This window comes from Phocoena sinus, chromosome 4 (assembly GCF_008692025.1).
Source record: "Phocoena sinus isolate mPhoSin1 chromosome 4, mPhoSin1.pri, whole genome shotgun sequence".
Taxonomy (NCBI): Eukaryota; Metazoa; Chordata; class Mammalia; order Artiodactyla; family Phocoenidae; genus Phocoena; species Phocoena sinus.
Window position 1 is genome coordinate 26,594,671 of NC_045766.1, and position 72,089 is coordinate 26,666,759.

Here is a 72,089-nt window from a genome sequence, read left to right on the forward strand (position 1 = left end):
TGACCTTATTATGATTTTAGGCAGTGTCTGTCCTAACAGGTGTGTTCCTGTCTTGCTAGTTGTTTGGTATAGGGTATCCAGCACTGTAGCTTGCTGGTCGTTGAGTGAAGCTGGGTCTTGGCATTGAGATGGAGATCTCTGGGAGGTTTTTGGCGTTTGGTATTACGTGGAGCTGGGAGGTCTCTGGTGGACCAATATCCTGAACTTGGCTCTCCCATAGAGACACAGCCCTATGCCTGGCTGGAGCACCAAGAGCCTTTCACCCACACAGCTCAGAATAAAAGGGAGAAAGAAAGAAGGAAAAAGGTAAAATAAAATAAAAAACAAAAAATAATAATTAAAATATTTTTAAAGTAATAAAAAAGAATGAAAGAAAGTAGAGAACAACCAAAATAAAAAACAAATCCACCAATGATAACAAGCACTGAAAACTATATTAAGAAAAAAAAAGAAAAAAGAAAAAAAATGATGGACAGACAGAACTCTAGGGTAAAAGCAAAGCTATACAGACAAAATCACACACACAATCATACACATACACATGCACAAAAAGAGAAAAAGGGAAAAAATACATATATATTTATATCATTGCTCCCAAAGTCCGCCTCCTCAATTTGGGATGATTCGTTGTCTATTCAGGTGTTCCACAGATCTACACAGGCTACATCCAGTTGGCTGTGGAGATTTAATCCGCTGCTCCTGAGGTTGCTGGGAGAGATTTCCCTTTCTCTTATTTGTTCGCACAGCTCCTGGGATTCAGCTTTGGATTTGGCCCCGCCTCTGCGTGTAGGTCGCCTGAGGGCGTCTGTTCTTCGCTCAGACAGGACGGGGTTAAAGGAGCAGCAGTTATTTCGGGGGCTCTGGCTCACTCAGGCCAGGGGGAGGGAGGGGTACACAGTGCAGGGTGAGCCTGCGGCGGCAGAGGCCAGCATGACGTTGCACCAGCCTGAGGTGCGCTGTGTGTTCTCCCGGGGGAGTTGTCCCTGGATCACAGGACCCTGGCGGTGGTAGGCTGCACAGGCTCCCGGGAAGGGAGGTGTGGATAGTGACCTGTGCTTGCACACAGGCTTCTGGGTGGCGGCAACAGCCTTAGCGTCTCATGCCCGTCTCTGGGGTCCGCGCTGTTAGCCGTGGCTCGCGCCCGTCTCTGGAGCTCCTTTAAGCGGGGCTCTTAATCCCCTCTCCTCGTGCACCAGGACACAAAGAGGGAAGAAAAAGTCTCTTGCCTCTTCAGCAGTTCCAGACTTTTTCCCGGACTCCCTTCCCGGCTAGCCATGGCGCACTAGCGCCTTCAGGCTGTGTTCACGCAGCCAACCCCAGTCCTCTCCCTGCAATCCGACCTCCGAAGCCGGAGCCTCTGCTCCCAGCCCCGCCCGCCCCGGCGGGTGAGCAGACAAGCCTCTCGGGCTGGTGAGTGCTGGTCCGCACCGATCCTCTGTGCTGGAATCTCTCTGCTTTGCCCTCCGCACCCCTGTTGCTACGCTCTCCTTCGTGGCTCGGAAGCTTCCCCCCTCTGCCACCCTCCCATCTCCACCTGGGAAGGGTCTTCCTAGTGTGTGGAAACTTTTCCTCTTTCACAGCTCCTTCCCACTGGTGCAGGTCCCATCCTTATTCTTTGTCTCTGTTTTTTCCTTTTTCTTTTGCCCTACCCAGGTACGTGGGGAGTTTCTTGCCTTTTGGGAGGTCTGAGGTCTTCTGCCAGCGTTCAGTAGGTGTTGTATAGGAGCAGTTCCACATGTAGATGTATTTCTGATGTATCTGTGGGGAGGAAGGTGATTTCCACGTCTTACTCTTCTGCCATCTTGAAGCTCCTGCTGGGTTTTTTTATTTGAATTCTCCTATTCTTTTTTGATTATACTGAATATTGTGGATGTATGTTCATATTTGTATGAACATTGATATGTGCATCATGTGATGTATTTAATCAGGATTAATTACAATTACAGATATGTTAAATATTTGAAATTTGTAGGCAGTTGTACTTTGATAATCATTTTTTGGTATGCAGACTACATACAATGACAGGATACAGGGAAACTAGTGGACTGTTGAAAAAGTATTTAAAATTGGTTTCCCAATAAACCTCATATTTCATTGGCAGTATTTCTAAAGAGTTCTTTGATGTAAATGTTAATTTAAATCCATATATGAAAGATGTCATCTATGAGCTCCAAAATGAAAAAAATGCAGTACAGTTATATTATTTTATTAAAAAAGTGAGTTGTAAATATATGATATTGAATCTTAGGTATCAACTAGATAGCAAAGTAAATTCACAGATTCTCTTTCAGGGTTTAGACTTTAATTATTTCAGGATAACTGTGGAATGCTAATAGCAGACACAAATAGAAATAATATGAACTTCATAGTTTTCTACCAATGTCTCACTCTTATAAGTCCCCAGACGTAGTAGGTTCTTGGATCCAGCTTAGTGAACAGTCAGAGCCCTTACAAAGGTTAAGAGATTAGAAATGCTGTAAAGGAAAGAGTTTGCATATTTTTATAAATAAAATAGCAGTTAAGCACTTACTGCATGCCAGAACTTGATTTGAATGCTATATTGACTATAAAAATTTAATTCTCTGTGTTTTAGTTAAATGTTTTTTTAAATTTTTTTAAATTTAATTTTATTTATTTTTGGCTGTGTTGGGTCTTCGTTGCTGCACGTGGGCTTTCTCTAGTTGTGGTGAACGGGGGCTACTCTTCATTGTGGTGTGCAGGCTTCTCATTGCGGTGGCTTCTCTTGTTGCGGAGCACGGGCTCTAGGCACGTGGGCTTCAGTAGTTGTGGCTTGTGGGCTCTAGAGCACAGGGTCAGTAGTTGTGGTGCACGGGCTTAGTTGCTCTGCGGCATGTGGGATCTTCCCGGACCAGGGATCAAACCCGTGTCCCCTGCATTGGCAGGCAGATTCTTAACCACTGCACCACCAGGGTAGCCCTGTTTTAGTTGAATTTTATCACGATTTGACAGGTAATGGATGTTTATGGAGAGTTAAGGAATGTGACCACAGCTGATAGAATTGAAGCCAGGCAGTACACCTTCCAGGGCCAACATTCTTAAACATTGTATGTTCTTTCTTGGCTCAAATATATCCATTTATGAGACTTACCAGTTCAACTTTTCCCTTGTTTTACTGAGGAAAGTAGCCATGATTCCAACATATAAAATTCTTGATTTAATTGGGTTTGGGGATGTGTTTATTTGATAAGCTCATTTGCAACAAAATATAAAAGAAACCCCCTTTCATAAAATCAGTCAGGGAAAATACTTTCAATATGAGATAAATGTCTACCATCTCAGCACAGCTGCTTTGCCTTTTCTTTAGTCACATGGGGCATGTCACACAGGAAAGGAGAAGAAAGAATAAGAGCAGATTATTCAGTGGATGCCTTAATCTCTGTAATTGCCCCAGCAACTAGATGGCATCATCAGTGCTTCTCCACCCTCATTCTCAAAAAAAAAAAAAAACCTTTCTAAGTTGAAGATCCCATACATACATGAGTACACACTCATGCACATATATGTATAGATGTATGTACTGCAAGCTACGTTTACTGAGCCACTTGGTCAGTGGGCCATGACATATCAAACTTCTTAACATTCACTGGTTGTTCATGTACAAGTAGTAGGAGGTGTGAGCTTAACTGACTCAGTGCTGTCTCAATTGTAAAGACTACAAAGATGCTGTGTGGTAGCTCCACCACTCTGCACACTTTCCTCATCTGCTGTCTCATCTCTAAAGTGGAGATAATATTATAAAAATATTAGAGTCAAATAAGTTAATATATAGTCTTAGTACATGTCTAATACATACTAAATGCTCAGTATCTGTTAAGTATTATCATCATTATTATCTACCAGGGGTAGAAAATGTGCTTGGATTTATTGCTGATAGGTTCTTTCTTTCTCACCCTTTTTCATTTCTCAATGCCATGTTTGTAGAATAAAGTTTGCCAAATTAAATGAACAGTTTATATTAGTGAGAAGAAGTACAGCTGACTAGACAAAGTAGGAGGTGAATTTTCACCTTGGAAAGATGAACACAATGCACTAAGCAGCGACATTCCTTATCTATAATTTGAATTATACTATTTGCAATCTTTGTTTATGGTTGAAAATATCATATTTACAATTGGGAGATGCTTTTCATTTCCACCAGTTAGAAACCTAAAAGATATGGGAAATTTATATGTGAAATCGGCTTGCTTTTTAATTGTAATCTGTTTCTGTTTAGTACCCTCTGGGTTTTCTTAATTTGTTTATTGAGTTCATTAAAACTGGCCATTGTAGAAAACAAACATGAACACATTTCTTACATTTATTTACTTGTTAATTTATATTTTGTTGTTACTGTGCTTTAGAAATCAGTTGATAGCAAACATACTAACTATAGTTAAGCTGGGATAACAGTCTAGAAATTTTCCAGATTGCCTTTCTGTATTAAATTGAGTTCTGAAGACTTAACTTGAGATAATACATATGTAACTACTAATAGGTGTAGCTCTATCATAATACCAGAATTTATTCATAGGTGTTCACAATCAGATGAGGATTACAAAATATATATATCCACTATTACATAATCCAAATAAATCTATCTGTGCTATTTATTCCATTTGTATTTATAGGGAATAAGTATAATGGAAATTTGGCACATATATTCTGTGTCAGAGGCTTTCATTCTGAGTCAGATTGACTTTCATTTGGCAAATACTGATATTTATCAGGCTTCTTCTATCATATCAGGTATCGTGCTTTGCACTAGAGAATAAAAATCGAAAGGGACTCTGTTCTTGACTGAAAGTAGTGCAGTCTAGTGGCAGGGACGCATAAGTTGTATGTCTATAATGACTATGTGTAATGTATATTACCATTTTAAACTCGGTAATTTAAAAAATGTGTGCAAGGTAGTATTTTTGTTTCTTTTTCAATATGAGAAGTTTAGCCTTCTAAAATAGCTACATCGTTAGAGGTTTGAAGTTGTAAATGTATTGTAATTTAATAAGGCTTTTAATGTTGTTTGAAAATTTCAAGTTTTCAAAAGTCACTATAATTTTGGAAAAGCAGACAGTTAAGGTACTTTAAAAGTATATAAAATAACCATTGCTGACACATGGAAAAGAAGACAACTTCTTTTACAACTTCTGCTTGAAATAATATGTACAGGATTTTCTTTCAAGAACCAAAATTCAGTCTTTATGATTCTGATTGCTAGTGAGATTGAATGTTTATTTGTAAATACACTGGATACTTAATGATTTTTATCATATATTTCCTGTTTATTTATTTTGACTTGTATTTAACTTTTATAGATTTCTGGGAAATTTAAATAGCTCATTGATACCAATATTATCTTTAAACGTTTTGCTTTTAATTTAGGGCATTTCGTGTCAACAATATAAGATTCTAAATATAAAATTAAAAATTTTCAGTATTTTCCTGAGTTTTTTGTTGGGACACCTTCATCAAAAGAGTGATTATAAAAAAGTAAACTCTTTTGGTTTTTCTACTCTTTTTATAAAGTTTTGTTTTTTGTATTTTGTTTTTCATCTGATATTTACTTTTCTACGTGACACATACAAGGATTTTAGCTTTTTCTTTCTTTTTTCAAATATTTTCTGATTATCCTAATGTCATCTTAAAAGTAGTTGACTTCTTACTACTGCTTTAAGATGGCATTTTTATCATATGTGTAATGCCCGTATTAAATATGACTTGATTATTATTTTCATTATGGTGTTTGCCAAGTGTAGGATGGGAGAGAACTTATTTGACATCTTTCCATGTGCAAATAACTGAATGGTTTGAGACGACAAACTTTAGGGTAACGTAAGTGGAATTAATGACTTCAGTGTAATTACTGAGATTATGACATGAATTATTTCCTTTATGAAGAATTAGGGCTCACTTTTTTAGTGCTGAATTGAATCCTGGAGTCTCTTGTGTTATCCTTTTTAACAACAGATTGAGTAATATGGAAAAAGAACATATTCTGTTCATAGTTCTTTCTAGTAACCCCAATACACACACAACAGCACATAGCCTCTCCTCTACATGACTGTGGATTTTCTAGGTAGAAATAAAACACTGTTAGGTACTCTAGTTGGCTATCTCCTGGATGATCAGAGCACTCCAGGCAGATTAGGGACATTATGCTTTCAATGGCATATTCTCCAACTAGTGCCTTTGCTTAGCCTCCATAAAAAAGGTGTACTTTATTGTTTGGTCTTTGGTTTTTGGGTTTTTTTGCGGTACGCGGGCCTCTCACTGCCGTGGCCTCTCCCGTCGCGGAGCACAGGCTCCGGACGAGCAGGCTCAGCGGCCATGGCTCACGGGCCGAGCCACTCCGCGGCACGTGGGATCCTCCCGGACCGGGGCACGAACCCGTGTCCCCTGCATCGGCAGGCGGACTCCCAACCACTGCGCCACCAGGGAAGCCCCAAAAGGTGTACTTTAGAGTGTATTTTAGAGTCATGAAGTAGACACCTTGTCAATGCCTTATTTTTTCCTTCTAGCTTTCCCTTAAACCCATACCCTCATTGTTCGTTATGTCTAAAGAATCCTAATTTTAGTGTTCTGTTCATATGGTCATAAATCTCACCATGAAAACATACCAATATGAAGACATTGCTGACTGAAAGCGTAAGTAATTGCAGCTCAGCGCCGGGAGGGGAACACGGAATGCTCCAGACCATCTTGCAAACACATGCAGAGTGCTCACTAGTGACTTTCCAAGGCACTTGTCACTTATGGTTACAGCTGCATTCAGGTCATCAGTAGTCCCTACATAGAGTCTGGGAGGTTGTGTAGTCTGGCTTCTTCCCAAGACTAAAATACTCTAAGTTTCTGACTTAGAAGCATTTAAGTTGAAAGTTGAACTGTTTCACTATTTTGAGAGGTTGGAAAATTCTAATTATGATGAAGCACTTCCTTATACAAAGAAAAATCTGTCTATGTATATCATTGGTCCTTGTTCAACGCTTTGGAGGAATAATAATGGTAATAGTAGCTAACATTTTTATAGTGTTTACAGTGTGCCAGGAACTATTTTAAGAGCTTAACATGTAGTGACTTAACTCTCACAACTCTATGAGGATTATACAATTATTGTATCAGTTTTATAGCTGAGAAATCTGGGGCATTACAGAGCAGTTAAGAATAAACTTATCCCACTTCCATAGTTCAGCACCCACATTTTCCCTTCTTGAGGCTGTATACCATTAGTCATTCTTCAAAGAACATGGTTTCCACACTCTTCATCCTTTTAATCATATTTTCTCAGGTGCCAGAGTTCTAAGAGTTTGGATACTCTTATTATAGTATTATTATAGTATTTATAACCCCCAGGATGAGGATTATAGACACATCCAGTGCCATAGCTACCAATCTTGTTGTGCACATTATGTTAATGTCAGTTCATCCTTAAAAACTGTAGTTTTTTTTGGAGGTTTCTTGGGTTTGTCATTAAATAAACTCCTGTTCTCCTTTTACATGAAATGTTGATATCTCTCCATTTCAAAATTTTTCATGATTTTCAGTCAAGTCTGAGATGTTACATGTATCTGTTTAAAATTTTCATTTGTTCCGCAACAAGAAGATAAATATTTATTGAAATTAACTATATGCAAGTCACAGTGTTTTGGCATCATTGGGGATAGGTACAAAAATGATTTTGAGGCAGAGTCTGCCCAGAAGGAGTACACACTGCAGTAAAGAAAATAAATCATAAACAGAAGATACATAGCTATAATATAGGGTAAAATGTGCTCATATTCATAATAAAATTACCATTTTATTTATGGCATGAAAAGAAGAAATACAGACCGAACGAAAATCAGAGAAGAATTTTGATGTAGCACCAATTTTGACATTAAAAAAATGAAGAGCCACTTCTGACTCTAGTTCCACAGGTAAGGAGCTTGGAAGTCGCCTCTCCATCCTAACAAGTAAAAAGCTGAACTGAGTGAGAAGTTAACAGCTCTTCTAGGATCTGTAACAGAAGTGAGGACACAAGGCCAACTGCTGTCCCCAAGGTTGGAGAGACAGGTGAACACAGGAAGTCACGGCTTACTGGAGCTAAGGCTCAGGAGCGGAAACCACCACAGAACCAGTGCCAGAAAAGGAAAATGTATTAATGTACTGACACTCAGTGTGCACAAGTCAGTGAGTTAGAAACTCTACAAGGACCCTGTCATTGGTGGGTGTGGGGAGATGGGGGACACAATTTTGTGAGATTCTCCCTCAGAAGCTCAATCAAGTTCTCACAGTAAATTAAAAAGATAAAATCCCCTTGTGCTTCCTGCATGGGAGGGGAAAAGTTATCATTTTGAAACACACCAGAGCACTCTGTTCTTAACAAGGTCTGCCCTCAGGAAAAAGTACTTAACCACAGCCTAAATGACCTGGTGGAGAGGAAATACCCAACTCCGGTCAGCTCTAGCCTTACATGTGATATAGAAGGGAAATACCCAACTCCAGCCCACTATAGCCATCCTGTTCCATCAAAGAGGGGAGAAAAAAAAATACTGAAAAAACACTTGTGTAGTTCCCAGTCCAGAAGGGAAAGCTCAGTAAAAGACTGAGATGTAATCATCAGAGTACAGAACACTTCCCACTCCCCTACATCTCACCACTACATTATGAAAAGCCCTATTTACAGCATTCCTTTTATCCCATATATCATGCCCAGCTATCAGGAAAAAATTACAGGGAATACCAAAAGTCAAAAAACACAATTTGAGGGCTTCCCTGGTGGCACAGTGGTTGAGAGTCCGCTTCCCTGGTGGCACAGTGGTTGAGAGTCCGCTGATGCAGGGGACACGGGTTCGTGCCCCGGTCCGGGAAGATCCCACATGCCACGGAGCGGCTGGGCCCGTGAGCCATGGCCGCTGAGCCCGCACGTCCGGAGCCTGTGCTCCGCAACGGGAGAGGCCACAACAGTGAGAGGCCCACATACCGCAAAATAAATAAATAAATAAATAAATAAATAATTAAAAAAAAAAAACCATCACCACCCCCGCCCCCCCCCCCCCCGCCAAAACCCACACAATTTGAAGAGACAGGCATCAGAAATAGACATGGAAGGGGTGTTGGAATTACCAGACTGGGAATTTAAAACAACCGTGATTAATATGCTAAGGTCTCTAAGGGACAAAATAGCATGCAAAAATAGATGGGCAATGTAACAAAGCGATGGAAATCCTAAGAAGGAACCAAAAGGAAATGCTATAGATAAAAAACATTGTGACAGAAATGGAGAATGCCTTTGATGGGCTTATTAGTAGGCTAGACACAACTGAAGAATCTCTGAGGAGGATGTCTCAATAGAAACCTCCAAAACTGAAAAGCAAATAGAACAAAAACTGAAAAAAAACAGAACAGAATATTCAGGGACTATGGGACAAATACAAACGTGTAACATAAATGTAATGTGAATACCAGAAGGAAGAGAAAGAGAGGAACAAACAGAAGAAATGTTTGAAACAATAATGACTGAGAATTTCCTCATATTGTCAGGCACCTACCCACAGGTTCAGAAAGCTTAGCAAACATGAGGCAGGAAAAAAATGAAAAAACCTACACTAGGCATATTATTTTCAAGCTACATAAAATCAAAGATTAAAAAAAATTGTGAAAGGAGACAGAGGAAAAAGCACCATACCTATAGAAGAACAAAGATAATACCTGACTTCTGTTTGGAAACCACGCAAGCAAGAGGAGAGTGGAGTGAAATATTTAGAGTGAGAGAAAAAACGCAACCACCCAGAATTCTGTATATGGTGAAATTATTCTTCAAAAGTAACAAAGAAATGGGTCATTTTCATTAATTTTGTCTGGTATGTGATAAATCCATTCACCTAGCAATGACAGCCTGTTTGGAAATAAAGTGTTCTCTTGACCTCATCTAATTTCTGCTTGTGGAATTTCTGTTGTGCATAACATGAAGTGAATGTATCTGTTCCTCAGGAATCACCTTTTCCTCTCTATACTTTGTGTTTATCTGACTTCTGGGAGAATTTTTAAAAATCTCTTTTATCTTATTGTGTTATTTTTCTACCTAAATCAATCTACCATACCAGTGCCACCATCATACTTTAAAGTGTGGTTATCATACTTTTCGACTTTATTAAAATTTTGCGTCATCAGAATGTTCCTTTTTTTTTTACGCGGGCCTCTCACCGTTGTGGTCTCTCCCATTGTGGAGCACAGGCTCCGGACGCGCAGGCTCAGCGGCCATGGCTCACGGGCCCAGCCGCTCCGCGGGCATGTGGGATCTTCCTGGACCGGGGCACGAACCCGTGTCCCCTGCATCAGCAGGCAGACTCTCAACCACTGGGCCACCAGGGAAGCCCAGAATGTTCCTTTTTCTCTACTGCCTGTTCCAGAAATAAATATGCAACAGTTCCAGAAATAAATATGCAACATTTCCTCAAATCTCATTGAGATTACAAATGAAGACATTTGTTTCAAGTCCTGATATTTTTCTCACTTAAATTTCTCATTTTCCATGTATGGTGAGTCTTTTCTTTGTAAATATTTAATGAGAGCACATTTTTCTAGTATTTGAACTTAAATAGATTCTGCTGATAGTGTGTGGGTTTCTGCTCAGATCTTCTTTGCATAGTTGAAGAAGGAAGGAGCTGTTCAGATAAGTTGCAGTTTTACTTTGCTTAACCGGAGATCTTGAGTCCTATGCAAAGAAGGAGTAGGAGTAGGGGAGATTGGGAGGAGGAGGGGGAAGTGAAAGCAAGATGTAGCTGTCACGGGGTTAATGTCAGTCTCTTAGCCTCATTTTGGGTTGGTTGTGGTACCTGACAGCGGGCTTGGAAAACCCTCCCTTCTCTAACTGGCATAGCTAATGCCACTAGGTCCAGCTGTGCAAGTACCTCGCCTTAACTGGCATGCTGTCTGTACCAACTATAAACTGAATGTGAATGCCTCGGTTACACCTCATCATAGGAATCTGGCATCTGGTGAATTATTTAGGCTAATGAAAGGCGGTCTGGACATCACCTTTTCTGCAGCTTCCTGCCATCCCAGTGTTCTCAACATTAGGAGCTGATGGTGTTGGAGTTCTGCTGAGGATGAAAGGGAATCTCTCCCCTAAGTTCTTATTTCCTAAACACACTTTTCCTTTCCATGAGGTAAATTGTGGGTTGGACATCTCCTCTCACTTGATTCAGTTTTCCCTACAAAACAGGGTATAAAAATTCCTTTAACTTTCTGACAGGAAGAAAACTTAGTTTCCAGCACAGGTATATATTTTGCTAAAGATTATCATATCCTTTTGCTCTTTTAAAGGAGATTCGAAAGGGAAGGGGAGGTAAATGTGTAAAGTTCAGAATATCATGTGAGTTGACTGTTCACAGTTTGTTTAAAAACAAAAATCAAATATGCAAAGAAATATATCAGCAATTTTTTATTTTAGTTATTTGATTGTTGGTAAAAATAATCTAATAGACCATTGTAGACATTTATACTCAGAATATATATGTTCTATTTAATTAACACCTGAGTGATCTGAAAACTATTATGTTCCATGAATGACAGAATACAGAACAGGAGCTAACCATTCCATATATAAATAATTACTTCAAAAATTATAACAATATCCCAGTTTTAGAGTGAGTGAGTCTTTAAATGTGTCTTTCTTGGGGACAGAATCATTCTTTTTTCACGAAAAATCATTATCAAAAATTGGTAATTTATAGTCTTGTCAAAATGAAAATGTTATTTATAGTTGCAGATTAGCTTATAGGAGAAGTTAAACGTAGTGTGATTTTCTGATCAAAAAAATAATTTTACTTTCCCTTGACATATGAATATTGAGTATTATTTGAATGTAATTGTAAAAAAACACTGAAATTATGTTCATTTTGAATTCTTTTGAATATACGTATTTGCAAAATAACAGTTGTTACATATGAAATAAATTGTAACTAGATTTAATAAAATAATGTGTAAGTTTACATTAAAATTACTTTAAAAAGTCCTTAATTAATTTTGCAATACAAATTGAAAATAAAGCAGAGACTGTAGTTCAAAGTAATTAATCATAGGAAGTTATGTTTAAATGTAAAAATTTCTATATCCTTTCTCCAAAATACACAATGGAACAGAAAATGTATAAAAGAAAATGTATAAAAACATTTATAAGTAAGTGATATTAAAAATAAACTCTTTAATTTGAAAAGTAAAATCATATATCTGGAGCTTTAGGCAACACAGTGTAATTCACATATGCTACAATAAGTCATTTACATTAAGAGAAAAATCCACCAGTTTTTCTTTTACATAGTCCCAATCGATATAGGGACTTCAGATTTTCTGAGGAGATGTCAATGAATGCATTACCACACTCCTGCTCTCTGTTCATTTCTAGTCATTTCAAAAAACATGAAGTCCTAGATAAAAACAAAATACGGAAATGGGTTTTCAGCAACAAAACAGAGATCAGCTCTCAGATGCATAAATGCTAAGGGATCTGATGAAACACAATAACGTATCTGCTAAACAAGAAAAATCAACTAATAGGTAGATCTGGGAAAGGTTGATAGCTTCAGCTTTCCATTTTAATGGCAATTAAGTCCTGTAATTCTATTCACTTATTGATACCTGTATGAACTTAATTAATCCTCTGGTAATTTTTCTAAATTTCACTTTTTTCATGCCTCTTAGAATGTTCCTCTTTCAATCTTTGTTCCTCAACTTTTTGTACTCCTTCTCTAGTAATATAACTTGTGTTGTGACTGGAGTTCCATGTACAATTTTTAGATTGTTTCTGGAGAATGACAGCCATCTTAGAGTTAGAATAACATCTTAGAATTTTTTGGCCCAGTTTTACGATTTCTCTTCCAAACTTGTCCACTGTGTTCCTCAGCTTGTCTTACTCCATCAATTTCTAACCGGACCCTCTCCCCTACAACTTCCGTCAGATCCTGTGGATTGTACCTCTCTCACATCTATCATTTTCCTTTTTCTCTTTACAAAGAAATAATTGAATCTTTATCACCATTCACTTGCAATTACACTATTACAATTTCACCTCTCTTCAATCCATTTGGTACACAGTCACCAGGATTTATCTTTCTAAAATTTGGGTTTATAACTCTTTTATTTATACATAGCTTAAAATTAACCAGTTAACTAAACGATTTTCAGTATCTTCCCAAGGTCTATAAGATTGGGAAGACTGCCCAATCTACCCCATATTCACTTCCTGATAACCGCACCACCACCACCCCAATCCCATTTCTCACCTATCCAAACACCCCAGACTACTCTCTCCACCCTGTACACACCGTATCTTTGGTTATGGTGTGTAAACCTTTGGTTAAACAGTTCCCCAAGTTAAGGTTAAAATTTTCTTCTCATGTGAAATAAACACTTACTGAAAACATAGTTTTTAGATAGAACTGTGGTTATATTTAAAAGTTTATATAGAAAATACTGAGCCTGTCCCAAAGTAGATAGAATAGTATAATAAAGTCCCAATGACCACTCACCCAGCTTGGTTCACCAGTTACTCCATCTGCTGTGTCCCTTTTCCCTCACCCCCATTATTTAAAAGCAAATCTGTGATACCATATCATTTTATACCGAAAATAATTCAGTATGTGCCCTTGAAGAAAATGGACTGTTTTTGTATAACCACAATAACATCATATATTTTTTAAAAACCTTAATAATTCATTAATATCAAATTGCCAATGTTCACATTTCCCTGAGTGTCTTGTAAATGTCTTTTTATATTGGTTTGTTTAAATCAGTTTCCAAACATGGTCTACAAACTACATTAAGCTGATGTTTCTCTCTTTTTATTTTATTTTCCTGATATTTATTTGTTGAAGTAACTGGATCCTTTTTCTGTATGTTCTTTTACTTTTTATTTTTTTTCTGATTGCATCCATATGCCAATATTTAAGGTATTAATCTAGTGACTCCAAACCTTGCTTGCTTTGGAATCATATGATAGCTCGAACAGCCTGAAGGCTTGGATCCACCTCAGGATTTGGTTTACTAGATCTGGGTACATAGTCTTGACACAGGGAGTGCGAAAGCTACCCAGGTGTTTCTACCGTGCAGCTAAGGTTGAAAACCACTGCTCTGTCCCAGGAGTCCTTGACATCGGCTGTATATGGAATCATCTGAGGAGCTACACAAACTTTTAATTCTGAGCTTCTGATTTAGTTAAGCTGGAATATGGCCTACTACTAAAAGCTCCCTAGGTAATTTAATGTGAAGACAAGTTCAAAGTCATTGCTGTATCTCATATATTTCCTCTTAATTGGTAGTTCTGTCTAAGGCTTGATTGAATGTAGATTCTTACTACAATTTGTATTTCTGTATTAGATGGTTTCATTTAATAATGAATCAGGCAGAAATCTCTTTGTTTCACTGAGACTTATTCCATTTAAACACACTGGAAGATTCAGACTCTTTTCCAAATCACCAATTTTTTTTTTTTTTTTTTTTACTAAAACCAGAGCCTCTCCTTAATATATAAGATCCTCTTGTTACAATGTGAAACTGCATAGACCCTCCAGAGAGAAGCTAGTCATTTGTGAACCCAGAGTAGCAGAAGAAAATGGAATTTCAAAGCTAAAATTAAATAGCACCACTTTCAATAAAACCTACAAATTTAAGGCCATTTAAAAATGTAAAATGTACCAAATTATTTCAGAATGATCCTAGAGAAACCATCTATACCCCAGATTAGCAAGAATAAACTTACAATGAGGAAACATGCGCCGAGCATCACAGCTTTCATTTTCACATCAAGGTCTAAAGGGAACTGGATGCCAAAGTTATCGACATCTGTAAATAACTCTCTCACAAGGCCAGTCCACTGCTTGGAAATCTTGCCAACCACATATCTATCGTCAAGAGATTTAATCTAATTTTAAAAAAAGACAAAGAATTCTAGAAAACTAATAATAAAGCTGCTTTCCAAGTAGGAGTAAAATAAAACAAATATTATATTAAAATTATATGCCATTCATAACTATGAACATTGTATCACTCATTACATGCATGTAGATTCCTATATCCATTTATAGATTCATTTAAAAAAAACTGTTTCTTTGGTACAGAGAACTAATATGAAAGTAGTTTAGCTGAAATATTTAACATTTTCTATTCTCCATTAAGACATACAGTAATAAGTTAGTTGAATTGAGCCAAAATAAAATTTAAGCAGGAAATATTTCTTTGATGAAATTTCTAGAAGCCATCAGGAAGGTAGTAAGTGAAACTCCTATCTGACTTCTGCTTTAACACAAGCACAGAGAGTTGATATAGGCAGTTTTGAAGGTGATGGGAGGCCCCATTATCACCCACTGTCAGTAGGAAAACATGAAATGCCAAGAGCCTGGTAAAAAGGACTGGCAGTTTTGAGTGAAGGTAAGTAACCAATAGTAACTTGATGAGATGCCTCAGGTCAAAGGCTGGGGTACGACTCGACAACAGGAGGAGGATGAACAACAAAAGAGGAAATGTGTATGGAACAAAAAAAGCTCCAAAGTAAAGTTCTTCTAATTTTACAGTTCTGCCTGAGGAAAGCTCAGGGCCACGATAAAGAGTTGAACAGCTTATAGCCAGAGAAATGCACCCCGCCAAGTGGGCATGTGGAGGCTGAATGTAGTCCACACTTGCCAGGGTATATATAGGCAGAGTTGTGTCAAACCAGTAAGAGAAGTGTCCTTTTCAAATAGGCACAAGGTACCACACGTGCTGGCAACAACCTCTGAAGACCTAGCTTAGGTTGGGACAGCTACATAAATGTGGGCAAATTAGAAACAGTTGACTCATTTTATTTGGATGTGGGTGGTTAAGTTCTTTAAAAACTTGAAACCTCTAATATGAAAAAAACTGTGATAGCATGGATTACTGTTCATCAAATAGTCATTTCAGTCCCCTCCCTCTGTAAGCCCAGTATACTTTCCTGCACATTGAAATTAGGCTTGGCCTTGTGCCTTGTTTGACCAGTGGAGTGTTAGTGGATGTGACACCAGCAGAGACCTTAAACATGGCTGAGTGGTTTTGCCTTGGTCTTGCTCTCCAGTGATCAGCCACTAGAAAGCATGATCCAGGCAGCTGCTGTTGCTGAAGCTCCAGGATGAACATACCTGGAGCAGACCTGAGACCAACTGGCAGCCTAAATCAGAGCCATCTGTCTGAGCCTAGGTATATCATTTGACCTTCAGACCCATAAGCATGTTTTCTTAAGCCACTGAGCTTTAAGGATTATTTGTTACGCTCCTGTGGCAAAACAAACTAACACAAATTCCCTATTGCAGACCTTCATGTTTTATCTGCTCATAGCTGTCATGTAAGGATTTGAAGCTAGTAATAAAACCTTATATTTTATTTTTTAATTCAATTATTTTTAATTTTTGAAAAAAAATTTTAACAAAATATACAAAAGATAATCAGCCATCATAATCCTACTACTACACTTACCAGATATTAACACTTCCCCATTTTGATTAGTATAGCAAGAAATTTTAAAATTCACCAAAAATTTATGTAAGAGGTAGACATATAATGTTTTAAAGGAAAGGAACAGAAAAGTGAATAAGGATCTACACCTGAAAAGTCAACAGGACTAGATAATTTTTAGCTAAATTCTAGAAAATATTTTAAAAACAGAAAATCTACATAATAAAATGATTGCAACTTCTGGAAGTAATAAACTGGTATTATATTACTATTAAATTTATAAACCTATAAATTTAATACAAATAATTGATAAAGGTATTCTAAAAAGAAATCTATAGGTTCATCTCACAACATAAATATAAATACAAAAATCCAAATAGTACATTAGCACACAGAGCCCAGTATAAAAAATACTATAATAAAGTATAAAAAATACTAAAAAAATCATATAATTCAAAAATATGAGTGTATCCATACGTCCTGAAAAGGTATTTTATTTACTTACTAATTAAGCATTTATATAACATTTAGTATATGCTAGGCATATAAATGCTTTACAAGTCTTAGGTAATTTTTTCCTCATGATTTCTCTATAGGATATATAGTATTATTACACACAATTTTCATATGAATAAACCAAAGCAAAGAGAGGTGAGTCACTTGTCCAAGTTCACACAAATAAGAAGTCATGGAAATGGATTTCAAACACAGGTGTTCTTCTCCAGAGTCTGTATTCATGACTGTTATGATGCTCTGCTGTTTAGAAAGTTAAGTATCAATTCTTAATAAAAATCTAGGTCAGGGTCAGCAGGCAAGGGTCAATGAGCCAAATTTAGTCTGCACCCTGTTTTTGTAAGTTTTATTCGGACACAGTTACACCCAATATTTGTGTATTGTGTATGACTACTTTCATGCTAAAATGGCAGACCTGAGTAGTTGTAACAATGACCATATGGCCCAAAACTCTAAAATGTTTTCTATCTCTTCCTTTACCAAAAAAAAAAAAAAAAAAAAGTATGTTGATTCTTGCTCTAGGTAAAAGAGGAATAGAAAAATACTATGAAAAATAGCCAGTATCTTTCTAAATCATGAAACATTTGCTGCTATTTCAATTGAAATCATCAACTTAGTAGGTATACACAAAATTGGCAAATATTATTCAGTTTTGCTGTAAGAAGTAGGCTGGAAAAGAAAATAAGTTAATTGGCAAATTAGAAGAGCTTCCATGATTTCATTTGCTATATGATTTTATACCTAGATAAACCAAGTAAATATAGCAAAAATGCCTTCCAAATTAAATACTAGAATATAGTCACAAGGCTGAATAAGAGGTAAACAAAAATAAATAGCTTTTTTCAATATTAACAATAAGTACCTACAAATAGAAATATTCCTGATTAGTAGTGATAATGCCTATAAATTACTTACAAAAATTTAAAAAAAGAGATAGAAGTTCTATATGGTCTTATGAAGAGTATAAAATTAGATATAAATGAATTAAAATATATTACACTTTTGGGATGAGACATGTTTAGCATCATAAATATATTAGTTTTAAAAAAATCATAGACAATACAATACTAATTGGATTCTAACTTCTGAAAAATTTAATGAAATGATCTTAAGGTTCACATGAAAGGAAACATCTGACAATAGCAAGAAAATATGATAAAATAGAATGATTAGTGACTGTGTGGCTATGACTAAATACAGGATCCATCACTGTTACCATAATTGAATTATAAGGCACCACTGTAAGAAAAGTGGTAACAATGCAATAGAAGAATGAATCTAGAAATTGCTTGTGGAAATTTAATGTATGTCATTTCAGCTTAGCAAGAAATGAAAAGTTTACTTAATAAATTGTGATGACACAGTTGTCCAGCCAACTGAGATATATTTATAAAACAAAGTACAAAAGGGGTAGATTTGTGGAAAATATTTGCAGATCAGAGGACAGAAATACAGATGCAGGGTCAATGTCTTCAACACACAAACTACATTTATGAACTGACAAGAAAAAAACAACCCAATAGAAAATACAGGCAACCGATATTAAAAGATAATTCAAAGAGCAAATACAAGTAGCTAGTAAACTTAGAGAAATGTTCATAATCCCTAATGGTCAGAGAATTACGTATTAGAAATAATCTTCCCCACTCCCATTTGATGATTTTAGATTTCCTATTTTAGTTTGCAGTTTGCAGTTTATCTAAGCTGTATCTGGGTGTTATTTCTTTTTCTTACCAGAACTCCTTGCAATTTCTGAATCTGAGAACCAATGGCATCAAGTCTGCAAGATTCTTAGCTATGTATCTCTTTGAATATTATATCAAAACATTCTGTCTCCTCTTTTTATTTAACTCCTCTTTGGCATATGCAGTAGTTTATTCTAGCTTCCATGTCCCTTCAAGTTTATATCTTTTGCCCACCAACCTCCTCTTTATATTCCTAATATGGGTGATCCAGTTCACTAACTCTCTCTTTACCTGTGTCTAATCTGTAGCTCATCCTTTCAAATGAGGTTTTATCAATGACTGTTCCTCATTTCTGGAGGTTCTATTTGGCTTGTTTTTATATCCTCCTGGCCTTTATTATTTGTTTCATCCTCCCCTTATGACCCTTTTTGTTTCTTTGTTAGGCTCTTTAATGTCTATTTAGGTATTTTTTGTATGACTGATAACAGACTGTTCTATTATATGCGGTTTGGTTTTGGTAGATTAGTTCCTAGAACAGTATGTTAATTTTTGAATCTGCTCATGTGGAGATAGGTTTGTTCTGTAGGGATAGAGGGTGACTTTGGTGATCAATCTCCATCTAGTATGTTTTTGCATTCAGTTCTCCCATGTGTATCACCACTCAAGATCAGTTTCCATGTCTTAAGATTCATGAATCATACTGGTGTTATAAATTTTGTTTTTGTTTTTTTTTGGCAGTACGTGGGCCTCTCACTGCTGTGGCCTCTCCTGCTGCGGAGCACAGGCTCCGGACGTGCAGGCCCAGTGGCCATGGCTCACGGGCCCAGCCGCTCCGTGGCACGCGGGATCCTCCCAGACCGGGGCACGAACCTGTGTCCTCTGCATCGGCAGGCGGACTCTCAACCACTGCGCCACCAGGGAAGCCCCATACTGGTGTTATAAATTCAGACCTCAAAATCATAGAGGGGGCTAGATTGGGATATCAGTTTCATGTAGGCATATTTTTTTCCTACTCCTAATAGCCCTGGAATAAGACAGATTCCCTCATTATCTCTAAGGGTTACAAAGTCTACTTGTCAAAGTTCTACTCACCCGTGGGATAATCTCATGGCTTCAACTACCATCCGTATGCCAGAAACTCTTAACATTTTCCCTTACACACCTAAAAACCAACATGACTCAAAAACAAATCATTAGCTTCCCACAAATCAACTGTTTCTCCTTCAGGATTCTTACCCTGGTCAATGGCATCATCATTCAGCTTCTTAAACATCAGACATCAGACCAATAAGACTTTAGAATCATGTCTAAATTTTCTTTCTTCCTCCACTGACATCAAATCTATGAATGTACCCAGTGTACCACTGGGTACACTTATAAATGCCTCTGAATTATTTTTTCCTTTAGAATGACTCTTCTCCATGTTCCATAATGGTCCCTCATACTGATAATTCCTGCTTTCAAAATTTCTATTATCTAGTATATAGAAAGTGATTCAAGGTACTATTTTCTCAATTCCCTCAAAGATGTTATCTAGTTAGCACCATTCTAGATGCACAGGAGAGAAGTTAATTCATTGCCTATAATAGATGCTTTAAGGTATCCACTGAGAAGGGTTGCTGAATGATTTCCAACTTTCTTATCATTAAATATAAGAGTTTCACACTCCAGTATGACTTACTTCACCAGTATTTTTACTTATTTTACATAGATAAAGCATATGTCAGCAAAACTTCCATTAATATTCCCTGAAACAACAATTACCTTTCAATCCTCTGGATCTTTTATGGGAATGATAACCCCTACATAGAGAACTATTATTATACACAAACCTATAAAATCTTCAAACATACATAGTTTATATCCCCCGTCACACTATGCATTCTTTGTAAGAGTCTTTATAAAGTCTCTAATTACATCATATGTACTTTTCTTAGAATTGCCTGTCTACACTGAAGTCAATGAGAGGACTGATCCATCTTTATATAACAGAGGAATTAAAAATCATATGACTAGCAGAGCCAGGCAGATAATATAAAAGAATGAAGCTGGATAGTGGAAAACCTTGTCAAGTCAGGAGCAGTGGCAGAGTTCCCACTTATTTATCATAAGGGGGCAGTCCTGCTCAGTTTTAGATTTTTGTCCCTTCTGTGAAAATTGTCCAGGTTACCAGATTTTATGCTTATACAAGAGAATCATGGTATCAAGATTAAGTTTTATAATCTCTCAGCTTTTAAGCATTTGCTACTAAATAATTTGGGCCATAAGTCTGGGCCCCATTTGTTGAAAAACTGCTGTGATGCAATTCCTCCAGGTAGTAAATACACAGATATATTGTGATTTCTAATGAATGAATTTAATACAAAGATAAAGGAGAGATCATAGAGAAGCATGATTGGGTAGTACATCATATATTTGTTAAAATTCTCTTTGCATAATTGGGCTTTTTGTAGGAACTCAAAGATGTCGGAGATTTTGAAGAGGGCCTAGAGCACTGGCAGCCTGTGTTTCATGCTAAGGAGGAACCATATGCTTTGGCAATCAGACTTTGATGACAAGGTTAATGTTCCACTTAAAATGGATAACATACAGTACTTCTATACAAAAACCACCAATGTTAGATGCTTTGTTTATATTTATTTGACTACAGATCTCTGCTTCTCTTTTTTCCATTTAGCACAATCAACACTGATGCTTAATCAGAGCAATAACCATCTCTCTGACCAAAGATAAATATGAAGGACGCTGAGACCCTCTTGAGATATCAGGACACACATATTCATTTACTATATTTGTAACATCCTCCCAGCTTATGTTATTCTTATACTAGGAAAGCAAAACCCATAAATGTTATCACACCTCTTACCTCAAAATCAACATCTGCACAACAGCTGCAGACAATACATGGACCAGTAAGTCTTAGTACATCCTCTCTCCTCTCATTTTGAAGTGTAAACTTTGGCAGGCATGGGTGCCAGGTCTGAGTAACATAACCTACTGGTACACCAGGAGGAGCTTGGATTTCTATCTACAAAAGCAAAAGAATATATAAACTGTAATCATAACAATGTCTAATAAGAACTCTCATTTACTGAATACTTTCTAAGTGTCAGACACTGTTCTAAGCACCACTTAACTCACTCCACATCCTTACCAAGTTGGTACTATTATCCCTGTTTATACAGGAAGTAACTGAGGAACAGAGAGGTTAATTAACTTGTATCAGATTCCCCAGCTGCAAAGTGGAAGAGATGAGACACAAACTCGGGGAGGCTGCATGTACTGTCTCCATTCTGAAGCACTGCTCTACTGGTCTTGTATATTTTAAAATTTCCATACTTACAAAAAATGTCTGTATTATTAATAGCTATTTCCTCAAATTCCTTTAAAAACAGTGGTTTAAGTATATGGACAGAGCCCTGATCACTGGGGCAGTTTTCAAATATGATTGGCAATAGTGCTAGCATGGAAAGAAAATGGGGCCTGGAATCTTGGCTCTGAACATTAGCTGGGTGACCTTGACAGCATCTCAACATGTTTATCTGTAACTGAGGACTTCCTAGATCTCTTTATTAAGACCAATTGTATAATGTATGCTAATGTGCTCTATAAATTATAGAGCATATTCCATCACACTCAGTTTTCCCTCAGCTATTCCAATGAATATTATTACATCTAAACTAACTGACATGGAAAACAAAATAAATCAGTATCAACAACTTCAGTTATCCTTTCAAAATAAGAGCAGTATTAGACATCAAATCTCTATGTGCTTGTATCTTTGTGTGCCCTGCTCTCACAGCTACCCATGTGGATGACTGAGTGACCCAGGCAGCTCTGGTCTCAGGCCAGTGGAGATACAAGCAAAGGCCAACTTCCTATAAACACTCTGTGCCCTGGAGTCTCCCCTGAGATCCATGTTCTTTATCAGAGGGCTGTCAAGTACTATGAAAGAGACACCTGGTCATTATGGAGCTGAAGGTGTTCACAATTGTTTTTTTCAAATGGAGAACTGAAAAACACAGGAGTTGAGATTTCTCAGAGGGGGTCTCTCCTAGGTTTGCTCCTTGTAGGTTGGCTAAAATAATGAGATGAACTGAACATATGTGTTCTTTTCCTCACTCTTCTGTCCACTTGCCTCTGGGATGGCATTCGACGATATTCTCTATTGGGCCCTCCTCTGGCTTTGGCCAGGCCCTCACGGTCATTTCAGGTAAGGGACTTGACCAAGGTGACCTACGTTCTCAGCTCCCCCTGAAGATCAAGAAGTCTGGTCTCTGAGATCCCTGATCTCACCCCCAGGGGGCACACTGCTCAGGGACATGGGGCTAACTGCTCACTCTTTTCCACCTGCCTTCCTTCCTACCATTTACCCTCAAGCATAAACCAATAGCTGGTGGACCACTTTTCCTTTAAATCTCATGTGATTATATAAATTCACCAATAAGGTGAAAATTCTTGCAGAACTACTTTGCAAAGTATTTGTAAAAATTACCCTGGTCATTGCTCACTGACCTCCTGCAGGCAGCAGGGAAAACAACAGCTGGTACACCTTAGTGGTCTCTCCAGAGTTATGACTTCTCGGCCCGTATTATCAAGAATCCTCATTGTAAAAGGCCTAGAAGGCCCACAGCAATTTCGGGTACAGCAATCAGTGTCCTCTGCTGCAAAGTAAATTCTCTGTCCAAGGCTGTTCTTAATTTCATACTTGTTACAAGTTTCAAAACCTGTTAAGACTAAAAACATAAAAGAGGGATTCACTATGACTATTGTGTTAAGAGAATAATCAATCTATCCTAAGATACTACAATATCTAGTTATACCATTTTAAGATGATACTTCATATAATACAGGAGGAAGAAAAGAAAAGTTGTTTAGAGATGATCTAAACAGAGAAAAAAAGGCAAAGGGAATGGATGAGAGGGTATTAAAGTACAAAGAAATTAGGAATTCCTGTATGAGACATGAAAGAGAAAACAACTCGTATCTTCCTAATTCCATAGACCCATGTCAGAAAGGGAGACTTTGCTGTGAAGGATGGTGCAGTGCTGCCGATGGCGACAGTCCTTTTAAGTGAATGCAGAAAATGTCTACTTGTTCATGTATTCAGCTATGGAGGGGAATATAGGATGATTGCTATGTTTATGCACCGTATAGTATTATATTAAGTAAATTGGCTTGAGATTTAGTTTTATAAACCACAGTCATGGCTTCTCTTTCTGCACTGTGTGAGGAAGGTGTGAGAGGGCTTTCTCTCAATGCACACATGTGAAGAGGGAGAGAGTGAAAATGCAAGGTGAGGTAGAACGTCACCCTGGGCCCAGGGCACCCTTGTTTAGCTCAGCAGTGGTTGTTCAGAAGTGGGAAATGGGTATTAGACAAGGGGAAAGGTGCTTGGCAACCAAGGCTGCAAGTCGGAGGATATCTAGACCACTGGCATCCTAAATGAACTCTGCACCTTAGCAGGGGCTAATCTCTTCATGGGGAAACCGAGATGTGCTGACATCTGACACCCACGTGGTATCTTACCAAAGGGCTTCCCACATTGAACCACACTTTGGAAACCTCTCCTTGCTTAAAGCCAGGAGGGAGCAATTCATGGTGCCACTTGTCCATAGCCCTGATTAACGTGGGTCATAGGGTATTAGAAGCCCCCAACATAATGAGCAATTAAAAGAAACATAGAGACAAAAATCACTCTCTCATATTGGTGTAGATGGACTTTTAGTCAGATAGAGATGTTCTTCACAAATTTTATCACCAGGACCTCCCTTAAGTATCTCTGCTCTGACTCAGACAGGCCCTGACCCTGCCTTTAATAGAACCACACTTTACCTCAATATCGGCCAGTCAAATATTTCATGTGAAAAAATTAAACTGATTCATGAAATGGGATCTATTACCTAACTGTTTCATTAAGTGACTTAATCTGAAAATTCTTCAGCTTGTTTATCTGTGTAATGAGATCAGTGGGCTTACACAATCTAAGCTTCCTTCTAGTTACTTAAAAAATGAAAACAAATAAAACAAGAGAATTCTATGGTTATGTCTTTATTGCCTATTAAGTTTTGAATTGGGAAATGTATAAGTGCCTGTCATAGTCTCAGGTGCTAAAAATGAACTGAGTAATCTTTATTTCTTTATACTGCTCATAATGTTAAAATATAAACTTTCAGTTGGAGACAAAAAGAAAAGAAAATTAGACATCCTTCTTTAAAAAACTGAAGAATTTATAACTACTAAATTTGAAATTTATATTTCATGATTAATACATACATATTTCCAAATATATACATAAAACTTATAAATCTTAAAACTATAAATGGAGTGCTATATAATGTATAGTGTCTGTTTTTTTGTTTTTTATAATATCAAGAATAAATCCCCTAAAATGAATCATTAAAAAAGTTAAGAATATAAATTATCATACTATGAAGAGTTCCTTTCCAGAGAAAATGTAATACAAACAAACTAATAAAAATGAGAACATTCTAACTATCTAAGTGTACATTACAAGTAATTTAAGTGTAATAAGCAACAATTATATATTCTAACCAAATATCCACCATATTTCTACAGTAGTACAGTTCACATTATAATTTCTATCAGTGGAAAAGAACTTTGCAAAGATGTGAAGAAAGAGTTAATAGATATATTCTAAAATCTATTAGAGTTTTTTTTTTTTTTTTTTTTTTTTTTTTTTTTTATGCGTTACGCGGGCCTCTCACTGTTGTGGCCTCTCCCGCTGCGGAGGACAGGCTCCGGACGCGCAGGCTCAGCGGCCATGGCTCACGGGCCCAGCCGCTCCGCGGCATGTGGGATCCCCCCAGACCGGGGCACGAACCCGTGTCCCCTGCATCGGCAGGCGGACTCTCAACCACTGCGCCACCAGGGAAGCCCTCTATTAGAGTTTTCACTGACCTCTTTATACCTATAAGGAAGATACTGTAGTGCATGAATCTACCCAGATTCCCTTTCCCCCGGCAGCAGTCCTGAAACATCTAGTGGCTCCTTAAGTTTACTTTGCACCTGACGAGCGCTGGACCTAAGGAAACAGCTGTAGGAGTCAGGCCCCGTTCATAGGAGCACCAGTGGCATTCTAGGAAGTCAGGCCTCTTGGCCGGCTGGTCAACACCCTCCAGTGCAGTGTCCCTGTGCCCAAGGTGATAATCCACAGCCCGTGGAAAAAAGGGTTTTATAGGGTTCCTCTGAACTCCCAAGAGAAACTGGGCAGTAATGCAATTTTTCAAAACATCCCCATCCATCCAAATTCAGAGTTCACTTGCTTTGGAAATATATTTACTAAGGTAACTGAACTATTGCATGTGGCTCTGTGACAACTGCAAGGACATCACAAACTGGGGAAAAAAACGGTTGAAGGGACAGAGGTTAGGCAAAGTGATAGAATCACTGAAATGATTTCTAGAGAGAAGGGGGAACAACAGTAAGTTTTGACTGGTTTCCTTCTAAGGTAGGGTCTGTATCATGAGGAGAGATGTCCAGCATAATAGTATTTTACCACTTGGCTCCTAATTCAAGAAATGAGCTGCTGATAATCCTTATCAAGTCATTATCACGAAGAGAGACATTTGTAAATAACCAGTTTTAATATCCAGCATCACTGAAGGTGTTATACCTGTGGTTGGTGATATGCCTTTATCTGCATAAATGTCCTCTCTTCCTAGAAATATGATAAATACAATGAATACATACCTTCCAGAAGTTCAATTTGCTGATGAATCAATAGTTGATCTATCTATTATAATAAAAAAAATTAAGCTGTAACCATATGTTATTAAGCCAAACAAATTAACATTAGTGTTCTTATATTTTAGAAGAATGTATGTAATCAATTATCAACATTTATCCATATTTAATAATTGTTTATATTACTTCTAGATATAAAATTAAAGTTAATATGTTCCTTCCAGAAGGGCCTAAGAAATATTAAGACCTTTTCATCCATTTAAAGAGCTTTTTTCTACAAATCTAAACATTTTTTCTTTCTTTTGATATCATCATTTATAGTAGGTGATAACTTCCCCAAATATTTTGTAAGGGCCTAATTTAAAAAAAAATCTGCTTAGGGTATTTCTTAGAGAACTTAGGAGCTACCAAAATTCTTCTTTTTTTTAAACATCTTTATTGGAGTATAATTGCTTTACAATGGTGTGTTAGTTTCTGCTATATAACAAAGTGAAGCAGCCATATGTATACATATATCCCCATATCTGCTCCCTCTCGCGTCTCCCTCCCACCCTCCCTATCCCACCCCTCTAGGTAGACACAAAGCACCGAGATGATTTCCCTGTGCTATGCAGCTGCTTCCCACTAGCTAGCTATTTTACATTTGGTAGTGTGTATATGTCAATGCCACTCTCTCACTTAACCTTCCCACTCCCCGTGTCCTCAAGTCCATTCTCTACGTCTGCGTCTTTATCCTGTCCTTCTCCTAGGTTCGTCAGAACCATATTTTCTTTTTTTAGATTCCATATATATATGTTAGCATACGGTATTTGTTTTTCTCTTTCTGACTTACTTCACTCTGTATGACAGACTATAGGTCCATCCACCTCACTACAAATAACTCAATTTTGTTTCTTTTCATGGCTGAGTAATATTCCATTGTATGTATGTGTCACATCTTCTTTATCCATTCATCTGTTGATGGACACTTAGGTTGCTTTCAAATCCTGGTTATTGTAAATAGTGCTGCAATGAACATTGTGGTACATGACTCTTTTCGAATTATGGTTTTCTCAGGGTATATGCCCAGTAGTGGGACTGCTGGGTTGTATGGTAGTTCTATTTGTAGTTTTTTAAGGAACCTCCATACTGTTCTCCATAGTGGCTGGACCAATTTACATTCCCACCAACAGAGCAAAATTCTTATATTATAGGCTGCCCAAGTGCATTGTGGTAAATTAAATTAGTGCAGAGAGTGCAAGAGAGACAATTCATTTACTGAAAACTAACCTACCAGATTTCTAATGGCAGACAAATACTAAATCTCACATTGATGCATTGAATTACCTGAGTCAAATATTCCAATCCGGGTGGACAGTTTAATGGAGGTGATGGTGCTGGCATCCATGGTACCCCTGCAGGTGCGCCTGGCTGACTAGTCACTGGTTGGTATGGGACAGGAAAGCCGACTGGGCCAGCACCTGAATAGCCAGCTGGCGGGACTGGATAGCCAGCCTGGGTGCCAGGATAGCCAGTATATCCTGGAGGTCCTGAAATATGAACATGTGAAATTATTTGTAACTGCAGAGAAAAATGCAAACTTCAACTCTTTTAGGATCACCCCAGCTATCTACAAACTACAATTTCTACTTAGAAATCCTGTTTCTAAAAGCTTAAGGTTTGTGTTTTTCCTCTCTCAGTGAATTTTCAATGAAATACCTGTGGTTTCAGGTCCACTCCTATTCTGAGGGTTTTAGGCTGTGTTTAGAGTTGCCCCACAGCCTTATCCTTATCATTCAAAACTCAGGTGAAAATATGCTTGAAATCTAATAAAGTGAAAGAAAGTCAGCAACGATCTAGAGTCGGGTACATAAAAATTCTGGAATGGCTTCCAGGAAAAGAGGGATGGCATTGAGTAGAAAGCCCAGAATAAAGGCTTTGAGTCAGCATTTCTAGGACCAAACCACCTTGTAAAAAATGATAATTCTAGAATTCCAACATGTGACATTTCTTATCTGTATAGAACTGATAGTGGTTTTGTCCCTTCATGGCATATTTGGCAAGGTCTGGAGCCCCTTCTGGCTGTCATAATTGAAGGGAAGGGGATACTGGCATCTGGTGGGTAGAAGCCAGGGATGCTGCTAAATATCCTACAAGGACCAGAGCAGTGCCTTGAAAAAAAAAAAAGAACTATCCATCCTGAAATACTGTAGTATCTTTGTTGAGAAACCCTAGTATAGTGGTAAGGGTATGTCATTCCTTCCAGTACTGCCCAGATACTCCTCTGGGTTAACAATTTGCCTGAAGTTTTAACCCATGGTGTATCCCATTCCTAAAACCCTCCACGTGAAAAAAAAAAAAAAGTTATGATATTAGGTTACAAATGTAAATTTCACAGTTTGGCACCCTAAGCTCTCTGGAAAATACAGTTTGAGAAGCAAGGAAGGTAAAACCTTATAGTAGGCAAAATTGTCTCAAGTACTTATTAAGCACAGTAGAGGAAGAAATGAGTATATACTCTATTCCACATGAATTTGTGATTACAAATATGAAGCTTCATAACTTAAATGAATAGTCTGCAGAGTAGCTGTTCCATAGGAATGGAGGATGTAGTTGCAAAGAACTGTGTCCCACAATATTTTAACAGTTAAGGCTATGCAAAATTTAACACTTAGAGCAGGAAAATTGTAAATACTTTTAAGTGGAATACTGACGACAAAATACATACACCAATAAAAAGTATGACTCAGAAGACAGACTAAACCTCATAGCAATGTCTTTTAAGTATAGTTTTATAACTTATTCCCTCTTAAATGAATAAATATTTACAGATGATCTATAATGTGATTGGGTCTAGAATCAGAGGATACAGCTATCAACAAGGCAACCTGCTCTCAGGCAGCTTAGAGGCAACTTCTAGGAGACAGAAAATAAATTTTAAAAAAAGATTTCAGATTGACCTGATGGAGAAAATACATGGGGAAAAGGGCAAGGTATCAACCAATTACTTTAGATAGATAAAATTTATGGTTGACACCTAAAAGTTGAGAAGGGAAAAAATGTGTGTGAAGATATGGTAAGAAGTATTCCAGGAGGCAGGAATACCAAATACAAAATCTCTGACTTTAGGAATAAATCTGACACGTTTGAGAAAGAGAGGGATGTTATAAGGGAGAGGAAGAACAGAAACAGCTGTCAGTAAAGAAATAGGAACAATTCATCTTGAGAGCCCCTTAATAAGGAGTGTGGATTTTATTCCAAGTGTGATTGACAGGCTTTAGGGATTTTAAACAGAAGACTGAGTTCCATGATCTGTGTGATATCTTGCAAAGTTTTTAGGAGTACCAAGCACTGGGATTTAAAATGGGAAATGCAAATGCAACCCCTGCCCTCATTGCCTAATGGGAGAGAGAATTTTACACTCACCCTTACTCTAGGGATCTACAACACCAGTGTCAGTAAGTGATTAACTAAAATCAGAGACAGGCGCTTTGAAGGGAGGGACCAGGGTTTTATGTGCCAGAGGAAGGCGTTTAGATGGGGAGAGACAGAGGGAGGGAGTTGGGACAGCCTCCCTGAGGACCACCCTCAGCTGAGATCTGAGGGATACAAAGGAGTTGAGTAGGTGGGCAGCAGGGAATGAATATTTCAGAAAGAAGCCCTGGGATAGTAACAAACACAGTGCATTTAAAAATCTGCAAAAAGGCCAGTCTACCTGAACAGAAGAGACAGTCTTAAGAGACAGATAAGGAGAAGGCAGGGGAGCCCCTTGGGTTTGGTGGACCAAACTAAGCATTTTGGTCTTTATCCTGAAAGCAAAAGGAAGCCAATGATGTACCCAGTGGGTACTGTCTGTAATATTAACAGATAACTATTTTTAAACATCACTGACTACAGTGCAAAGACGGAAACCACAGGCAAGCCAGTGAGGGGGAGGAGATGTGAATTAATTGGTTACATTATTAAACCTTCATGAGATTCTTAGAGAGGATAATTATTTCCCAAATCAATGGATTAAGCATATAGAATTACCTGAAATTTAGGTAATATTTCACTTACCTAAAGCCCAATTGATTTAATATATTATTAATATAATAGCAAATATTTGTCATTTATTAATTGTAAAGCATTGTGCTAGTTGCTTTACACATACTCTCATTTAATCTCCAAAACGCCTGAATTAGAAAATATTATGCCCATTTTATAGATAAGAACTGAGGCTTGGAGGTACAGCAACTTGCTTAAAACCACAACACAACTATTAAGTACAGAAGCCAGAACTTGAAGCCTGATCCAGCCTCTCTGTGCCAGTTTTCCCACTTGCATAATGGTGATAATTAATAGTATTTACCCCATAATATTGTCTGAGAATTCAATGAGTTAATTCACATTAGGCACAATAAACTCTCAGTTTTAATCTATTGCTATTGTTAGCATCACTGTCATAAAAGACCTGTGCTATACTGGCCTTTGACTTGAGAAATAAATTTGAGCTATTTTTCTCACAAACTCTCAAGTCTCATTATAACTTAATTATGTATCGCCTACTATTACTTAGCCATGGGTGGATTAAAATATCCTCCAAGTGCCTTGGGTGCATACTATAGACTTGCTAATAATTCTTCAAACACCAACCATTTAAAAATTGAGAGTAGCAGTTCTCAGCCCTGGCTGCACATTAGAATCACCTGCGAAATTAAAAAATTACCAATCCTGGGGTCCCACAACCAGAGCTTCTGTTTCAGTTTTCCTGGGATAGTGCCCTGGTACTAGTGTTTTCAGCAGTTTACAAGTAATACTTAAGTATAGGCACCTTTGAGAACTATCATCTTAGAGCCTTGGTAGTCTTTCTACCTCGCATTCGTTTAAATGCAAACATCTGGATGAGATCCAGGCTCCACTGAGGTTTCTGGCTAGACAACTAAACAAGCCATTCAGCTCCTAAACAGATTTGTTTGCTCAGAGTAGAATAAAAAATGCATACACCCTTCTGGCCAAACAAGACTCCTTTTGATCCTAAGTCCTCAGGATGGTCTCTTGAGATGTGGGTAGCCAGCCTACTTGCAAATGTAGGTGCACCATGAACTCTGCCATTTGGTAAAGTTCTGGTAACGTTTTTTATTTTATTTTATTTTATTTCTGGCTGTGTTGGGTCTTTGCTGCTGCGCACGGGCTTTTCTCTAGTTGCGGAGAGCGGGGGCTACTCTCCGTTGCGGTGTGTGGGTTTCTCACTGTGGTGGCTTCTCTTGTTATGAAGCACGGGCTCTAGGCGCATGGGCTTCAGTAGTTGTGGCACACGGGCTCAGCAGTTGTGGCTCGCGGGCTCTAGAGTGCAGGCTCAGTGGGTGTGACGGGCTTAGTTGCTCCGCGGCATGTGGGATCTTCCTGGACCAGGGCCTGAACCCATGTCCCCTGCATTGGCAGGAGGATTCTTAACCACTGAGTCACCAGGGAAGCCCAAGTTCTGGTAATGTTGATAACTGCATTTGTCTAAATGAAAATCTCTGAAGTCTTCTATGCAGTGGTTCAAAAGAAATAATATATTACTTGGTATGTAGTGATATGACTCAGTTACTTTTCTTAGAAAGGCAAGGCATGTATATAAAAGCAAAGGTTTCACATTTTTGTATGTTACAAAATAAAAATGAGAATTATCCCAGGTAGCTATGTTTCTATTGCTTGAAGCTTCCAGGCTTAAGCAGTCATCTCTTTTGCATGACAATCACTTAACATAATTAACCCTAGATAATAAATGACTCAAAAACACCCAGAGATAAATCTCCTAAATGTGACTGCATGACCATAATTTTCAGAACGAATGGAGAATCGATAAAATCTGTTACTTAATATGTGTATTTTGGGGTTTAATTTATGTGCAACCTTATATCTTATTTGCTAAATGTCAATTCATTACTGTTTTTAGTAACACAACACTTTTACTATTCTGTATAAATAAAAAATATTTTAATGATATTTATGATAACGTATAGTCAAAGAAAAAAATCCAGAACTAGGCTACAAATTTCATTATTGAACTTTTAGTAAAAGACACTACTAAAATACAGAGAGAGACAGACAGACAGACAGACACACACACACACACACACACACACACACCCTTTGGGGAATATCAATAACTCATAAATTTTGTTTTTTTATTCTTTAAGCCAGTGTCTTACCTGGGAAAGCTGCCGGAGGATATTCAGGGAGATACCCACCTGGCAACTGTGTTCCTGGGTGAGGATCATTCATTTGCACATCTGCAATTCAAGGAGAGGTAAACATATATCTTCTTAAAAAAATACATATCAGAAAAAAAATGCATTGTTCTTAGATAATTTCATTTATATGCTCCTGTGTTGTACTGAAACAAAGTGAATTCTTCACTTAACAAAAGCTATGCCTGTTATCAGGGTTAGTCTGCAGTAGAATCTTGTTTCAAACAAATTCCCTTCTGATAAAATAGGCAGCTAATTACTGGGGCTGAATTTCTAGTTTTCAAATATGCCTGATGAGTGTTCTCTCCCATACACTGATTTTGTTGTTACTAGGAAAAATAGATTGTTTCAAAACTACATAGACTCTTTTTGAATTATGGTTTTCTCAGGGATAGGGAGGGTGGGAGGGAGGGAGACGTAAGAGGGAAGAGATATGGGGACATATGTGTATGTATAACTGATTCAATTTGTTATAAAGCAGAAACTAACACACCATTGTAAAGCAATTATACTCCAATAAAGATGTTAAAAAAAACAACAACTACATAGACTGTGAAGAAGGAGATAAATGAACCTAGTTGGATGTGGGTTTGGTAATAGAAGGATAATAGGTGATTTTAAAGATATCTATAATTGTTGCTATAAGAATTATGTTTTAAATATTTAAAATAATACATACAATTCAGTATTTAAATATCCTTTTTATGCTTACTCTGGAACTACCCCATTAAGTTTGAACTATAGGAAATTCCCAGTATTTGACTGATTTTGAACTACAAAAATCATAACTGACTTAGTTACAATAAATAAACATATTAACTTTTGTTATCTGCTAATCAATGTAGTTTGAATAATCTTTAATACGTATGTACAAATGGTTCAGTTTCCTAGTTCTTCATATTTGTGTTTATCTAATCATTCCTTTAGCAAGCACCCTGGCCAGAAAATAAATATTTAATACTAGCATCCCCTGTGTCACCCTCAGTTAGGCTCTCCGGCTACACTGGCTCTGCCTTCATGGAATTTATGGTCCAGTGGACACTACACTTACACCATATTCTCGTCTCTTCCCTATGGCTTATTAACTGTAAATTCAAAATAGTTTATTTTTGAATAATGGGGACATGGCAACGGTGCAGAAGAAAAAGTTGACCAAACTTTTAATCTGACACATTTCCTGTATGTATCATGGGTCTTGAAAGACTTAAAGACCCATCCTTAAATGATATGTCACATTTTGGCACCTCTTAACAGGTACCACTGTTTAAACAAGAGTAAATATACACACATATCAAGGAGTTGACATATTCAAGAAATTAGGAGCTCATAATCCCTGGGGTTTTGGTACTAGAGCGATCCAGGTTTCAGGAATTCCAGGGGAATTTATACAAAGAGAAAATAAATGCATGGGCGAGTGCTCAAGTAGATCAGAGAGCATATGAATTATGGATGGATTTCTGCATTTGTGAAATGCAACTTAGAATAACTTACAAAAATCACAGGACTTTCATATTGTCAACAAGTTATTGTTATTTCTCTCTATATTTATATACATCCATACATTCTATTTCAATTTATGCACACATATACATACAAACACATGCATTTGTATATAGGAAGTTGAAGAGTTAAAAGGTAATTGTCACCATGACCCAATGATTTTTTTTAAGTGATTTGAAGCATCCTATTTTTGTAGCAAAGAAAATAGCTTAATACTATGTAAATTTACGTTTAAAAAGTAAAGTAAGTATTGTTAATAAAATTAAATTAGTATCGCAAGCATTAAGAAAAATCATGAAACTTCGTGAAGGAAAAGTCAAGGTTTCTGGTCCTAAAGAATATCTAGTATATGTAGCAAGGCTGGCATTGTGGTAGAGATAAACATCTCTTTAGCTATCTAAACAAACATAGAGAATAGAGAGCCTTCAGAAAACAGGATTTTGTTTTCCCTATTTTTCCCATAGGATTTTTTTTCTCTTCAGAAACTTGAATTTTTTAAAAGACAAAGTCTTTTTTTACATGTTTGGTTAATACTCATCTTATTTAGAATTTTCTTGAAAAAAAAAAGCCATAAAATAAAGTTGTATTTATTTAAACCTATTCACATGTGTATTTTATGAGATATATATTGGGGATGTATCTGAGCATTTTATTACAATGTCCTGGCATATTAAAGTCATTGTTTGTTAAACAATATGATGGGAACAGTCTTTTTGTATATAAAATGCACAAAGAAAAGGGAAACTTGATTCAGATGAAATGTAATATAAATTATACAACATATTTCCCAGTAAGCCTAAAATTTCTTAGGTTTATCTAAGGCTTCTTTATTTTTAAAGGAAAAATTAGTGGTTATGGATATTTGTGTACATCTTCTCTATAGCCAAAACACTGGCCCAGACTTAGGATTCTGGAACATAAACAACACAAAGCAAATTATATCCTTTCAGAAACTGAATAGAACATTATGACAAATAACACATTAACAAGAGATTTAACATTATAGGTGGAAAGTAAACACTTAAATTACTTACTTTGTTTGTCCATGATTTAAACAGTTCTGAAAAAGAAGACCTGATATAAATATATAATTCAAATATGACAGTTGAAACAAGATACTCTGAAACTATATACACATGAGATATTCCTCTATTCATCTAGTCTTCCAGAATCTGGTCATTTAAACCCTTCAGTCTTGACTGTATTCCCTGCTGCTATGTTTCTGAGTAGGATTTTACAAGTTGTAGGTCAGTCCAGGATGGTGAACAATTTCTAAAAATCTTGGGAAGAGAGGGTTCAATGAGGCAGAAAGACAGAAACACTGTGAACCCAAGGCCCTCCAGTTAAAAACTGGAGGCTTCCAACCTACACAATCTACAGGGAGCATGCAATCCAGCATCCAGCTGTAGGGCTGGGCTGCAGGTGTGGTCCAGCAGGAGAAGGAAAAAGGTTAGCTATCAGGTCACACTGCTGTAAATATCTCTGGAAATTCCAGGTCCTGAGGACATGTTCTGCCCAGCTTCAGCAACAAATTTGAGAAGGCCTGACCCCCTGTTTGTGTATCAATACATGATTTTAGCCTAAAAACATATACTCAGGGGTTATAGTACCTGTAACACCATGATAATCCAACTGAAACTTTGTCTTGCTTATTTCTACAGAAATATAATGATAAAAAACATTATACTCAATACTTCTGCCTTCTACTGCCTTGATCCCATCCTAGTCTTTCCCACAATTATCCAGTCACTACTTTTCCTATCTCTCCACCTTAAATCCCAACCCCTATCTGCCTGTTAATTACAATTAACACATTAGGCAAAAACTTGCCACTCAGTTAATATGAATTGGCTCTACCCTTCCCAGGCCTTCTCCAGTTTTTGCTGCCCCTTTACTAGCTCCTTCTACTGTGTTATCCTAAACGGTAAATAAAAGTCAACTGATCCTTCCATATCCTTAACTAAAATCCAATGTTCCCAAGAAGAAACCATATCCCTCTTCCCCTTTTCAAAGTTATTGATTTATCATTGCCTGTTATAAGCATAAAATTTAATAATATAGTAAAACTTTTAAGAATATTCCAATTACGGTCACCTCTTAATTATATATACTCAAAGAGTTCAGTAATGGGTTTTCTTGGCCCTGGAATAAATTTAAAAATATGTTTTTTGTTACAAATTTGACTTCCTGGATTTTCTTAGAACAATACTACCCTGTTAGCATTAACTGGTCAGAAACCAAGTGCTATGGACCTCCTCAGGACAAAAGAACAAAAAGATTAAGATTTATGTTTTTCTGCAGTTATTCAAGGTGAACAATAAGCTAATAAACACATGTAACAAAAGCATACCAAAAGTTTCCAAAGGCCATTATTGTGTTTTATGTTCTATAATATGAAGGACAACTAAGAAAGGAGACTAAATTCTTATATACAATAGACCATGATTACTTTTGTCAACATGCAGTTCTGTGATCAAAGACTATATTAAAATTCATACCCATTATCTTCAATACCCTAACATACATAAAACATTTAAAAACTACTCCATTTCTGGAGTAGAAATGCATAGTATCCCTTAGTTAACAAACTGGACTAAACAGCTCAAGATTTTACTTAACTACTGTTTCTCATAGGATCACTTCATAATATGATTAGTTTTTTTAAAAAATGTTATATGGCCCTTCAATCAACTTAGCAATTTTAAGGGACTACTGTTTCAGTCATTCCTGCCTTGCCTAAAATGTCAGAAGGGTACTCAGTTCAAGGAAAAATCCTAAATAATACCTGGAGGTCTAATTTTTAGAATTAAACAATTTATTTTTGTGAACAAATCACTGAATTGGCAAAAAAAATTCCATAGTTTCTGGAGGGCAAGTCTATACATCTGAAAGGAAAAAAAATTTAGTTTTAATTTAAAATATATTTCTTCTTAGCATTTAGTTGTCTGAGCCTGGGAAATTCAGTGCCAGTCAGAAATAAAGAATGTGCTAGAAAGAGAGGGAATTCATACACGAGTGCTATGCATCACATTAGGAACAGGTGGAGGCTCTTAAGCAATGGAGCAATAAGTACCCAAGTCCTTGCAGAATGAGTACCAACTATGAATATGAGTATTTACTTTTCCTGAAGCCAGAGATAATTCTCTCCTTGCACAGAAATCAAAGGAAAGGAAGTGAAACAGACTCAAACAGAGCTCATTTGTTCATATTTACTCTTTCCTTCCTACTTGGTCACAATATTTTGAGTCTTAAACTATAGTTTTGTGAGGATGAGTACCTGTTGGCAAAACTACTGCAGTATATAAACTGGGTCCTCATTTTCCTGTAGTTTTTAGAATTTTCACAAGTTCCTAATATCTCAAGCATGAAAAATGTTACATCATAAGCTCTGGTGCAAAATGTGAAGTGACAGTTGAACCTGTATGTGTGCCACAGGCAGAATAACGCACTTGTGGACTAAAGACATCCCCCATGTTCATCCCTGTCTGCTCTCCTTTGCTGTTTTAAGGATGTTCTGGTTTTCTCAAACTTAATGGTTCTATTACAAGACATAACATCACTCAGTTTTGGGAATGATCGGGCTGTGTGTCCTGGATGAATTAATTTATTAGTTAATTAATTTAATATTATAACTTTTAAATAATGTCTTCCACTACTCCTAGTAAGAAACAAATCGCAGCAAGACTTGCAAGAAAATCATACTTATCCTGTACTAAAAGAAAAAGAACTCTAATGAAGTCATATTATACATTGTACCACTGGAATCATAATTACTTCAGGACAAATACAGAATTCCAAATTATAATCTGCCCTAACTTGTTAAATGAGAGCTTCTGAGGAAATTAAGGCATCATATACTATACATATAAGCATGTATCTGTTAAATTTATTCTATCAGACACCATTAAGACCTATTCTATTGGTGCTATGGGATACTAGATAATCATAAACCTCTACCACCCGGGAGAAGGGGAAATAGTGCACGTGATATCCAGCTGTGGCTCCACAATTCATATTACAGGAAACCCTTTGACCCATCTCTTGGGGTCCTGAAATTTCTATCTTATTTCGTCAAAAATATTAAAGTAAACCTGCAACCCAAAGGGGAAACATCCCTAATTCTGAAAGATCCTGAAACTACTAAGCCTATGAACTAGGCATAAACTAGATTTGGGTTACTTATCCAATTTTACTTAACTGCCAAAAACCAAGCCAGTTGACATTCTTCTCAGAGTCCCAAGATGGAGATATGTGTCCTTAATTATTTTAACAAAACTTTACTGCTCTAAACACAATCCCAGAATTCTATATCCCTAACTTCCTATGAATAAATGAAAATGAGATACTAGACTAGGGGGAGGGGAGGAATTAGAGCTAGTGGAGAACCCAACCCTTGCTGAGGTAAGTCACAAATCAAGCAATTTCCATGTTGTTCAGCTTATGTTTGTAGGTAAATTTTATGCATTTAGAAAGGTTAACACCTAAGGTCAAAAGCACTTCATCTGTTGAACTGTGGTTTTGGTAAAACACAAGCAGAGCAAAAACAGATAGGTTCACACAAACAGGTGGCCAAGATGTTGGTGAGGATTTGAGTATACCAGTACACGTATGTCCAAGACAGGGGACCGAAGTGGGGTGGCTGAGGCCATCATCAGTGCAAGGAACCTGATAAGAGAGACTCTGCCTATAAAATACCACTTCTGTATTTTAGATTCAAGAAATCAAAACAAATATGCTCAGAACCACATTGGGATAGCATTTCATAGTAAACCTTGAAGAACAACGTAGACATTTCATCAGCTGGGACCAACTGAGAGAGAGGTAGTCAAGTGTTGTACAAAACTAGCAACTAAACCAAAGAGACCAAAGACACATAAACTAATCTTTATGTCAGCTATCCTAGTTTGGTTGCTTTATTACTCCTGAAGAGCCTTTCCTGACAACTGAGAGCTCCCTCACAAATTTGTGTTGTTTCCTTTCCTCCTTAAAAATGAGGAAACTAAGGCCAGAGAGGTTAATGGTTACTTAATGTCATACAGCTCAGTAACTAGCTCATAGGAATGATTCACAATTCATTTCCTTTGCAGTCATGTCCTTGATTCACTGGAAAAAAAAAAAAAAAAACATTATCCCAAATTACCAATTTTCAGTGAAATTTGTTAATAGACTATCTTTATGGTGTTTTTCTTATGTAAGGCAGAGAGCAGGAATTTCAAATTTACTGCTGCCTATTTGTTTTTTTTACTAGGCCAGGCAAGAGTTTTTTGTAAGTACTTAGTATTTTCAAAATTTGAAAAATGGAAAGCACAATAGTTAGCACTGCTTAACTATAATGCTTTGGTTTTTTAAAATTTAGCACTATTACAGAAAATGCAGTATACACACTCATGTACACATATATAAATGCACATATACACATATAAACATGTCTGTAAATAGTCACTCACTATAAAGTTTGTGCCTCTTTCTAAGGAATATTGCTTGAAGGCACAGAGCATGTAAGGCACTATAACAATCACTAGAACAAAATGGCAGACAATTAACAATATATTATTACAAATACTAGCGCTATGAATAAAAATAATGGTTCTATAAAAAGAGTTATGGAGGCACTAATTTAGATAGTGTAGTGGGGTTGTCAGAAAGTCACATCTGAGAGCCAAAGGCAGTTTAAAATCAACTAGGCTATGGAGGTGTGTATTTGGATGGGGTGAGGCATTAGAGGCAGGGGGAACTGCATAGGTAGCAGTCCTGAGGCTGGAGGGAGGGAGCTTGGCTCATTCAAGGGAATAAAGATCTGTGGGTCACAGAGCATAGAAGGAGAGAGATCACTGGACCAGAGGATGGAGAGGTGAACAGGGAACAGTTCTTACAGGTTTCCTGTCTAAGCTCTCAAAGGCCAGAGCATGGCCTGTCAGGACAAGACGCTTAATTGGTGCTTGCTGATTCAATAGTTGTGTACAGTATTATTTCACTTCCTTCAGTCAGAAAGGACAGTTACCTTACAGATGTGAAGGCTGGCTAATCTGTGACTCAGCTGTTTCATGTGACACTTCTATCCAACTGCAGAAACCCACTCACTTCCCTTTTCATTTATTTTTCATTTCCTTGTGTTTGTTCAGTGTTCAAAGCCCTACAATTGTCATACTCGCCAGGGTGGTATTAAGAGAAAGTTCCATTGTTAAGAAAGCTCCAGGAAGAACAAGGGGACCCTGAATCTCCTGATACTTCACACTAAGCAAGTAACACTTGCACTAACCATGTATCTCAAATTGCTCAACTAGGAGAAACACTGACTGCCTGTTCCCGGAACTGGGAAGTGGCCATTCCAGGATTTGCTGGAATAGCTGTCTAAATAAAACCACATGGGAACCAGACAGTGAGCTTGGAGGATCAAGGACTTGCTCAAATATTTAAAGTAATAAATCTAATGTTTACTGAGTACACTCTGCAGTGCCAAAGTTATACGTCACACTCTAACTCTTGTAACTTTTGATCATTACCCAGTTTCAGAAATGAGCCAAGGAAGGAACATGTAGGAAGAAACTGTCTGGGAGTCCACAGATACTAAGTAGTAGAGGCAGGTTCAAGTCAGGCAGGTGGACTCCTGAGCTACTGGCTTTAGCCTCTATGTGATAAACCGCCTGTCTTCCCAATTCGTCTGGTGTCCCAGGGTGCCTAGTATAGTTTTGGCCGCAGCCACACTCCTCATTAATACTGACTGTTCAACGACAGCTAGCAGGATCTATTAATCGTCCCTCTGAATACCCCTAAGTGCTCGCAGATACCGCTAAGCCCAGGTTCTGGCCATGATCCAGCGCACTTCCGCGCTATTAAGAGATGGACTAAGCGCATTCGAACCTACAAGGCGGTTTCAGGCAGAAAACACCTTGGCCTTGGAAAGGTCCTGGGACGGGCCGGGATAGGACTAGGTCAGCCGGGCTCCCTGCTGAGTCCCTGGTCGGCTTCTGCGGCCGCTTCCCGAGGCCGCTGGGGCCCGAGCCCCCCGCCCCCAACCTCAGCGCAAACGTAACCCGCCGGCCCTCGCGCCCCTCGCTCCCAAGCAGCCCCCAGTGCCCCCCGCCCGGCCTGGGAACCCGCGCCAGCCCCGCGCCCGGCACCCGCGGGAGGAGACCGAGCACGCCGCCCACCAACCTGTGGCCGCCGCAGCTCCGGCGCTGCCTGCGGTGAGACGAGCTCGGGGAACCCGGGCGCGGAGCCGATGCTCGGCTTCCGACCCTTCGCAGTCAAGAGTGCTCCTTACACAACCTTCCCTGAAGTTACCAGGAAAGAGACCTCCGAGAGACCGTGGTGACGGTGACGAAACCCGTGGCCTCTGGTTTCGTTTCCTAGATCGTGAGTTCCAAAGGGGCTTCCCGCCCTCGTCCCGGGACTGGCGCTTCCGCGTAGCTGCGGGAGACTTGAGACCCGGAGGCGGGACCGCCGCCCCAGTGCAGCGCGGAGAGATTGTCAGCTCCCTTTCTGACCCGTGGAGAGGCTCCAAAAACGTTGGTTCTGAGATTCAGGGCCGCGAGGAACTGGGAGGTCGAAACCAGCTGGAACTTGGTCATTAACAGGGGAGTGGCCGACCCCGGGGTGGCCTCGCCAGGAAGCAGGAAGCGGTACAGAATACAAATAGGGCGAGTCAAACTTGTTTTTCTTTATGGTGTCTTTTCTGTTTCTCTCTCGCTCTCTCTCTGTCTCTCTCTTTCCGCTAAATGATGTTAACTCCTTTGGAGAGTCCAATCAACCAGATGTGTTTAGAATGTTTACTATTTCCAGCGTCACTACTGGCAAACTGGCGCAGTAAGAAAATATTTGTTGACCTGAAGGATTCATTGTTGTTGTTTTTCTAGTAAAATTTTTACTTACCAAAGTAACACATGATCTTCCAAACAAAGCTGGATATGGAGAAAAGAAGTGATATGTACCTTGCCATTTAGCTTTCTGACTGCTGATATCTGCTGCAGAAGGAATAGGAAAACTGGAGAGATCCAGTACCTTCCATTTTCAATGTTTTTTTTTCAACCTCTCCTCCTCCATGAATATTGTTTTTGAATCTCTAGAAGTTTCTGTTATCTTTTAAACAGAAGAAAGCTCCTACACCTTGCTTAGGGTGGTATATACCATTACCACATTCTCTCCATGGCGATAGTGAATGAGGGCTGGTGAATAGACCTGTGAATATAGACTTTCAAGCATTTCTCATTTTGATCTTTAATTTTCAACTTTATTCTCTCTTTTACTTGAAGTCACTAAGTCCTCAGTCTCTCTGGGATTCTGTGGTAGTAAGTTGGATCTCTTTATTCTTACATCTGTCTATACACACGTTGTAACTTCCTGTTATAAAATAGTTACCACATCTGCCTCTTTCCATTTTCTCAAACATGTTAAGATTTTATTCCCCTCTGTACATTAACATTTTCTTGTTCTTCTTGTGCTTTTTATGTCTTTGGTTTTTTGTTCGTTTTGTTTTAACTGTATTTGCTTTCATTTTGTTATGATCTCTAAAGAAAAGTACTTTTAATTAGAAAATATCTTTAATTAGAAAATGTCCAGGCATAGCATAAACAATTAGTTGCCTACCCCAAACTCAGTATCTGCTTTTATATGGTAAAGTAGTGGGTCTCAAATTTTAATGTGCATCAGAAGCACCAGAAATTCTTGTTAAAACTCAATTTGTAAAGCCCTATCTTCAATTTTTCAGAATCAGTAGGTTTGGGATGGAGCCTGAGAATGTGCTTTTCTGATAAGTTCACATGTGATGCTGATAATGTTGGTCCATGGACTTCACTTTGAGAACCACTTGGTAAGGGAATCCTATTTTGGTTACGTATTGGGGAGCAATGTGTTCATGGAACAAGTGTCCTAACCCGAAGTATGAATTTTCATTGGTAGACAATTGTATTGACACCGGCCTGTCTCCTTTGCCTGTGATTGGTGCACACATGGGCATATTTCTCAGATTTGGCTGAGGAAAAATCTTCTTGAGGACTTTGAGAAAAGCATTCCTGCCTAATTTTATATATGTATGTGTATATATATATATATTTCTGTATATACACACATACAAATGTACATACCTACACACATACATGTATACACACTTACATACACACACATGCACACACACATACATATAGGAATTGTGGAACGATCTCAGGAGCATAATGACCCTTTGAGCCACAGCACTGACCCTGACTTACATAGTTCCAGATGATTTGTTATGTGTAAGCTGGCTGTGGTTATGGACTCACCAAGAATATTTATTTTTGTTTTTCATCTGATTGCATACTAAAAATAAACAGGATTCTGTACTGCTGTCCTTTTCTGCATGGTGGGGTTTATGTCTTTATAATTTTACACCATGGTTATAGCTCTTCATGATTCTTTTTGTTTAAGCTGTTTAAAGTTATTTTAAAAATAATCTTAGCATTGTACCACCGAGAATCTTAATATATTCTTTCCAAAATCCTCTTTTTTGCTCTTTGTTTTCTTGTTTAGGCCAACTGCTGTAGCCGATAGCTCCAAGAGAGTCCCGCAGCCCCAAGGTGAAATTGGTACAATAGGGAAGCAGCAGAAGGTCCTGACATCTGAGTGCCTCAGGCTCACCATTGGTCAGGCAAATTTATCTATTTTGAAATATTAATGTTAGCAAAGATTTTTAATTTTCCAGGAGATCACCAAACATGAATTCTCTAGTCATCAACACTGGGCTGTATAATTTGGGATAATGCTGGTGGCATTATCAACCTCAAAACTTCAATGACATAACATAATAAAAGTAGTTTTTTTTTTTTTTTTCACGACATAACAGCCAAATGGAAGTGTTCCCTTTTGGTAGGCCGGGGGCTCTGCTTTACAGCATCACTCAAGGACCCAGGCTCATGGAAACACTGACATCTTTAACATATGGCTTTCGAGATTTTTCTGGACTTTGACACTAAGTCTGCAGGGGAAAGAAGTTGGTTGCATATGAGAGGTTTATATGGGCCAGATCTGAAATTGAGACACATCATTTCTGTCCACATTTCCTTGGTCAGAACTCAAATGTATGGCCACACCTAACTGCAAAGGAAGCTGAGAGATGCTGTCTGGTGTCTCTTCAGAAAAATAAGGAAGTGAGTGTTATTAAGCAAAAGATTTTTATACCATCTTCTACAGGTTTTCACTTAAGATGAAAAACACACAAAAAGCTCCTGTTTGGGCTTCCCTGGTGGCGCAGTGGTTGAGAGTCCACCTGCCAATGCAGGGGACACGGGTTCGTGCCCCGGTCTGGGAAGATCCCACATGACACGGAGCGGCTGTGCCCGTGAGCCATGGTCACTGAGCCTGCGTGTCCGGAGCCTGTGCTCCACAACGGGAGAGGCCACAACAGTGAGAGGCCCGCGTACCGGAAAAAAAAAAAAAAAAAAAAAAAAAAAGCTCCTGTTTGACAAATTGTATATTACCAGTTGTATGATAACAGCTATTTATAAAATCATAAATCCTTTTACTTTACCAAAAATATTTTCATAAATTTGTAATAAGAATCGCTCCAAATGACAGGTTTCATTTTCAACACTCATATTTTTTAGGTCTTACTGAGAAGAGAGATGAACATTTTTGAACTTAAAATGTACATAACTGAGTCTATCAAGATTTTCCAAGCACCTATTGCAACAAAAAAATATAGAACACATAGGGAGGCTATTAATCCAGAAATAAGAGTTCTGTAATGGCTTTCTACACAAAAAGATTTCTCAGCTGCATTTTTAAAGGTGAATAGAAGATAGCCATGAGCAGAAGGCAGCAACATATGCCAAGGGATGCCATAGTGTATTTCAGGAGTACGAGGGTTAAGTATGGCTGCCATGCAACAGGGAGCAAGATAGGGAACGGAAGGAGACTTTTGATGTTGACGCAGAGAAAATGAACTGTTCGCCAAAATTTGTGTTCCTTCTTCCTTGGTATAGAACTACTGCTGACAAGTGTCCAGCTACTATTTGGCCATATGACTGAATTTCAGCCAACAGAGTGTGAGAAGAAACCAAGGTATTACTTCCAAACTAAGGATCTTACTTCACCATACTGTTTCCTTCCCATTGGCTTGTTGCAGAAGATGCTGAGACCCTAAGGGATGACAGAACTACAAAACAGAGGCTTTCGTGGCCCTGAAACACTGTGTGAACGAAAGCTGCCCAGAGACTAGAAATTCTCACCTTGATAGTTATGGGAAAGAAAAAGAAAGTTGTATTAATAAAAGCCATTAAAATTTGTTATAGGAGCTATCATCAGCCAAACTAATCAATTCTGGAAAGGTTGGGCAGGAAGCATAAGTAAAAGTTCATACACTGTGCGGAAGAGATTGGGTTTGATCTTGGAGACTGGATTGAAGTATGATATAATTTTAAGTATGAAAAAGACACTATTAGGCTCTTGTTTTAGAAAGACTGAATTGTGACAGAGAGAAGAATGATTTGTAGAGTAGGAGAAGAAAGGAGATCATCTTAGTGACAAAGATACTATCCTGAAAAAAATAGTGAGATGGTGTTTAGTGAAGTTGGAAAGGAGAAGATGAATTCCAAGGATGGGAAAAAAAAATAAAAGGGCAGGTGCTGCTTGGTGACTACAGATTTGGGGGAGAGAAAGGGAAGGGGATTATTTCCCGTTCCCTTTAGGGGAATGGGGAATGTCTCCATTTTGAACAATTGAATAGATGCTAGTGCATACATATAGACATCAGAGAATGAGAATAGGAGTAGAGTTTAGCTAGATTTGTTGAGTGTGAGATGGCTGTGGGACATCAAAGTGGAGACAATGGGTAGGTAGTTAAGATAGATAGTTAAGATATTCCTCCCTACCTGTTGAGAGAACTTGAAATATGCACAGTAATTGATGTTATAGAAACACCCACACCACTGAGTTTGCAGCATGAGGAATGGGTCAAGGATGGAAATGAGAGACACTGGAATTTAATGAGTGTGGGTACTGTACCCTTCCCTGAAAGAAACTGAAAGGGAGGAAGGACAAGGAGCGCCATGTAAAGAAGTGTAATGTTCCTGAAACTAAGGAGGAAGAGACTTTTTTTTTTTTTTTTGGCGGTACGCGGGCCTCTCACTGTTGTGGCCCCTTCTGTTGCAGAGCTCACAGGCCCAGCCGCACCGCGGCATGTGGGATCTTCCTGGAGCAGGGCACGAACCCGTGTCCCCTGCATCGGCAGGCGGACTCTCAACCACTGCGCCACCAGGGAAGCCCAGAGAAAGAGACTTTTAATGAGGAAAATTTAATGGTGTCATTTTTAAATTTAAAAAATTTTAGGGCTTCCCTGGTGGCGCAGTGGTTGAGAGTCCGCCTGCCGATGCAGGGGACACGGGTTCGTGCCCCGGTGTGGGAGGATCCCACATGCCGCGGAGCGGCTGGGCCCGTGAGCCATGGCCACTGAGCCTGCGCGTCCGGAGCCTGTTGCTCCGCAACGGGAGAGGCCACAACAGTGAGAGGCCCGCGTACCGCAAAAAAAAAAAAAAAAAAAAAAAAAATTTTAAATTTAAATTTTAATGGGAAACTTTTAATGGTGTCACAACTGCAAGAACTAAGAGAAATTATTGTTGCGGTGGCTGAGTCTTGCACTTAGGTCATAAGATCATGTCCTGTTTTTGCACCTGATGACAAGAAAAAGAGACCTTCTGGTTAAACACAATGCCTAATTTATTGTGTCACAACTGCAAGAAATAAGAGAAATTATTGTTGCGGTGGCTGAGTCTTGCACTTAGGTCATAAGATCATGTCCTGTTTTTGCACCTGATGACAAGAAAAAGAGACCTTCTGGTTAAACACAATGCCTAATTTATTGTGCCCTCCACTTCCCCAGTTCATTACAGGGAAGGGAAGTTACTAAACAGAAAATATATCCCACGATCTTATCCACAATCGGAACCTTAGTAGGTAGATATGAGCAGAGTGGAAAGAAAGTAAGATTTCGCTCTACAGTTTCAGGTCCCTGTAATGTACTAATTCCCATATTTTTTAGACAGAGACAGAGATAGAGAGCTGTGTTTCAGTGAACAGGGTGGGAGTGGCCAGGCTGCTGCACCAGGTTGTCCTGCAAGGAGGTGCAGGGCTGAATCTTTTCCTGAGGTTTAAAGTTGTAGCTATAGCTTTATCAATCACCATCTGATGAGCTTATCTGTTTTGATTCTTCACTTTGCACAAGTCAAACAATTTTCACTTACCCCAAATCCAAACCAGCAAAACAAAATAGTCAGATCTGGGGCCTAAATTTTCTACTTATTTAGCCAATACCAAATAACCATCTAAAGAGATAATTATTAGGTTAAAAAAAAATCTAAGGAATCTGAGCACAAGAGATATTTTAATATACATTTGTCCTGGCTGTCAGTTAAAGATTTAACAATTTCCAGATGGTCTAACAAGTATAAAGGCCATTACCAGTCTTAGCAAGGACAATTTTATTGGAATTGTGGGAATGGAAACCATATTTCAATGGTTTACGGAATAAAAAGGAAGACAATGAAATATAGACGACTTTAGGATTTTTTTTAAAGTAAATAAAATGACTGCTAATTAAGCTTACTTAAAAGTAATTATAAGCAATTGTAAGATTACTAACCATGAAGATGTAATGAAAAATCCTAAAGGGGATCAAGTTCATTGGACTAACCCTTTGTTAACTGAAAACATTAACTTTCTTGGATGTATCACAAGCGAAAACAAGAGAAGAGACACTTTAATAAAACTCTAAGAACAATTTGAAACCCTGTTAACTGAGGAATTCATATTCAGATTATAAGGGTTCTTGCTTATGAAGTACAAATATCTGGTTACTGAGTCAGAGGGTGAGTCTGAGTGTCATACTCCTTTATGAATGCCAAATTTAAACAAAACAAAGTAACTCATTACAAACAAAACCCCATAGCAGGTCAATAATGCTTTCATCTCCTCAATAAGTCATTATATTAAGAATGTCATATGTCAATCTGAGTTCAGTATAGATAGTATATTATATAAGGTCAACAGATAAAAATTTCAGTTACTTAATTACACTTTATCATGTTTGCCCTTTTCTTGCTTTCTCCTCTGATCACATCTTTGCTTGTTTGTATCACCTACAATCAAGTTACCAGTGGAATCAACATTGAAAACAAACCACAACATACGGCAACAACTAATCATGGTTCTGTTAAATGTTAGCTCTTCTTTCACCAGTTTAGTAATTCAACATTTTATGTACATTTTTCAAAAAAGAAAACTTTAGTCTTGATCTTTCCAATAATGATGTTGTTATGTTTGTTTTGTTTTATTTTGTTTGTTTTGTTTTGTGGTACAAGAAAGAAACTGCTTGGTATTGACAGCACATATTTGCAAACTCAGATGGTGAACTGAATTCATTTGCAAAGTAATATCATTTAAATTCATACCAGAACAGGAATTGCATTTATTTATATGGTTTTATATTCATTTCTGAAGAGATAATAGTGAAGAAAAAAGTTTCATAGCCATTGGTAATAACTTAAATATAGTGATATTTCAAGGAATGTTATTTGCACTTATTAGTCTGGTAAATAGATTCCAAACCATTCCTTCACTGAGTACCGAATTTCTAATGCATTCTTTAGGCTTAGAGGGTTAATGCAAATTAGTACATTAAGAAATTAGGTTTAATCTGGGTTGTGTAGATGAGAAATTCAAACAATTCAGGATGAATGCTAATAGATTTTTTAAGCTCATAATTGAATGAAAGCTTTTTAAATGGAAGTAAATATCTATCATTGATCTTTTATTTCTTTTGAATCATTTCATAAGGATAAATTTCCAGGTGGATTTTGAGGTCAGATTGCTTAATCATTTTAATTCTCTTTGTGTATCTTGCTAAAATGCTTTCCAAAAGAATTGTACCGGGCTTCCCTGGTGGCGCAGTGGTTGAGAGTCTGCCTGCCAATGCAGGGGACATGGGTTCAAGCCCTGGTCTGGGAAGATCCCACGTGCCACGGAGCAGCTGGGCCCGTGAGCTACAAATACTGAGCTCTGCGCGTATGGAGCCTGTGCTCTGCAGCAAGAGAGGCCGCGACAGTGAGAGGCCCGCGCACCGCGATGAAGAGTGGCCCCCGCTTGCCACAACTAGAGAAAGCCCTCGCACAGAAACGAAGACCCAACACAGCCAAAAATAAATAAATGAATAAATAAATTTAAAAAAAAAAAAAAAAAAAAAACATGTAGGTTTAAAAAAAAAAAGAAAAAAAAAAAAAAAAAAAAAAAAGAATTGTACCAAGTTTGCTTCCACCTGAAATTTTATTTATACTCCTACATATACAATGAAATATATGAAAGACAGGATTTTTAAAAAATGAAAACAGATATGCATAGAGTTTATTAAGTTTTAAACTAGATGGCTGAAATATAATTTTAATGATACAAAATAGATTTGATAATTTTTAAAATAATGAATTCAATTAAAAACTCTTACAAACAAACATATATGCAAACCTTATTTTGGTATGCATAATGTTAATATAAGGCAATGATAAGAGCATAAATATTTTGAAAAGGAAAATCACAAATACTTCTATGTAGTTGTCATTCATGTAAGAAGATTACTTTAAAAATATAAAGAAAAATTAAGATAGCAACTTCCCAATAGTTTGTGCTCTTGTTTGTACTTTCTTAATTGCCTTCAAAACTCATGTAGTGATAGGATGATAAGAAGATCATTTATTGTGGTTTAAGAGATGATTCATGTTCAGAGTTCACAAAGTGCTCATAAAGGACCTTTGGCAACGATGACATGAAGGAGAAATATAGCAAAATGCCGAAGACCAAGTGATGATTCTAGGGCTATACATTATAAACCTAGGGTTTTCATGGCATTTCTATACTTAGATATTCTTAGAATTTTTGTGTTCAAAGAGATGTTAGGTTCTTTGGGTCAATTTATTTTTGAAGATGAGGGAACCAATGTGCTAAAAGGTCAATTTGGCAAAGTAGTATATAGAATTAGTGCCATATGTATAAGTAGCAAACTAATTCTACAGATTAATATTCAGTGTTTTTAAAAAAAATCAAATTGCAAAGTAATAATATATAAAAATTTGAAAAAATATGTAAAAATTACTAATAACCTACCACACATTAATGACTACTATAACATAATGTATTTCTTTCCAGTCTTCATTGTGTGTGCAAGTGTACTTGTAATTTTAATAAAATTAGACTCAGATAGTTGATACAATTTAGTATCCTGCTTTCATTTAGCAACTGGAGATCATTTCCTTCAAAAATCTATTCAAGGGTTACATAATATTTCATGTAATAATTGTGCCATGATGTATTCTATTTATTCTTTATTGTTATATAAAATGCTGTGAGCAGTCTCCTACATGAAACCTGTGAGCCTCTAGAATGTTTTAAATGGATTAGAATCCTAGGTATGAAATCATTACTATTACAGGTAATCCTAGGTATGAAATCATTACTATTACAGGTATCAGTACCATTGGCCCTTGCCACTAAATACCTGTACAAATGGGGCTAGTGTACGTGGATAATGAATATTCAGGTATCTAATTTATGCATTATTTGACTGTAAATAGAATGTAGGAGGAAATATGCAGCAACAAACATTTTGTATTTCAGTAGTTAGATAGGCAGCAACAATAGTTTCAGGTAAAACATTACATGGCATAGCCAGGGGTGGTAGTTAGCAGTTACTGTATGTAGCCTGTGTGCAAGTTCTACTGATAGGTTGGGCATTTATATTAGATTTTTATTGCTGCTGTAACAAATTACCACAAATTTAATAGCTTAAAATAACACAATTTTGTCATTTCACAGTTCTGTAGGTCAGAAGTCTGTGTTGGCTTCACTGGGTTCTCTGATTTGGGTCTCAAAGGCTGAATCAAGGGCTCTTAACTGGAAGCTCTGGAACGAACCCACTTCCAAACTCATTTGGGTTGTTGGCAGAATCCCTTTCATTGTGGTTATAGAGCGTGGTCCTCATTTCCTTGTTGGCTGTCAGCTTAGGGCCTACCCTTAGCTCCACATGGGTCCATACATCACAAAACCAGCAATTGTGTGTTGAATCTTCCTCATGCTTGAAATCTGTCTGACCTCCATCTCTGCTGCATCTTTCGTACTGCGCCTTCTATCTTCCTGTTTTGCTTTTTATGCTTGTGTGATTGCATTGGCCCACCTGGATAATCCAAAAGACTATCCCTATCTTAAGGTCAGCTGATTAGCAAACTTAATAACTTTCACAGCAGTACCTAGAAAAGTGTTTGATCAACTAACCAGGGAATGGAAAACTGGGGGAGAAATCCTTACAATCTATCCCAGCTACCATTCTGATTACGTTGGTCTCGTGCCATCCCAGTTACACGTTTGATTGTCATTCCTGGATAAAATCTAATGCTGGTGGCAGTGAGATGTGTCATAGCCTTGGCAGTCAGCCCTATTCCTTTTCTCACTCGTCTTGGCTGAGGAAGCACCACTTATTCCTCTGCCGTGGTTGGGTATCATAAGGGAGTCCAAATCAAGTAGCTGCCGCTGATTGATCATGTGGACCGGTCTTGATCCCCACCTTAGCACTCTCTCAGAAGTTCTGCAAGGCTAACTCCCTCACTGAGAGGCCAAATTCTCAGAGATCAATCAAATTAAACTTTATCATCTGTTGTGCCTGTAAAAAAATACTTTAAGCTTTGAGATTTGGAAGAAAGATGCTTGTTTATTTGGTATTATCCTTGGGATCATAGAAAATTAAAAAATACAGGTCTGCTCTAGCTACAAATGATATGAATAGGTCTCAGTATGGTGTGTTATGAAGAGACCTGTTTTGGATTAGAGTTTGTGAAAATTCAGAATCCATTCTTTAGAGAAGTTTTGAGGCCTGGAATAACCATAGAGTTGGTTCAGTTACTTTGGGATACAGAAAGATCTCTCAAAATAAGAGCGTTATCTCCATTTATAATTAAAGCTGAGCCATGCTTTGCAAATAATACTTACAGGACTGTCTCACAAATTGTCTGTAATTCTTCATAGCAGAGATGACCATTTTTTCTACAGAAGAGTACTCAGGAGCTGTGAAACTGAACGTAGAGATTCAGTAGACATGCTTCAATTATCCCCTTCCCTCTATCCTTCTTTCATTCTTGGAAAATAAAAAATGACCTCCTAGGTTAGTTTCCTCTGGACCAGAGACGCCTGGTGTTTCAGTGAGTCCAACACTGGTTGCACATATAACTTCTCATTTTATTTTATTAATTTATTATTATTATTTTTTAAGAAGATGTTGGGGGTAGGAGTTTATTAATTAATTAATTTATTTTTGCTGTGTTGGGTCTTCGTTTCTGTGCGAGGGCTTTCTCTAGTTGTGGCAAGCGGGGGCCACTCTTCATCGCGGTGCGCGGGCCTCTCACTATCACGGCCCCTCTTGTTGCGGAGCACAGGCTCCAGACGCGCAGGCTCAGTAGTTGTGGCTCACGGGCCTAGTTGCTCCGCGGCATGTGGGATCCTCCCAGACCAGGGCTCGAACCCGTGTTCCCTGCATTAGCAGGCAGATTCTCAACCACTGTGCCACCAGGGAAGCCCTAACTTCTCATTTTAATTGGTGTTAAAATCACACGCAAATTGACAAGCAGCCTTGAAAATTCCCTGAGGGACAAAAATCAGTTTAGTCATACAAACAAAGCTTAATTTAGCTTGTTCATGATATTGACTTCGGTCGTTTCTTGCTTATGTGTCTGGGAGTCATAAGCACAACTTAAAACTGGTTCCCAAAATGGATATGAGGTAGCAACTAACCAATTCTCTATTATTTAAGAAAATTCTAAGGTTATAACCAATCACTGTGAAGAAAAATTAGTCATTACTTTTAATAATTTACCCAGAGGCTCATTCAATATTTAATTTGAGTGTTCCCAATTCTCAAACTGTCTTTCTGGTGTGTGCACAGAAAACTTTTACTACTCTGGTGATTAATTGGTTTCACTTCTGTTATTTCTGAACTTTTGACAACATCCAAAGTAAACCAGAATTCCTTTCCTAATAGGGTGTTCAATTCACCTTTCTCTTTCAATTCTCTCCCTTTTCCTTCCCCTCTACCCTCTCATACCTTTTCTTCCCTATTTTCCTTCTTGGTACTTTTTGTTTGTTAAAATTTCTGAGGGATTTTTCTCAATTTATCTTTCATACCCAAACTTAATTTAAAACTTTTGCTATTATGTTTTCAACTCCTGCCCACCACCCCAAACACTCTTCCTTGTAGTTTTGTATTCTTGTTTTATAAATTGATTTTTATGTCTCAGAGGATATTAATTATGGGTTTGGATTTTTTTTTCCTATTTTTTTCAGCAATGTATCTTTTTTTCCCAAGTTTTGCTTTTCTTTTGTTTGTTTTTGTCTCTCTTGTCTGATTCCTGCCTTAGGTGTCTGGTGATCCTTAGATAGCCTATTTATATATATGCCAGAGGCGGTAAAATATTCAGTAAAAGATTTCAGCAGCAGACCTTGTTGATTGGTGTGCCTAACTGTAGGGTTAATGGGTTGAAACTGAATTTTTTTCTTTCAGATATCCCAAAAATCTAGATGTTTTTTATTTTCCTTTGACTATTCAATTTCTCCAGGAAACAATTTTCTGACCATGACAGCCTCAAGCTAGATTGGTCCCTTTTCAATTTCAAAGTGTTTGCAAGCAAGCTAGATTATCTTGGGGGTGTCTGCATTTGGCTTTGTGGAAATTGTTAATAACAGATTGGAGAAAAGATGCCAAAAATGACATGACTCGCTTTACTGAGGATAACAAAGATAGCGAAGATAAGAAATGTAATTTGTAGTTGGGCTTTAATTCCTTTCTTCCCTCTTTCTACTACTCACCTGTCAGAACAGGACCATGGTCATATTACCAGTTTTGTTTTTTCCTGTCCTCTGAAATTATTATCAGACTAGTGAGTTCATATCATTTAGTCCTCCCATATGACAGTGAACCAATATTATCTGCTCAAGTAGAAACAAAATTGGGCAGTTAAAATATGTTTTTTAAACCACTTGATTGAGGTATGATCGACATTCATAAAGCTGTCCATTTAATGTATACAACTGGATAAGTTTGGACATGAGTATACATTTGTGAAAAGACCACCACAATTAGAAACATATCCATCACCTCCAATATCTCACTCTTGCCCTCTTTATTTATCATCGTTATTATTTTTTTGATAAGAGCACCTAATATAAGTACTACTCTCAGTGAATTTTTAATATACACTACAGTACTGTTTACTATAAGCACTATATTTTACAGTAGATCTCTAGGGCTTAGTCATCTTTCATAACTGAAACTTGTGCTCCTTGACTAACACCTCCCCATTTCCCCTCTTCCCAGCACCTGGCAACCATCATTCTACTCTGTGCTTTTATCAGTTTGACTATTTAGATTTCTCATATAAGTGGTATCACATAGTATTTATCCACCTGTATCTGACTTATTTCACTTACCATAATGTTCTGTAGGTTCATCCATATTGTTGCAAATGGCAGGAATTCCTTCTTCTTAAAGGTGAATAATATTCCACTGTATGTATATGCCACGTTTTCTTTATCAGTTTGTTCATCAAGGGACATTTAGGCTGCTTCCATTTTTGGCTGTTGGGAATAGTGCTGCAGTGAACATGGGAGTGCAGATACCTTTTTAGATCCTGATTTCATTCCTTTGGGTATATACCCAGAAGTGGAATTGCTGGATCATATGGCACTTCTATTTTTAATTTTCTGAGGAGTTTTCATACTGTTTTTCATAGTGGTTGCATTAATTTACATTCCAACTGACAGTGTACAAGGGTTTCCTTTTCTTTACAACCTGCCAACCTTGTTCTCTTCTGGTTTTTTCATATTAGCCATTCTAACAGGTGTGAGGTGATAGCTCATTGTGGTTTTCATTTGCATTTCCCTGATGATTAGTGATGTTGAGCATCTTTTCATAGGCTTGTTTGTTGTATGTTTTCTTTGTAGAAATATTAATTCATTTCCTCTGTCCATTTTTTAAATTGGATTGTTTTTTAACTGAGTTGTGTAATTTAAAAATATATTTTGGATATTAACCCTTTCTTTATCAGATATATGTTTTGCAAATATATTCTCCCATTTTGTAGGTTGCCATTTCATCTTGTTGTTTCTTTGCTTTGCAAAAGTCTTTCAGTGTGATGCAGTCCCACTTTTTAATTTTTCCTGCTGTTTCCTGTGCTTTTGGTGACATATCCAAGAAATTATTGCCAAGACCAACCTCAAGAAGCTTTCCCTTATGTTTTCTTCTAGTAGTTTTATGGTTACAGGTCTTTTGTTCAACTCTTTGATCCATTTTGTATTGATTTTTGTGTACAGTATAAGGGTCCCATTTCATCCTTTTGCATGTGGGTATCCAGTTTTCCTAGCATCATTTATTGAAGAGACTATCCTTTCCCTTGGTGCCAGAGTCCATAGCCAGGTCTAAAATATCTTAAGACCTTTTAAAGTCACAGATTAAACATTTATATTTTAACATTGCTCAAACCTGTTTTATATTCTATTATGTGTGTTGTATTTGTTTATATTTCTAAACTTCTAAAACATAATTTATATATATTTTTCTACTGAGGTTAAAATTTTTTTGAAAAAATCAAATAAGTTATTTGAGTTCTGAGATTCCCAGCCCCTGAGATTTTTAAAGCCAAGTAAGGAAAATTATTTTTACTGGAAATTCTTTTAAATATTAGAAATTAATGCTACCTTGTAAAATGAAAGGTAATCTATATAATATTTTTTTCCTACAGGTTCAAGAATATTACTCTAGATAGGTCATCTTAAGTCCATAATTTTTAATAGGTATAGTATCTGATAATTTCTTACACATGTTCGTTAATGAATGCTGAACCATTTATCTTTTTCAGAGTAATTCTTGGATAACAAGAAATTTAACAGACAGGTTTCCTCTCTGGAAGTCTGGAAAAATTTTGACCATTCACAGATATTTGAATACTGATTCAGGTCATCTCTACTATCCAAGATATGGCCTTGCTAGTGTTGAATTTGGTCCCCAAATTAGGAGAGCTTGATATAAAGAGTCTTTATATATAAACATCTAACTTACTCAAGTGAGTTCTTTCTCAATGGCAATGTAATCCTAATTGTAAAAGGGTAGTGGTGGAGCATGAACCTGGTGTCTTTCTTAACTCTACCATGATCCTCTGTGAATGGAGAGCCTTAGGAGGTACTGCTGGGAACCAGAGCTGGGGAAAAGACATCAAATGACATGTGTCTGTATTATTTAGAAATGTCTTTTTTCTAAACATTTTTTTAGCTTTTTGATAGAGTATTCTTTTAAAAAAATTTTTCAGTATGAAATTAGTGTTTAAAATATTTGTGAATCTTTGTTTCACAGTTGGGTGAACACTTCATGTATGCATCAAAACAATATTTATTCTTTATTCATTGCACACAAGACAGAGTTCTCAAAGTGTGGTCAAAAGTATTTCCTATATCACTAAGATGTTATTTGTACTTTTCACTCTTTCTCATATGAATGCACAGTGAAAATTTCCAGAGGCTTGTGTTATGTGGTGATGACATCACCACTCTGTTAGCTAATGGAAGATGAGCTTGTGTTTTAACAATTTCTTAGTTTAAATTTCTAATATAGTAAGTATCAGTAGATAAAACCCACATAAAGAAAAGCTCTTGGGGGTCTTCACTTAATCTGCATTTTACTATTAAATTTTTGGAGTCCTTAAACAGCAGGTCTATGTGCAATCCAGGTTTGTAGCTATGTTAAGTGGGAGAGTAGTCAGGGAGCAGTGTGCTTATTCCATCTTACCCAGATCTAGAATTGTTGGATATTTTTTTAATTCCCCTATTTTTTTGTGTTATACTGTATATCATGTATATATTTATGTTCATATATGTATGAACATTATGAACTGTACATCATGTGAGGTATTTAATCAGGATTAATTACAGCTGTTAAATATTTGACATTTGTAGGCAATTTGATAATCATTTTTGGTATGCAAATTACGTATGAAGAGAGAAGGGATACAGGGAACCTATTGGATTAATTTTAAAATATTTCAAATTTGTTTCCCAGTAAACTTCAGGTTTCCTAGGCAGTATTTCTGAGGAGCTCCTTGATGGAAATATTATTTAAAGTTCATATATGAAGATGTCCTTTCTATAAGCCCCCAAATGGAAAAAAATGCAATGCAATTATATCATTTTAGTAAAAATTAAATTGTAAATTATGATATTCAATCTTAGGTATCAACTAGATATCAAACTATATGAATTCATAGATTCTCTTTTAAGACTAAACTTTAATTACCTCAGGATGTACTTGGAATGTTAATAACAGACACAATAGAAATAATATGCCACTTCATATTTTTCTACTAATGCTTTACTCTTATAAATCTCCAGATATAGTAGGTGATTGGATCCAGAACAGTCAGAGCCCTTACAAGGCTTAAGAGATTAAAAATGCCATAAGTGAACAAATCTGCATATTTTTATAAATAAAATAGCAGTTGAGCACTTATTATATACCAGGCCTTGATTTGAACACTATATTGGGAATAAATTTAAATATATATATATATATATATATATATATATATATATACACACACGCATACATATACACACACTTATTTGATTCTCTGTATTTAAGGTTAAATTTTCCGCAGTTTTACAGATGGTGGATGTGTGTAGAGAGTTAAGGAATGTGACCACAGCTGGTAGAATTGAAGCTAGGCACTCTACCTCCAGGGTCAGTATTCTTAAACGTTATATGTTGCTTCTTGGTTCAAATGACATCAAATATATTCATTTATGAGACTTAGCAGTTGAACTTTCCCCTTGTTTTACTGAAGTATGTAACCATGTTTCCAATCTATAAATCTCTTGATTTAATTGAGTTTCAGGATGTGTTCCTTTGAAAGGCTCATTCTGAAACAAAATATAAGAAGTCCTCTTTCACGGTGCCACTCAGGGAAAATAATTTCTACATGAGATAAATGTCCGCCATCTCAGCACAACTGCTTTACCTTTTCCTTAGCCACATGGGGCACGTCACACAGGAAAGGAAAAGAAAGGATGAGGGCAGATCAGTCAGCCTTAATCACTGCTATGGTCCCAGCAACTAGATGGAATCATCAGCGCTTCTCATTCTCAAAAAGAAAAACCTTTCTAAGCTGACGACCTCATGTGTATATGGGTATAGGTACACACACACACACACACACACACACACAGAGTCAAATATATGTATGGATGTATGTATATTTACAGCTACATTCACTGAGCTAATTGGCCAATGGGCCATGACAAAATTTCAAACTCCTTAACATTCATTACTAGTTGTTCATGTACATCTAAATATGAGACACGAGCATTACAGACTCAGTGCAGACTCAAGTGTAAACTCTTCAAAAAAGATACTGTATACCAGCACACCTCTCTGCCTCAGTTTCCTCTTCTTTTGTCTCTTCTCTTAAGTGAAGATAATAATATTTTAAAGATATTAGAGTCAAATCAGTTAATATATAGCACTTGGTATATTGCCTGATATTCAGTGAAAACTAGATATCGAGCTAACCCAGTACATTTTAGCTATCATCATCATTATTACCCACTAGTGGTAGGAAATGTACTTTATTTTATTGCTAACCTATTCTTTGTTTCTAAGTCTTTCTCATTTTCTTTTAGCCCTATTTTGGAATAGGGATTTCCACATTAAATGAGCAGTGTGTATTAGTGGGAGAAAGTACAACTAACTAGACAAATTGGAGGTGGATCTACTGCCTTGGAACAATGAACACAATGCACTAAACCAGCCACATTCCTTACATATAACTTGAATTATACTCCCTGCAATCTTTATGGTTGAAAGTTCATATTTATAATTGAAAAATGCTTATTCATTTCTACCGGCTAGAAATGTAAAAGATTGAGAAACATGTATGAAATTGGCTTGCTCTTGGTGGTTATCTGTCTCTGTTTAGTTTCTGCCTATTCCTCTGGGTTTTCTTTGTTGATTTACCGGACGTATTAAATCTGGCCAATGTAGAAGACAAACATGAACACATTCCATTCATTCATTCATGTTGTTACTGTGATGTAGAAATCAACTGCTAGGAAAGGTACTAACTTTAATGAAGCTAGTCTAACAGCCTAGAATCTTCCAAATTGCCTCTTTCTATTCAATGAAGTCCTGAAGAATTAACTTGAGGTAATATATCCACAAAGCCTAATAGTTGCAGCTCTGTTAAATCATGATATCATAATTTATTTACAAGTATTCAGAAGCAGATGAAGATTACAGGATATATACATATATATATTCACTATTAGATAATTCAAGTAAATCTATGTGTGGGACATATTTCATTTATATTCATGGGGGTAAACAAAGAAAAACTTGGCATACATACATTCTGGGAAAGAGGATAAAGATTGACTTTCATTCAGAAAATATTTATTAGGCTTCTTCTATGATATAAAGAACTGCGCTGTGCACTAGAAAATAAAAATTGAAGAAGACTCTGTTTGCTTGAAAGTATGCAGACTCTAGTGGCAGGGACACACAGGTTGCATAGCTATGCTGACAATATGTGTATTACCATTTTAAACTCTTAGTAACTTTTAAAAACTGTGTATACATTATTCTTTTTGTTTCTTGTGTGTTTTTAAATAGAAATTTAGCATTCTAAAATGCCTATATCTTCAGAGGTTTAAAATTGTGTAAATGTATTGTGATTTAATTGAGTTTTTAATGTTTAAAACACAACTTTTCAAAGATGATTACATTTTTGCAAAAGTAGACAGTTAAGGAACTTGAATAAGTATATAAAACTTTCATTGCTGAAACATCTAAAAGAAACAACCTCTTTTAACACTATTGTTTGAAATAACGAATATGCATGAGTGTTGACTTCAAAGTGACAAAATTCATAATCTTTATGATTTTGATTGCTACTGAGATCGAATGTCTATTTGTAGATACATTGGATACTTGTGAGTATTTATATTACATTTCCTGTTCATTTACTTTGACTTAATGAATTTACTTTTTATAGATTTATAGAAACTTTAAATCGCTCACTGATGTTAATATTTTTTGAGACTTTTAATTTTTATTTTAAGGTTTTTATCCCCAAAATGTAAAGATTCTAAATTTTTAAATGGGTGAAGTTTGAAAATATTTTCCTGAGATTTTCACTGGGACACCTTCCTCAAACAATGATTATGAAAATAATCTCTTCTGGTTTTTCTAATCTTTTTATAGTTTTGTTTTTTGCATTTTGTTTTTCATTTCATCTGATAATTACTTTTGTATATGACATATAAAAGGGTCCTAACTTTTTCTTCCTTTTTCTAAATATTGTCAAATTACCCTAATGCCATTTTAAAAATAGTTAATTCTTCTCCACGGCTTTAAAGGTGCCAGTTTTATCATATGTGTAATTCTATGTGTACATGGCTTCTCTAGTTTAATCCATTGATTTTTATTTACCTTTTTCCTCAAGTACTGTGTACAGTACTACTCTGATTTAATGATTTAGCTTTATAGTATATTTTGATACCTAGAATAGTTCTCCCTCACTGTTCTTTCTCAATGTTATATATTGAATATTTTTTCTTATACATTCCTACAGATAAGCTTTAGAATCAGCTTATCAAGTAGACAATACACTAAAACATCACTCCAGTTACCCACATCTTCTTTTATGACCCTCAGCAAAGTTTTATAATTGTTTTGAAGTTTAGCTCTTGCACATTTATTTTTGTATATATTCTCAGACATTTTACAGTATTTGTGATTAATTTTAAATGGGACATTTTGCCATTAACCTTCCAAATTTGTTAATGTTGGTTTACAGGAAAATAATGAATACCTTATTAAATACCTTATTGTTTTTCAGTTGATTATTTAGTATTTTCTAAAAATAAAATAATATACTCTTAAAGTTCTGGCAATTTTTTTCTCTCTAATATTCATAAGTTTACTTTTTTCATGCCTTATTCATTGGCTAGAACTTCAAAGACATTGTTGGATAGCATCAGTAATTGAAGGTGCATCTATATATATATATTTTTAAAGAAGATGTTGGGGGTAGGAGTTTATTAATTAATTAAATTATTTTTGCTGTGTTGGGTCTTTGTTTCTGTGCGAGGGCTTTCTCTAGTTGTGGCAAGCGGGGGCCACTCTTCATCGCGGTGCACGGGCCTCTCACTATCACGGCCTCTCTTGTTGCGGAGCACAGGCTCCAGACGCGCAGGCTCAGTGGTTGTGGCTCACGGGCCCAGTTGCTCCGCGTCATGTGGGATCCTCCCAGACCAGGGCTCGAGCCCGTGTCCACTGCATTAGCAGGCAGATTCTCAACCACTGCACCACCAGGGAAGCCCAGGTGCATCCGTATTTTATTCTTAACTTTAAAAGACATGTATGTTTCTGGTGTTTTACAGTCATGTATGATACTTTTCTATAGATTTTTGTAATTTTCTAAAATTTCTTCCTGGGAAACTTTACCAGGTGAGAGGATCTAAGTTATAATTCTCTTAAATGGTAACATGTTACTTGATTATTTATGTTATTAATGGAAAATTCAAATTACTTCCAAATATAGGACTCCTATTTTTTTCTCATGTAACAAAGTTTGGCTTCAGCAGACACTATTGTGTACTCAGGAAATTGGGCAGTGGACAATAGGACTTTCCTTTTTCCCATAGACTTCTTGGCACTTAGACTATAAGATAAACTGTTTTCCTTTTCTAATAATTACTTTCTCCATCCATATAACTACTTTTATTAAAAAATACTTTCACAAAAACATACAGTCATCAGTTACCACAAATGCTATTTTTTTTAAATAGATACGCAACAAGGATATATTGTACAGCATAGGGAAATATAGCCACTGTTTTGTAATAATGTTAAATGGAGTATAACCTATAAGGATATTGATTCACTATGTTGTACACCTGAAACTAATATAATATTGAAAATCAACTATACTTCAATAAGAAAAAAAAAAAGAAAAGAAACTCAGATACTGTGGAGGTCAGTGGCCCATCAAAACAGGCTCCAGCCCTCCTGCATAGAACCAGAAAATGGATCTTCTCTCCCCAGCCCAAGCTAGCCATGTGACCAGAATCTAGGAACAGGAAGAAGAGCCTCTGCCCTTCCCCAGTAGTGCTGCCTACCTAACACTCCAACTGTTTATTACTGACTCCTCCTGAACTAATGGGGTTTGAAATATCCATTAATTAAGAATATAAATAAATAAATGGGTAGGAAAGGGGGAGAGGGTGGCCTGCTACCCAGAAGGCTCTGCAGAAAGTAACCAGTTTACGTTTCATTAGCATCTTTGCTCCCTCTCCAAACCTCCTAATGCAACCTTTCTTCTGAGATGCCCTCAGGGAACTCCAGTTTGGAGGGGATGGTTTGATTTCAACCTCTGGTGATTCTGAGCCTTTCTGATTGGCCTTTCATGGCCTTTAAGGGCCAGCTTGTCCCAAACTCAGGGTACCTCCTCAGCTCACTTACCCTCCTTCCCACAGTGCCTTCAAATATAAAGATTATTTCTGCAGGTCCCCCAATAGGATCCCTCATGCTGTCACAAGGCAACGCTGTGTGATGCGACTCAGCTGGTCATTAACATTTTCTTGATCAAGTTTTCCCCTCAGGTAGGTTTTTATGTTCCTCAGATCAAACCTCTCCAACTTGGGTTGAAACAGGCTTGCTAGAAGTGAGCATTTTGCCAGCAAGCTGCTGTTGTAGACCAAAAGCAAGTGGTGGAAGGTAGAAATGGAGAAGATGGGCACTGGTAGGAAGTCCAGCAAGCATGGTGGCTTACCTACTGCACTGGGCTCTGGGTCAGATACAAAAGTGTTGAGAGCAAGTCCTCTGCCCTCCACGTGTAGCCATTTAGGGGAGAAGACGTCAAACAACAGCAGGCAGCATTTAATAAGGACAAAACCACACGCTGTAGACTTTGTACAGTAGAGTTCATGGGCGAGAAGTTGGGGTGGGAGTGGTAGGCAGAAGTTGCAGAATGTCTCTGTGATAGGAGCGTGGAGGGAGGAACTAGGCTGTGACTTGTTTCAAAGCTGCATTGCCAGACACACACACTGCTTTCCTTCGCTGCAGTTTAGACAGAGTTAATGGAGATGAGGGTGCTGCCTATACCTCCCAGCAAGCTGTCCTTTGGTGCTGCTACTCTCTTTGAGGGATATACAATCCTGCAAGTTGAGGCTTGTGCTTGGCCAAGAAAGGGTGATAGACATGCCTTTCTGCTTCCTCATGAAGAAATATGCTCGGCAGCTAAAAATGGATGAGTGGAGCTGTGCCTTTGTTTTCCTGCAGGACAATAGCAGTAGCTTCGGATACCATTCCTCATTAACAAAAATTCTCTCAGGCTTCTATTTCGATGGAGACATGGTGGCTCCACAGGGCTTGGGCCACTCACCTCTTCCTCGAGTTGGCCAAGGAGAAGCTTGAGGTTGCCCAGCATCTCTTGAAGATGCAAAACCAGCGTGGAGGCCACACTCACTTCTGGGACATGCAGAAGCCATTCACAGTAAGTGAGGTAAAGCCCTGGACACCATGGAAGCCACAGTGGCCTTGGAAAAGAACCTGAACCAGGCTGTTTGGGTTCTGCATGCCCTGCATTCTGCCTGCATAGACCCCTATATCTCTGTGACTTCCTGCAGAACCACTTTCTGGATGAGCAGGTGAAACTCATCAAGAAGATGGCAATCACTTGACCTCCCTCTGCAGGCTGGCGGCCCCAGGCAGGGGTGAGCGAGTATCTCTTCTTCCAAAGGCTCACCCTCAAGCACGACTAGAGCCTCCAGAGCCCAGCGGCCTTTGAGGGGCTCCTCTGCTCTCCCTTCGTGTCAGGGCTTCTGCCTGAGCCTCTCACTGCAGGCACTAGGCAGCTTTTCTAACACCCAGGAGCCCTCCCCCAAGCTGTGGACCAAATGGAAACAGTAAAGCTTTTTGCAGAAAAAAAAGGTAAGAATACGATTCTCTGCAGTCTTCCTGCTTCAAAGGAGATCCAGAGTGTGGTGGTTATAAATATTGTCCTATTTTGGGTTCTTTGAGGTTAGGGTTAAACTTCAGAGTCATTAATTTAATAGTTTGGAGGGTGTTGGATAGGAATAAGGACAGGGACCTATTTTAGGACATTAGAAAGAGCTTTTCAGCATTTCCAGCTTTCTTCCAAATTAAAGTACAAATCATGTTCTGTTTCATTCCTCCCCCCTCTCAGTCTCTGCCTAGTCTCCTCAAAGTTAAGAGCTAATGCTATTTTTTGAAAGAATGTTGTTTTCTCTATATAAAAATGAATTTATCCCTGTTTTCAGCAAATATCACATAACAAGACTCACGTTTCCTGGTGGAACAAAACAGAAACCTAGTATTTTAATTTTATCCTAAAATTGATTTATCTTTTGCGTTAAATAGCTTCTGTAGAAAACTGGGAAACTAATAATGGAAGGTAATCATGACAAGACTTCCCTCATCTTCGTTGTTATATGACAACATCCATATTACTTATCATCTGTATTACTAGGGCATTTACTCAGTCTGGTCCTAAACGTCTCAAGCCCCACGCTCTGAGTACTTGTTCGCAGCAGGCTTTGCCAGTTTCTCAGTCGAATGACAGCAATTCTCCAGTCTCTATATAGCTGGGATCATTTGAACTCCAGTAACCACCATAATTTGTTTTATGGACCCTGTGTTCACAGCCATTTCTAATTAACTTGATTGAATCAAAACTTGAAGTCTTCAGATACTCTCATAGTGTAGCTGTATCTGCATTCTTGGAGCTGTGGCTTCTCTTTACATGTTGCTTTCACTGTTGTGTGTCCACATTTTTTCCCCAACTTAATTATCCCCAAAGGCACCAGTCGTATCAGTTGAGTTTAGGAATGAAAAATGTGGAAGAAGAATATTTTGTAAGAGCTTGCATTTTCCATATGTTGATACTTCAGTGTGCGCTCTAACAAATCTGCTACACCTTTTCATCTTTTTCATGAATTCCTAATTTCTTCATTCCTACTTTTCTCCTTCTGCAATTCCACACGAGTCCTGCGTTCTGGAGAATTCCTCGAAGCGTTTGGGCATTGTTTCTTACTGCATGCCAGACTCTCTGGCCCTTCCCAAGAACCTGCAAACTAATATCCTTTAATACATTTATTTTATGTTTCAACTATCCAGAGTAGGTTTTATTTTTTTGAAATCAAGAATCCTGCCCCATCATTCAACATATAGTAGATGTTTAATTAGGTGAAAATTTACAGGTGTTACAGGTTGAGACCAACAATTGGGTTAAGAAGTTGTGGTGTTTGCCAAATGTAGGATGAGAGAGAACTTGTTTGACATCTTTCCATGTGCAAGTGATTTATTAGTTTGAGACAGTAGAATTTATGAAAACTTAAGTTCAAATTAATAGCTTTAGTGTAACTGCTGAGCCTATGACATGGACTTTTCCTTTATGAAGAATTATTTGGGCTCACTTTCTTACTGCTGTGTAGAATCCTGGTGTCTCTGATGTCATTTCTTTTAATATAAGATAATTATTTTTATATGAAAATTGACATATTCTCTGCATAGTTCTTCATACTTACCCAAATATATACACACACAAAATGAAGTACAACAACGCATAGCCAGTCCTATATAAGCCTTTATGGATTTTCTAGGTGGAAATAAAACATCATTGTTTGCTCTTGGCTTTCTCCTATGGATGATAACACTATAGTCAGGTTAGGGACATTAGGCTTTCAATGACATATTCACCAACTAGCATCCTTGATTAGCCTCTATAAAAAAAAAAGTGTATTTTGGACACCATTGTGAAGTGGGCACTTTGTCAATGCCTGACTTCTTTCCTGTGGCTTTCTCCTGAACCCATACCCTCATTGTTCTTTATGTCTAAAGAATCCTAATTTTAGAGTTCTGTATGTATGGTCATAAATCTCACCATGCACATATACTGACTGATGTGAGACTTTACTGACTGTGAATGGATAAATAATTCCATCCAAATGCCATGGGAAGAGGATGCAGAATGTTCCTTAACGTCTTGCAAACATGTGCAGAGCGCCTTTCCAAAATACTTGTCATTTATGGCTAAAGCCTTGTTCAGCCCATCAGTAGTCCCTACATAGAGTCTGGGAGGTTATGCAGTCTGACTTCTTCCCAAGACTGAAATACTCTAAGTTTCTGACTTAAAGGCATTTAAGTTGAATGTTGAACTATTTTACTATTTTGAGAGGTTAGAAAATTCTAATGATCACGACGCTCTTTCTTATACAGAGGAAAATTTGTCTATTTGTATCATTGGTCCTTGTTCAACTCTTGGAGGAATAATAACAATAGTAGTAACTAACATTTTTATAGTGCTTACTATTTTCCAGGAACTATTCTAAGTGTTTAATATGCAATGACTTACTTAATCTTCACAACAACCCTATGAGAAATATACAAATGTTACATAAGTTTTGCAGGTGAGAAATCCAGGGTATTACAGAGCAATTCAGAGTAAGCTTATTCCCACTTCCATAGTTCAGCACTCACATTTTCCCTTCCTGAGACTATATACCACTAATCATTCTTCATAGAGCATGATCTCCACAATCTTCATCTTTTTTTTTTTTCAGGTATAACTGATATATAGCATTGTATTAGTTTAGGTGTACAACATGTTCATTTGATATATGTATATAGTGCAAAATGGTTACCACAATAAGTTTAGTAACATCCATCACTACACATAGTTACAAACTTTTTTTTCCTTGTGATGAGAACTTTGAACATTTACTCTCTTGGTAGCTTTCAAATATACAATACAGTATTGTTAGCTATAGTCACCATGCTGTACATTACATCCCAAGGGAAGTTTGTACCTTTTCACCACTTTGACCTATTTTGACACCTTCATTCCCTACTAGCAACCACCAATCTTTTCTCTATATGTATGAGTTTAGAGGTTTTGTTTTTGTTTTAGATTCCACATATAAGTGAGATCATAGTGTTTGTCTTTCTAGTCTGACTTATTTCATTTAGTATAATGCCCTCAAGGTCCATCCATGTTGTTGCAAATGACAGGAATTCCTTCCTTTTTATGGCTGAATAGTATTCCATTGCATATAAATACCACATTTTCTTTATCCATCCATCTATGGACACTTAGGTTGCTTCCATGTCTTGGCTATTGTAAATAATACTGCAGTGAACATGGGAGAGAAGTTACGTTTTTGAGACAGTAATTTTCTTTAGGATAAATGCACAGAAGTGGAATTGCTGGATCATATGGTAGTTCTATTTTTCATTTTGTTGAAAATCTCCATACTCTTTTCTGTAGTAGCTGCACCATTTTACACTTTCACCAACAGTGCACAAGGGTTTCCTTTTCTCCATATCCTTGCCAACATTTGTTATCTCTTCTCTGTTTGATGATAACCATTCTAACAGAATGTTAAGGTATAGCTCATTTTAGTTTTGATTTACATTTCCTGATGATTAATGATGTTCAACACCTTTTCATTTACTTGTTGACCATTTGAAATTCTTCTTTGGAACAATGTCTGTTCCAATCCTCTGCACATTTTTTAATTGGTTTATTTATTTATTTAGCTATTGAGTTGTAAGAGTTCTTTATATATATTGGATATTAACCCCTTACCAGATATATGATTTGAAAATATTTTCTCCCATTCTGTAGGTTTCCTTTTCATTTTATCAATGGTTTCTTTTCCTGTACAGAAACTTTTTTACTTTAATGTAGTCATACTTGCTGAATCTTGCTCTTGTTGCCTTTGCTTTTGGTGTCAAATCTAAAAAAATCACCACCAAGATTAATGTCAAGGAGTTTACTGTTTTCTTCCAGAAGTTTTATTGTTTCAGGTCTTACATTCAAGCATTTAATTTATTGTGAGTTGATTTTTGTGAATGGTGTAACACAGGGGTTCAATTTCATTCTTTTGCAGGTGGCTGTCCAGTCTTTTCAACATCATTTATTGAAAAGACTATCCTTTGCCCATTGTGTATTGTTGGCTCCTTTGTTGTGAAGGAATAGATCATCCATGAGTTTATTTCTGGGCTCTTTATTCTGCTCCACTGATCAATTGTGTCTATTTTTATACCAATACCACCTTAGCTTGATTATTATATATTTGTAATACAGTATGAAGCATAACGCCTCTCATAAAGCCTTGAGAAAGCTTTATTTATCTTTCTCAAAATTACTTTGGCTCTTCGGGGTCTTTTTGGTTCCATACAAATTATAGGATTGTTTGTTTTATTTCTGTGAAAAATGCCATTGGAATTTTGAATCTGTAGATTACTTTGGGTAGTATAAACTTTCTAATAATATTAATTTGTCCAATCCATGAGCATGGATTATTTTTCCATTTATTTGTGTCTTCTTCAATTTCTTTTATCACTGTCTTATAGTTTCAATGTACAGATCTTTCACCTCCTTGGTTAAACTTATTCTTTTCTAAATGTATTATTTTTGACACAATTGTGAATGGGATTGCCTTTTTAATTTGTCCTCCTGATAGTTTATTATTAGTGTATAGAAACAACTGATTTTTGTATATTGATTTTGTAACCTGCAACTCTAATGTATTGGTTTATTGGTTTTAAAAATGTTTTTGGTGAAGTCTCTGGGGTTTTTTCTATGTATATCATATCACCTGCAAGTAGAGACAGTTTTATTCTTCCTTTCCAGTTTGGATGCCTTTTATTTCTTTTGCTTGCCTACTTATTCTGGCTAACTTCCAATGCTGTGTTGAATAAAAGTGGTGAGAGTGGGCATCCTTCTATTTTTCTAGATCTTAGAGGAAAAGCTTTCAGTTTTTCACCTTTACATATGATGTTACCTGTAGGCTTGTCATAAATGGCCTTTACTGAGTTGAAGTAAGTTCTTGCTATACCTAAATTGTCAAAAGCTTTTACCATCGAAGGATGTTGATTTTTGTCAAATGATTTTTCTGCATCAACTGAGATGATCCTGATTTTCATCCCTTATCCTGTTAAGGTGTTCTGTCACCTTGATTGATTTGCATATATTGAAACATCCTTGCATCTCAGGGATAGATTCCACTTGGTCATGGTGTATGATCCTTTCAATGTGCTGTTGAATTTGGTTTGGCTAATATTTTGTTGAATATTTTTGCATCCATGTACCTCAGGTATATTGGCCTGTACTTTTTTCTTCTTGTGGTGTCATTGTCTGGCTTTGGTATGAGGATGATGCTGGCCTCATAAAACGAGTTTGGAAGTATTTCCTTCTATTCTTTTTTGGGGGTGAAGAGTGTGAGAAGTATTGTTATTAATTCTTTAAATGTTTGGTGGATTTCATCAGTGAAGCCAGCTGATTCTGGGCTTTTGTTTGTTAGGAAGTTTTGATCACTGATTCAGTCTACTTTCTTGTTATTGATCTGTTCAGATTTTCTGTTTCTTCATGATTCTTTCTTGGTAGGTTGTATGTTTCTAGGGTTTTTCCATTTCTTCTAGGTTATACAATTTGGGGGTCTATAAATGTTCATAGTATCCTCTTATGATTTCTGATTTTACTTATTTGAGTCCTCTCTTGTTTTTTGGTGAGTCTAGCTAAAAGTTTGTCTATTTTGTATCTTTTCAAAAACCAGCTGTTAATTCCATTAATCATTTTGATTTTTTTAGTCTCTATTTCATTTATTTCCACTCTGATCTTTCTTATTTCCTTCCTTATACTAATTTTGTACTTAGTTTGTGCTGCTTTTCCTAGTTCCTTGAGGTGTAAAGTTGTGTTATTTATTTCAGATCTTTCTCATTTTTTTTTTTTTTTTTGCGGTACGCGGGCCTCTTACTGCTGTGGTCTCTCCAGACGCACAGGCTCAGCAGCCATGGCTCACGGGCCCAGCCGCTCCGCGGCATGTGGGATCTTCCTGGACCGGGGCACGAACCCATGTCCCCTGCATTAGCAGGCAGACTCTCAATCACTGCGCCACCAGGGAAGCCCCTCATTTTTTAATGTAGGCTAAACTTTCCATTTAGAAGTGCTTTTGCTGCATCCAATAAGCTTTGGAATGCTGTATTTCCTTTTTAATTTGTCTCAAGATATTTTTTGATTTCTTTTTTGATTTCTTCTTTGATATATTGGTTATTTAGTAACATGTTGTTTAATCTTCACATATTTGTGAATTTTCCAGTTTTCTTCTTTTCATTCATTTCTAGTTTCATACCCTTGTAGTTAGAAAAGTTGCTTGATATGATTTCAGTCTTCTTAAATTTATTAAGACTTGTTTCATGGCCTGACATGATCTATTGTGGAGAATGCTCCTTGTGCATTTGAGAAGAATGTATATTCAGCTGCTTTTGGGTGGGATATTCTGTAAATGTTAAGTCCTGCTGGTCTAGCATGTCATTTAAGTCCAGTGTTTCCTCACTGGTTTTCTATCTGGATGATCTATCCATTGATGAAAGCGGGGTATTGAAGTCTCCTACTATTATTGTATTCCTGTCTACTTTTCTCCTTAGGTCTGCTAATATTTGCTTTATATATTTAGCTGCTACTATGTTAGGTGCACAAATATTTGCAAATGTTATATCCTCTTATTGAATTGACCTTTTATCTTTATATAATGACCTTCTTTGTCTCTTATTACAGTCCTTGGCTTAAAGTCTGTTTTTCCTGATGTAAGTATAGACAAAAACCAGGGCTTCAGACACATACACGAGCTTCTCTGAGACATATCAGCAACCTGGAGCAAGGTGGAGAGACAGCATGAAGAAGGGGCTGCTTTCCTCCTGGTCTCTGGAGAGTATTGCAGTTAGTCTGTTTATATGTGCTAAAATAGAAGTCTGCTCCGCAGGCTATAGCTATTAAGATAAGAAAATAGGCCTCTTTCATGAAAAGAGTGGTTGTGTTTTAGTCTGCTGTCTCTGCTCTGGGCCCTAGGGTTATAACCACAGTGAGTCCACACTAACATTTTAAGATCTTTCTCTGTGTTTGCTATAGCCATGTGGGTATCGTGCATGAAAGCCACATTGGCTTTCAAAGCTGGATGTTTTGGGGACCCATCTCTCTGGTGAAAGTATTAAAAGGTGGGGTATCAGATGTGGGGTCAAACACTTTGCTACTCAAGAAGATACAAGGAGTTGTGAGTTCCCTCCCAGTTGTGTGTAGCCAGGATGCGGGTCAGGTTTATGTGTCTCAGTATCTCCTGCCTGTTTTGATTTGGGTATTTTCTTGTTTGCCTGATATGTAAGAGTCACTCACCTAGTTTCTGTATTTCTTTCAGAGGGAGTTTTCACATTTATAGCTGTAGATTTGGTGTGTGTGTAGGAGAACATAAGTTCAAGGGTCTCCTACATCATTACCTTGAACTGGAACCCCTCATCTTCATCTTTTTAATCATTCTATTTCAAATGTCCTCCAGTGTTCTTGAAGTTTGAAATACATTACTGTAGTGTTTATAAAACCCAAGAGAGAGGATTATTGACACAGTGCCATAGCTACCACCTTTGTTATAGACATTGTACTTCTGTCAAATCATCTTAGTAAGATTCTGACTTTTTAGTAGTTACTTGAGCATGTAGTTAAATAAAACTCTTGTTCTTCATTTACATGAAATGTTGGCACACTTTCCATTCTGAAAATTTGAAGATGATTTGTAGTCAGGTCTGAGAATGAAGATTTATCTGTTTAAATTTTTCAGTTATTCCACCACAAGAAAAAAAATACTTATTGAAATTAACTATATGCAAGGCAGTGTTCTTGGTATCACTGAGGATAGGTACAAAAATGGTTCAGAGGCAGACCCTTCCAACAAGGAGCTCATAGTCTAGGAAAGAAGATGAATCACAGAGGATCCAGACCAAGATGGTGGAGTAGGAAGATCCTGAGTTAACCTCCTCCCATGGACACACCAAAACTACAACCACTTAGAGAGAAACTATCTCTGAGCACATTCTGAAGATTAGTAGAACAGATTTTCCACAACTAAGGATATTTTTAAAAGGCCACATCAAGAA

At 37.3% G+C, this 72,089-nt stretch overlaps 1 protein-coding gene across 4 annotated transcripts; it reads right to left on the bottom strand.

The window, feature by feature from the left end:
- Positions 1 to 11,404: 11,404 nt before the first annotated feature.
- On the bottom strand, positions 11,405 to 42,521 carry PLSCR1 (phospholipid scramblase 1). 4 transcript variants are annotated; one of them, XR_004349577.1, is made up of 9 exons: positions 41,198 to 42,521; positions 35,077 to 35,102; positions 32,504 to 32,584; positions 27,672 to 27,874; positions 26,352 to 26,394; positions 23,154 to 23,374; positions 21,505 to 21,666; positions 14,735 to 14,876; positions 11,405 to 12,404 (listed from the first exon to the last, which is right to left on the bottom strand). XR_004349577.1 is itself a non-coding variant. In XM_032629674.1 (9 exons), exons 2-9 carry the CDS (start codon positions 35,087 to 35,089, stop codon positions 12,351 to 12,353), a joined length of 900 nt encoding a protein of 299 aa, XP_032485565.1. In that variant the 5' UTR covers positions 35,090 to 35,102; positions 41,198 to 42,521; the 3' UTR covers positions 11,405 to 12,350. The 4 variants fall into 4 exon arrangements, 3 of the variants coding, with proteins under 3 accessions (XP_032485565.1, XP_032485564.1, XP_032485566.1); XM_032629674.1 differs by having other exon boundaries at positions 14,735 to 14,896; positions 32,543 to 32,584; XM_032629673.1 differs by having other exon boundaries at positions 14,735 to 14,896.
- Positions 42,522 to 72,089: the final 29,568 nt, after the last annotated feature.

Coding starts and splice junctions, on each gene's coding strand:
- PLSCR1 (XM_032629673.1), bottom strand. Junction 21,667..23,153: donor TTCCCTGCTGCCTGCAGGAG/GTCAGTGAGCAA, acceptor TTGCTTTTGTAG/ATAGAAATCCAAGCTCCTCC. Junction 12,405..14,734: donor TCGGCGCATGTTTCCTCATT/GTAAGTTTATTC, acceptor GTTTTTATCTAG/GACTTCATGTTTTTTGAAAT.